General features: G+C 42.1%; 2 protein-coding genes across 7 annotated transcripts; one reads left to right on the top strand and one right to left on the bottom strand.

Moving 5' to 3' along the window:
- Positions 1 to 36,274: 36,274 nt before the first annotated feature.
- LOC111841399 (inter-alpha-trypsin inhibitor heavy chain H3-like) lies at positions 36,275 to 49,594 on the top strand. Of its 2 annotated transcripts, XM_072715305.1 has the most exons (22): positions 36,275 to 36,435; positions 37,030 to 37,059; positions 37,329 to 37,352; positions 37,711 to 37,877; positions 37,974 to 38,078; positions 38,295 to 38,457; positions 38,576 to 38,686; positions 38,873 to 39,001; positions 39,243 to 39,359; positions 41,838 to 42,006; positions 42,221 to 42,346; positions 45,202 to 45,383; positions 45,667 to 45,852; positions 45,949 to 46,085; positions 46,310 to 46,470; positions 46,816 to 46,842; positions 47,136 to 47,183; positions 47,278 to 47,391; positions 47,586 to 47,787; positions 48,340 to 48,512; positions 49,004 to 49,115; positions 49,298 to 49,594. In XM_072715305.1, the coding sequence occupies exons 1-22, from the start codon at positions 36,346 to 36,348 to the stop codon at positions 49,434 to 49,436; spliced, it is 2,712 nt and encodes a 903-aa protein (XP_072571406.1). In that variant the 5' UTR covers positions 36,275 to 36,345; the 3' UTR covers positions 49,437 to 49,594. The 2 variants fall into 2 exon arrangements, with proteins under 2 accessions (XP_072571406.1, XP_072571407.1); XM_072715306.1 differs by lacking the exon at positions 37,030 to 37,059.
- Positions 49,595 to 56,768: 7,174 nt separating this feature from the next.
- Positions 56,769 to 71,597, bottom strand: LOC111839880 (scm-like with four MBT domains protein 1). Of its 5 annotated transcripts, none has more exons than XM_023804180.2 (21): positions 71,494 to 71,597; positions 67,746 to 67,821; positions 67,516 to 67,610; positions 66,906 to 67,146; positions 66,719 to 66,807; positions 66,116 to 66,368; positions 65,777 to 65,877; positions 64,730 to 64,831; positions 64,377 to 64,536; positions 63,440 to 63,522; positions 63,055 to 63,181; positions 62,326 to 62,439; positions 62,017 to 62,059; positions 61,861 to 61,928; positions 61,638 to 61,780; positions 61,427 to 61,536; positions 60,884 to 61,059; positions 60,614 to 60,789; positions 60,316 to 60,525; positions 58,947 to 59,051; positions 56,769 to 58,780 (listed from the first exon to the last, which is right to left on the bottom strand). In XM_023804180.2, the coding sequence occupies exons 2-21, from the start codon at positions 67,768 to 67,770 to the stop codon at positions 58,640 to 58,642; spliced, it is 2,562 nt and encodes an 853-aa protein (XP_023659948.2). In that variant the 5' UTR covers positions 67,771 to 67,821; positions 71,494 to 71,597; the 3' UTR covers positions 56,769 to 58,639. The 5 variants fall into 5 exon arrangements, with proteins under 5 accessions (XP_023659948.2, XP_023659951.2, XP_023659952.2 ...); XM_023804183.2 differs by having other exon boundaries at positions 58,947 to 59,048; XM_023804184.2 differs by having other exon boundaries at positions 61,861 to 61,925.
- Positions 71,598 to 72,089: the final 492 nt, after the last annotated feature.

Here is a 72,089-nt window from a genome sequence, read left to right as displayed (position 1 = left end):
CCAGACATCAACATGTGTTTTTATGACAGTACTGCTCCCCACACGGATGAGAAAACAAAATTCAGCATGCTTTAGTAGCATATTGAGTACTTTCCAACTACCTGTTGATTCACCCTAAGGCCCCAAATTAGGGTTAGCAAACTCAGGCTAGGGTTATGGTAAGAAAAACTATGGCATATCCAGACATCAACATGTGTTTTTATGACAGTTCTGCTCCCCACACGGATGAGAAACCACAATTCAGCTTGCTTTAGTAGCATATCGCCTACTTTCCAACTACCTGTTGATTCACCATAAGGCCCCAAATTAGGGTTAGCAAACTCAGGCTAGGGTTAGGGTTAGAAAAACTATGGCATATCCAGACATCAACATGTGTTTTTATGACAGTACTGCTCACCACACGGATGAGAAAACAAAATTCAGCTTGCTTTAGTAGCATATTGCCTACTTTCCAACTACCTGTTGATTCACCATAAGGCCCAAATTAGGGTTAGCAAACTCAGGCTAGGGTTAGAAAAACTATAGCATATCCAGACATCAACATGTGTTTTTATGACAGTTCTGCTCCCCACACGGATGAGAAACCACAATTCAGCTTGCTTTAGTAGCATATTGCCTACTTTCCAACTACCTGTTGATTCACCATAAGGCCCCAAATTTGGGTTAGCAAACTCAGGCTAGGGTTAGGGTTAGAAAAACTATGGCATATCCAGACATCAACATGTGTTTTTATGACAGTACTGCTCCCCACACGGATGAGAAAACAAAATTCAGCATGCTTTAGTAGCATATTGAGTACTTTCCAACTACCTGTTGATTCACCCTAAGGCCCCAAATTATGGTTAGCAAACTCAGGCTAGGGTTAGGGTTAGAAAAACTATGGCATATCCAGACATCAACATGTGTTTTTATGACAGTTCTCCTCCCCACACGGATGAGAAACCACAATTCAGCTTGCTTTAGTAGCATATTGCCTACTTTCCAACTACCTGTTGATTCACCATAAGGCCCAAATTAGGGTTAGCAAACTCAGGCTAGGGTTAGGGTTAGAAAAACTATGGCATATCCAGACATCAACATGTGTTTTTATGACTGTTCTGCTCCTCACACGGATGAGAAACCACAATTCAGCTTGCTTTAGTAGCATATTGCCTACTTTCCAACTACCTGTTGATTCACCAAAAGGCCCAAATTATGGTTAGCAAACTCAGGCTAGGGTTAGGGTTAGAAAAACTATGGCATATCCAGACATCAACATGTGTTTTTATGACAGTTCTCCTCCCCACACGGATGAGAAACCACAATTCAGCTTGCTTTAGTAGCATATTGCCTACTTTCCAACTACCTGTTGATTCACCATAAGGCCCAAATTAGGGTTAGCAAACTCAGGCTAGGGTTAGGGTTAGAAAAACTATGGCATATCCAGACATCAACATGTGTTTTTATGACAGTTCTCCTCCCCACACGGATGAGAAACCACAATTCAGCTTGCTTTAGTAGCATATTGCCTACTTTCCAACTACCTGTTGATTCACCATAAGGCCCAAATTAGGGTTAGAAAAACTATGGCATATCCAGACATCAACATGTGTTTTTATGACTGTTCTGCTCCTCACACGGATGAGAAACCACAATTCAGCTTGCTTTAGTAGCATATTGCCTACTTTCCAACTACCTGTTGATTCACCATAAGGCCCAAATTATGGTTAGCAAACTCAGGCTAGGGTTAGGGTTAGAAAAACTATGGCATATCCAGACATCAACATGTGTTTTTATGACAGTTCTCCTCCCCACACGGATGAGAATCCACAATTCAGCTTGCTTTAGTAGCATATTGCCTACTTTCCAACTACCTGTTGATTCACCATAAGGCCCAAATTAGGGTTAGCAAACTCAGGCTAGGGTTAGGGTTAGAAAAACTATGGCATATCCAGACATCAACATGTGTTTTTATGACAGTTCTCCTCCCCACACGGATGAGAAACCACAATTCAGCTTGCTTTAGTAGCATATTGCCTACTTTCCAACTACCTGTTGATTCACCATAAGGCCCAAATTAGGGTTAGCAAACTCAGGCTAGGGTTAGGGTTAGAAAAACTATGGCATATCCAGACATCAACATGTGTTTTTATGACAGTTCTGCTCCCCACACGGATGAGAAACCACAATTCAGCTTGCTTTAGTAGCATATTGCCTACTTTCCAACTACCTGTTGATTCACCATAAGGCCCAAATTAGGGTTAGCAAACTCAGGCTATGGTTAGGGTAAGAAAAACTATGGCATATCCAGACATCAACATGTGTTTTTATGACAGTTCTGCTCCCCACACGGATGAGAAACCACAATTCAGCTTGCTTTAGTAGCATATTGCCTACTTTCCAACTACCTGTTGATTCACCATAAGGCCCAAATTATGGTTAGCAAACTCAGGCTAGGGTTAGGGTTAGAAAAACTATGGCATATCCAGACATCAACATGTGTTTTTATGACAGTTCTCCTCCCCACACGGATGAGAAACCACAATTCAGCTTGCTTTAGTAGCATATTGCCTACTTTCCAACTACCTGTTGATTCACCATAAGGCCCAAATTAGGGTTAGCAAACTCAGGCTAGGGTTAGGGTTAGAAAAACTATGGCATATCCAGACATCAACATGTGTTTTTATGACAGTTCTGCTCCCCACACGGATGAGAAACCACAATTCAGCTTGCTTTAGTAGCATATTGCCTACTTTCCAACTACCTGTTGATTCACCATAAGGCCCAAATTATGGTTAGCAAACTCAGGCTAGGGTTAGGGTTTGAAAATCTATGGCATATCCAGACATCAACATGTGTTTTTATGACAGTTCTCCTCCCCACACGGATGAGAAACCACAATTCAGCTTGCTTTAGTAGCATATTGCCTACTTTCCAACTACCTGTTGATTCACCATAAGGCCCAAATTAGGGTTAGCAAACTCAGGCTAGGGTTAGGGTTAGAAAAACTATGGCATATCCAGACATCAACATGTGTTTTTATGACTGTTCTGCTCCTCACACGGATGAGAAACCACAATTCAGCTTGCTTTAGTAGCATATTGCCTACTTTCCAACTACCTGTTGATTCACCATAAGGCCCAAATTATGGTTAGCAAACTCAGGCTAGGGTTAGGGTTAGAAAAACTATGGCATATCCAGACATCAACATGTGTTTTTATGACAGTTCTCCTCCCCACACGGATGAGAAACCACAATTCAGCTTGCTTTAGTAGCATATTGCCTACTTTCCAACTACCTGTTGATTCACCATAAGGCCCAAATTAGGGTTAGCAAACTCAGGCTAGGGTTAGGGTTAGAAAAACTATGGCATATCCAGACATCAACATGTGTTTTTATGACAGTTCTCCTCCCCACACGGATGAGAAACCACAATTCAGCTTGCTTTAGTAGCATATTGCCTACTTTCCAACTACCTGTTGATTCACCATAAGGCCCAAATTAGGGTTAGCAAACTCAGGCTAGGGTTAGGGTTAGAAAAACTATGGCATATCCAGACATCAACATGTGTTTTTATGACTGTTCTGCTCCTCACACGGATGAGAAACCACAATTCAGCTTGCTTTAGTAGCATATTGCCTACTTTCCAACTACCTGTTGATTCACCATAAGGCCCAAATTATGGTTAGCAAACTCAGGCTAGGGTTAGGGTTAGAAAAACTATGGCATATCCAGACATCAACATGTGTTTTTATGACAGTTCTCCTCCCCACACGGATGAGAATCCACAATTCAGCTTGCTTTAGTAGCATATTGCCTACTTTCCAACTACCTGTTGATTCACCATAAGGCCCAAATTAGGGTTAGCAAACTCAGGCTAGGGTTAGGGTTAGAAAAACTATGGCATATCCAGACATCAACATGTGTTTTTATGACAGTTCTCCTCCCCACACGGATGAGAAACCACAATTCAGCTTGCTTTAGTAGCATATTGCCTACTTTCCAACTACCTGTTGATTCACCATAAGGCCCAAATTAGGGTTAGCAAACTCAGGCTAGGGTTAGGGTTAGAAAAACTATGGCATATCCAGACATCAACATGTGTTTTTATGACAGTTCTGCTCCCCACACGGATGAGAAACCACAATTCAGCTTGCTTTAGTAGCATATTGCCTACTTTCCAACTACCTGTTGATTCACCATAAGGCCCAAATTAGGGTTAGCAAACTCAGGCTATGGTTAGGGTAAGAAAAACTATGGCATATCCAGACATCAACATGTGTTTTTATGACAGTTCTGCTCCCCACACGGATGAGAAACCACAATTCAGCTTGCTTTAGTAGCATATTGCCTACTTTCCAACTACCTGTTGATTCACCATAAGGCCCAAATTATGGTTAGCAAACTCAGGCTAGGGTTAGGGTTAGAAAAACTATGGCATATCCAGACATCAACATGTGTTTTTATGACAGTTCTCCTCCCCACACGGATGAGAAACCACAATTCAGCTTGCTTTAGTAGCATATTGCCTACTTTCCAACTACCTGTTGATTCACCATAAGGCCCAAATTAGGGTTAGCAAACTCAGGCTAGGGTTAGGGTTAGAAAAACTATGGCATATCCAGACATCAACATGTGTTTTTATGACAGTTCTGCTCCCCACACGGATGAGAAACCACAATTCAGCTTGCTTTAGTAGCATATTGCCTACTTTCCAACTACCTGTTGATTCACCATAAGGCCCAAATTATGGTTAGCAAACTCAGGCTAGGGTTAGGGTTTGAAAATCTATGGCATATCCAGACATCAACATGTGTTTTTATGACAGTTCTCCTCCCCACACGGATGAGAAACCACAATTCAGCTTGCTTTAGTAGCATATTGCCTACTTTCCAACTACCTGTTGATTCACCATAAGGCCCAAATTAGGGTTAGCAAACTCAGGCTAGGGTTAGGGTTAGAAAAACTATGGCATATCCAGACATCAACATGTGTTTTTATGACAGTACTGCTCCCCACACGGATGAGAAAACAAAATTCAGCATGCTTTAGTAGCATATTGAGTACTTTCCAACTACCTGTTGATTCACCCTAAGGCCCCAAATTAGGGTTAGCAAACTCAGGCTATGGTTATGGTAAGAAAAACTATGGCATATCCAGACATCAACATGTGTTTTTATGACAGTTCTGCTCCCCACACGGATGAGAAACCACAATTCAGCTTGCTTTAGTAGCATATCGCCTACTTTCCAACTACATGTTGATTCACCATAAGGCCCCAAATTAGGGTTAGCAAACTCAGGCTAGGGTTAGGGTTAGAAAAACTATGGCATATCCAGACATCAACATGTGTTTTTATGACAGTTCTGCTCCCCACACGGATGAGAAACCACAATTCAGCTTGCTTTAGTAGCATATTGCCTACTTTCCAACTACCTGTTGATTCACCATAAGGCCCAAATTAGGGTTAGCAAACTCAGGCTAGGGTTAGGGTTAGAAAAACTATGGCATATCCAGACATCAACATGTGTTTTTATGACAGTTCTGCTCCCCACACGGATGAGAAACCACAATTCAGCTTGCTTTAGTAGCATATTGCCTACTTTCCAACTACCTGTTGATTCACCATAAGGCCCAAATTAGGGTTAGCAAACTCAGGCTATGGTTAGGGTAAGAAAAACTATGGCATATCCAGACATCAACATGTGTTTTTATGACAGTTCTGCTCCCCACACGGATGAGAAACCACAATTCAGCTTGCTTTAGTAGCATATTGCCTACTTTCCAACTACCTGTTGATTCACCATAAGGCCCAAATTATGGTTAGCAAACTCAGGCTAGGGTTAGGGTTAGAAAAACTATGGCATATCCAGACATCAACATGTGTTTTTATGACAGTTCTCCTCCCCACACGGATGAGAAACCACAATTCAGCTTGCTTTAGTAGCATATTGCCTACTTTCCAACTACCTGTTGATTCACCATAAGGCCCAAATTAGGGTTAGCAAACTCCTAGGCTAGGGCTAGGGTTAGAAAAACTATGGCATATCCAGACATCAACATGTGTTTTTATGACAGTTCTGCTCCCCACACGGATGAGAAACCACAATTCAGCTTGCTTTAGTAGCATATTGCCTACTTTCCAACTACCTGTTGATTCACCATAAGGCCCAAATTATGGTTAGCAAACTCAGGCTAGGGTTAGGGTTTGAAAATCTATGGCATATCCAGACATCAACATGTGTTTTTATGACAGTTCTCCTCCCCACACGGATGAGAAACCACAATTCAGCTTGCTTTAGTAGCATATTGCCTACTTTCCAACTACCTGTTGATTCACCATAAGGCCCAAATTAGGGTTAGCAAACTCAGGCTAGGGTTAGGGTTAGAAAAACTATGGCATATCCAGACATCAACATGTGTTTTTATGACAGTTCTGCTCCCCACACGGATGAGAAACCACAATTCAGCTTGCTTTAGTAGCATATTGCCTACTTTCCAACTACCTGTTGATTCACCATAAGGCCCCAAATTTGGGTTAGCAAACTCAGGCTAGGGTTAGGGTTAGAAAAACTATGGCATATCCAGACATCAACATGTGTTTTTATGACAGTACTGCTCCCCACACGGATGAGAAAACAAAATTCAGCATGCTTTAGTAGCATATTGAGTACTTTCCAACTACCTGTTGATTCACCCTAAGGCCCCAAATTAGGGTTAGCAAACTCAGGCTAGGGTTATGGTAAGAAAAACTATGGCATATCCAGACATCAACATGTGTTTTTATGACAGTTCTGCTCCCCACACGGATGAGAAACCACAATTCAGCTTGCTTTAGTAGCATATCGCCTACTTTCCAACTACCTGTTGATTCACCATAAGGCCCCAAATTAGGGTTAGCAAACTCAGGCTAGGGTTAGGGTTAGAAAAACTATGGCATATCCAGACATCAACATGTGTTTTTATGACAGTACTGCTCCCCACACGGATGAGAAAACAAAATTCAGCATGCTTTAGTAGCATATTGAGTACTTTCCAACTACCTGTTGATTCACCCTAAGGCCCCAAATTAGGGTTAGCAAACTCAGGCTAGGGTTATGGTAAGAAAAACTATGGCATATCCAGACATCAACATGTGTTTTTATGACAGTTCTGCTCCCCACACGGATGAGAAACCACAATTCAGCTTGCTTTAGTAGCATATCGCCTACTTTCCAACTACCTGTTGATTCACCATAAGGCCCCAAATTAGGGTTAGCAAACTCAGGCTAGGGTTAGGGTTAGAAAAACTATGGCATATCCAGACATCAACATGTGTTTTTATGACAGTACTGCTCCCCACACGGATGAGAAAACAAAATTCAGCATGCTTTAGTAGCATATTGAGTACTTTCCAACTACCTGTTGATTCACCCTAAGGCCCCAAATTAGGGTTAGCAAACTCAGGCTAGGGTTATGGTAAGAAAAACTATGGCATATCCAGACATCAACATGTGTTTTTATGACAGTTCTGCTCCCCACACGGATGAGAAACCACAATTCAGCTTGCTTTAGTAGCATATCGCCTACTTTCCAACTACCTGTTGATTCACCATAAGGCCCCAAATTAGGGTTAGCAAACTCAGGCTAGGGTTAGGGTTAGAAAAACTATGGCATATCCAGACATCAACATGTGTTTTTATGACAGTACTGCTCACCACACGGATGAGAAAACAAAATTCAGCTTGCTTTAGTAGCATATTGCCTACTTTCCAACTACCTGTTGATTCACCATAAGGCCCAAATTAGGGTTAGCAAACTCAGGCTAGGGTTAGGGTTAGAAAAACTATAGCATATCCAGACATCAACATGTGTTTTTATGACAGTTCTGCTCCCCACACGGATGAGAAACCACAATTCAGCTTGCTTTAGTAGCATATTGCCTACTTTCCAACTACCTGTTGATTCACCATAAGGCCCCAAATTTGGGTTAGCAAACTCAGGCTAGGGTTAGGGTTAGAAAAACTATGGCATATCCAGACATCAACATGTGTTTTTATGACAGTACTGCTCCCCACACAGATGAGAAAACAAAATTCAGCATGCTTTAGTAGCATATTGAGTACTTTCCAACTACCTGTTGATTCACCCTAAGGCCCCAAATTATGGTTAGCAAACTCAGGCTAGGGTTAGGGTTAGAAAAACTATGGCATATCCAGACATCAACATGTGTTTTTATGACAGTTCTCCTCCCCACACGGATGAGAAACCACAATTCAGCTTGCTTTAGTAGCATATTGCCTACTTTCCAACTACCTGTTGATTCACCATAAGGCCCAAATTAGGGTTAGCAAACTCAGGCTAGGGTTAGGGTTAGAAAAACTATGGCATATCCAGACATCAACATGTGTTTTTATGACTGTTCTGCTCCTCACACGGATGAGAAACCACAATTCAGCTTGCTTTAGTAGCATATTGCCTACTTTCCAACTACCTGTTGATTCACCAAAAGGCCCAAATTATGGTTAGCAAACTCAGGCTAGGGTTAGGGTTAGAAAAACTATGGCATATCCAGACATCAACATGTGTTTTTATGACAGTTCTCCTCCCCACACGGATGAGAAACCACAATTCAGCTTGCTTTAGTAGCATATTGCCTACTTTCCAACTACCTGTTGATTCACCATAAGGCCCAAATTAGGGTTAGCAAACTCAGGCTAGGGTTAGGGTTAGAAAAACTATGGCATATCCAGACATCAACATGTGTTTTTATGACAGTTCTCCTCCCCACACGGATGAGAAACCACAATTCAGCTTGCTTTAGTAGCATATTGCCTACTTTCCAACTACCTGTTGATTCACCATAAGGCCCAAATTATGGTTAGCAAACTCAGGCTAGGGTTAGGGTTAGAAAAACTATGGCATATCCAGACATCAACATGTGTTTTTATGACAGTTCTGCTCCCCACACGGATGAGAAACCACAATTCAGCTTGCTTTAGTAGCATATTGCCTACTTTCCAACTACCTGTTGATTCACCATAAGGCCCCAAATTAGGGTTAGCAAACTCAGGCTAGGGTTAGGGTTAGAAAAACTATGGCATATCCAGACATCAACATGTGTTTTTATGACAGTACTGCTCCCCACACGGATGAGAAAACAAAATTCAGCATGCTTTAGTAGCATATTGAGTACTTTCCAACTACCTGTTGATTCACCCTAAGGCCCCAAATTAGGGTTAGCAAACTCAGGCTAGGGTTATGGTAAGAAAAACTATGGCATATCCAGACATCAACATGTGTTTTTATGACAGTTCTGCTCCCCACACGGATGAGAAACCACAATTCAGCTTGCTTTAGTAGCATATCGCCTACTTTCCAACTACCTGTTGATTCACCATAAGGCCCCAAATTAGGGTTAGCAAACTCAGGCTAGGGTTAGGGTTAGAAAAACTATGGCATATCCAGACATCAACATGTGTTTTTATGACAGTACTGCTCACCACACGGATGAGAAAACAAAATTCAGCTTGCTTTAGTAGCATATTGCCTACTTTCCAACTACCTGTTGATTCACCATAAGGCCCAAATTAGGGTTAGCAAACTCAGGCTAGGGTTAGAAAAACTATAGCATATCCAGACATCAACATGTGTTTTTATGACAGTTCTGCTCCCCACACGGATGAGAAACCACAATTCAGCTTGCTTTAGTAGCATATTGCCTACTTTCCAACTACCTGTTGATTCACCATAAGGCCCCAAATTTGGGTTAGCAAACTCAGGCTAGGGTTAGGGTTAGAAAAACTATGGCATATCCAGACATCAACATGTGTTTTTATGACAGTACTGCTCCCCACACGGATGAGAAAACAAAATTCAGCATGCTTTAGTAGCATATTGAGTACTTTCCAACTACCTGTTGATTCACCCTAAGGCCCCAAATTATGGTTAGCAAACTCAGGCTAGGGTTAGGGTTAGAAAAACTATGGCATATCCAGACATCAACATGTGTTTTTATGACAGTTCTCCTCCCCACACGGATGAGAAACCACAATTCAGCTTGCTTTAGTAGCATATTGCCTACTTTCCAACTACCTGTTGATTCACCATAAGGCCCAAATTAGGGTTAGCAAACTCAGGCTAGGGTTAGGGTTAGAAAAACTATGGCATATCCAGACATCAACATGTGTTTTTATGACTGTTCTGCTCCTCACACGGATGAGAAACCACAATTCAGCTTGCTTTAGTAGCATATTGCCTACTTTCCAACTACCTGTTGATTCACCAAAAGGCCCAAATTATGGTTAGCAAACTCAGGCTAGGGTTAGGGTTAGAAAAACTATGGCATATCCAGACATCAACATGTGTTTTTATGACAGTTCTCCTCCCCACACGGATGAGAAACCACAATTCAGCTTGCTTTAGTAGCATATTGCCTACTTTCCAACTACCTGTTGATTCACCATAAGGCCCAAATTAGGGTTAGCAAACTCAGGCTAGGGTTAGGGTTAGAAAAACTATGGCATATCCAGACATCAACATGTGTTTTTATGACAGTTCTCCTCCCCACACGGATGAGAAACCACAATTCAGCTTGCTTTAGTAGCATATTGCCTACTTTCCAACTACCTGTTGATTCACCATAAGGCCCAAATTAGGGTTAGCAAACTCAGGCTAGGGTTAGGGTTAGAAAAACTATGGCATATCCAGACATCAACATGTGTTTTTATGACTGTTCTGCTCCTCACACGGATGAGAAACCACAATTCAGCTTGCTTTAGTAGCATATTGCCTACTTTCCAACTACCTGTTGATTCACCATAAGGCCCAAATTATGGTTAGCAAACTCAGGCTAGGGTTAGGGTTAGAAAAACTATGGCATATCCAGACATCAACATGTGTTTTTATGACAGTTCTCCTCCCCACACGGATGAGAATCCACAATTCAGCTTGCTTTAGTAGCATATTGCCTACTTTCCAACTACCTGTTGATTCACCATAAGGCCCAAATTAGGGTTAGCAAACTCAGGCTAGGGTTAGGGTTAGAAAAACTATGGCATATCCAGACATCAACATGTGTTTTTATGACAGTTCTCCTCCCCACACGGATGAGAAACCACAATTCAGCTTGCTTTAGTAGCATATTGCCTACTTTCCAACTACCTGTTGATTCACCATAAGGCCCAAATTAGGGTTAGCAAACTCAGGCTAGGGTTAGGGTTAGAAAAACTATGGCATATCCAGACATCAACATGTGTTTTTATGACAGTTCTGCTCCCCACACGGATGAGAAACCACAATTCAGCTTGCTTTAGTAGCATATTGCCTACTTTCCAACTACCTGTTGATTCACCATAAGGCCCCAAATTTGGGTTAGCAAACTCAGGCTAGGGTTAGGGTTAGAAAAACTATGGCATATCCAGACATCAACATGTGTTTTTATGACAGTACTGCTCCCCACACGGATGAGAAAACAAAATTCAGCATGCTTTAGTAGCATACTGAGTACTTTCCAACTACCTGTTGATTCACCCTAAGGCCCCAAATTAGGGTTAGCAAACTCAGGCTAGGGTTATGGTAAGAAAAACTATGGCATATCCAGACATCAACATGTGTTTTTATGACAGTTCTGCTCCCCACACGGATGAGAAACCACAATTCAGCTTGCTTTAGTAGCATATTGCCTACTTTCCAACTACCTGTTGATTCACCATAAGGCCCAAATTATGGTTAGCAAACTCAGGCTAGGGTTAGGGTTAGAAAAACTATGGCATATCCAGACATCAACATGTGTTTTTATGACAGTTCTCCTCCCCACACGGATGAGAAACCACAATTCAGCTTGCTTTAGTAGCATATTGCCTACTTTCCAACTACCTGTTGATTCACCATAAGGCCCAAATTAGGGTTAGCAAACTCAGGCTAGGGTTAGGGTTAGAAAAACTATGGCATATCCAGACATCAACATGTGTTTTTATGACAGTTCTGCTCCCCACATGGATGAGAAACCACAATTCAGCTTGCTTTAGTAGCATATTGCCTACTTTCCAACTACCTGTTGATTCACCATAAGGCCCAAATTATGGTTAGCAAACTCAGGCTAGGGTTAGGGTTTGAAAATCTATGGCATATCCAGACATCAACATGTGTTTTTATGACAGTTCTCCTCCCCACACGGATGAGAAACCACAATTCAGCTTGCTTTAGTAGCATATTGCCTACTTTCCAACTACCTGTTGATTCACCATAAGGCCCAAATTAGGGTTAGCAAACTCAGGCTAGGGTTAGGGTTAGAAAAACTATGGCATATCCAGACATCAACATGTGTTTTTTTGACAGTTCTGCTCCCCACACGGATGAGAAACCACAATTCAGCTTGCTTTAGTAGCATATTGCCTACTTTCCAACTACCTGTTGATTCACCATAAGGCCCCAAATTTGGGTTAGCAAACTCAGGCTAGGGTTAGGGTTAGAAAAACTATGGCATATCCAGACATCAACATGTGTTTTTATGACAGTACTGCTCCCCACACGGATGAGAAAACAAAATTCAGCATGCTTTAGTAGCATATTGAGTACTTTCCAACTACCTGTTGATTCACCCTAAGGCCCCAAATTAGGGTTAGCAAACTCAGGCTAGGGTTATGGTAAGAAAAACTATGGCATATCCAGACATCAACATGTGTTTTTATGACAGTTCTGCTCCCCACACGGATGAGAAACCACAATTCAGCTTGCTTTAGTAGCATATCGCCTACTTTCCAACTACCTGTTGATTCACCATAAGGCCCCAAATTAGGGTTAGCAAACTCAGGCTAGGGTTAGGGTTAGAAAAACTATGGCATATCCAGACATCAACATGTGTTTTTATGACAGTACTGCTCCCCACACGGATGAGAAAACAAAATTCAGCTTGCTTTAGTAGCATATTGCCTACTTTCCAACTACCTGTTGATTCACCATAAGGCCCAAATTATGGTTAGCAAACTCAGGCTAGGGTTAGGGTTAGAAAAACTATGGCATATCCAGACATCAACATGTGTTTTTATGACAGTTCTGCTCCCCACACGGATGAGAAACCACAATTCAGCTTGCTTTAGTAGCATATTGCCTACTTTCCAACTACCTGTTGATTCACCATAAGGCCCCAAATTAGGGTTAGCAAACTCAGGCTAGGGTTAGGGTTAGAAAAACTATGGCATATCCAGACATCAACATGTGTTTTTATGACAGTACTGCTCCCCACACGGATGAGAAAACAAAATTCAGCATGCTTTAGTAGCATATTGAGTACTTTCCAACTACCTGTTGATTCACCCTAAGGCCCCAAATTAGGGTTAGCAAACTCAGGCTAGGGTTATGGTAAGAAAAACTATGGCATATCCAGACATCAACATGTGTTTTTATGACAGTTCTGCTCCCCACACGGATGAGAAACCACAATTCAGCTTGCTTTAGTAGCATATCGCCTACTTTCCAACTACCTGTTGATTCACCATAAGGCCCCAAATTAGGGTTAGCAAACTCAGGCTAGGGTTAGGGTTAGAAAAACTATGGCATATCCAGACATCAACATGTGTTTTTATGACAGTACTGCTCACCACACGGATGAGAAAACAAAATTCAGCTTGCTTTAGTAGCATATTGCCTACTTTCCAACTACCTGTTGATTCACCATAAGGCCCAAATTAGGGTTAGCAAACTCAGGCTAGGGTTAGGGTTAGAAAAACTATGGCATATCCAGACATCAACATGTGTTTTTATGACAGTTCTGCTCCCCACACGGATGAGAAACCACAATTCAGCTTGCTTTAGTAGCATATTGCCTACTTTCCAACTACCTGTTGATTCACCATAAGGCCCCAAATTAGGGTTAGCTAACTCAGGCTAGGGTTAGGGTTAGAAAAACTATGGCATATCCAGACATCAACATGTGTTTTTATGACAGTACTGCTCCCCACACGGATGAGAAAACAAAATTCAGCATGCTTTAGTAACATATTGAGTACTTTCCAACTACCTGTTGATTCACCCTAAGGCCCCAAATTAGGGTTAGCAAACTCAGGCTAGGGTTATGGTAAGAAAAACTATGGCATATCCAGACATCAACATGTGTTTTTATGACAGTTCTGCTCCCCACACGGATGAGAAACCACAATTCAGCTTGCTTTAGTAGCATATTGCCTACTTTCCAACTACCTGTTGATTCACCATAAGGCCCCAAATTAGGGTTAGCAAACTCAGGCTAGGGTTAGGGTTAGAAAAACTATGGCATATCCAGACATCAACATGTGTTTTTATGACAGTACTGCTCGCCACACGGATGAGAAAACAAAATTCAGCTTGCTTTAGTAGCATATTGCCTACTTTCCAACTACCTGTTGATTCAGCATAAGGCCCAAATTAGGGTTAGCAAACTCAGGCTAGGGTTAGGGTTAGAAAAACTATGGCATATCCAGACATCAACATGTGTTTTTATGACAGTTCTGCTCCCCACACGGATGAGAAACCACAATTCAGCTTGCTTTAGTAGCATATTGCCTACTTTCCAACTACCTGTTGATTCACCATAAGGCCCCAAATTAGGGTTAGCAAACTCAGGCTAGGGTTAGGGTTAGAAAAACTATGGCATATCCAGACATCAACATGTGTTTTTATGACAGTACTGCTCGCCACACGGATGAGAAAACAAAATTCAGCTTGCTTTAGTAGCATATTGCCTACTTTCCAACTACCTGTTGATTCACCATAAGGCCCAAATTAGGGTTAGCAAACTCAGGCTAGGGTTAGGGTTAGAAAAACTATGGCATATCCAGACATCAACATGTGTTTTTATGACAGTTCTGCTCCCCACACGGATGAGAAACCACAATTCAGCTTGCTTTAGTAGCATATTGCCTACTTTCCAACTACCTGTTGATTCACCATAAGGCCCCAAATTAGGGTTAGCTAACTCAGGCTAGGGTTAGGGTTAGAAAAACTATGGCATATCCAGACATCAACATGTGTTTTTATGACAGTACTGCTCCCCACACGGATGAGAAAACAAAATTCAGCATGCTTTAGTAACATATTGAGTACTTTCCAACTACCTGTTGATTCACCCTAAGGCCCCAAATTAGGGTTAGCAAACTCAGGCTAGGGTTATGGTAAGAAAAATTATGGCATATCCAGACATCAACATGTGTTTTTATGACAGTTCTGCTCCCCACACGGATGAGAAACCACAATTCAGCTTGCTTTAGTAGCATATTGCCTACTTTCCAACTACCTGTTGATTCACCATAAGGCCCAAATTAGGGTTAGCAAACTCAGGCTAGGGTTACGGTTAGAAAAACTATGGCATATCCAGACATCAACATGTGTTTTTATGACAGTACTGCTCCCCACACGGATGAGAAAACAAAATTCAGCTTGCTTTAGTAGCATATTGCCTACTTTCCAACTACCTGTTGATTCACCATAAGGCCCCAAATTAGGGTTAGCAAACTCAGGCTAGGGTTATGGTTAGAATAACTATGGCATATCCAGACATCAACATGTGTTTTTATGACAGTACTGCTCCCCACACGGATGAGAAACCACAATTCAGCTTGCTTTAGTAGCATATTGCCTACTTTCCAACTACCTGTTGATTCACCATAAGGCCCAAATTAGGGTTAGCAAACTCAGGCTAGGGTTAGGGTTAGAAAAACTATGGCATATCCAGACATCAACATGTGTTTTTATGACAGTTCTGCTCCCCACACGGATGAGAAACCACAATTCAGCTTGCTTTAGTAGCATATTGCCTACTTTCCAACTACCTGTTGATTCACCATAAGGCCCCAAATTAGGGTTAGCAAACTCAGGCTAGGGTTAGGGTTAGAAAAACTATGGCATATCCAGACATCAACATGTGTTTTTATGACAGTACTGCTCGCCACACGGATGAGAAAACAAAATTCAGCTTGCTTTAGTAGCATATTGCCTACTTTCCAACTACCTGTTGATTCACCATAAGGCCCAAATTAGGGTTAGCAAACTCAGGCTAGGGTTAGGGTTAGAAAAACTATGGCATATCCAGACATCAACATGTGTTTTTATGACAGTTCTGCTCCCCACACGGATGAGAAACCACAATTCAGCTTGCTTTAGTAGCATATTGCCTACTTTCCAACTACCTGTTGATTCACCATAAGGCCCCAAATTAGGGTTAGCTAACTCAGGCTAGGGTTAGGGTTAGAAAAACTATGGCATATCCAGACATCAACATGTGTTTTTATGACAGTACTGCTCCCCACACGGATGAGAAAACAAAATTCAGCATGCTTTAGTAACATATTGAGTACTTTCCAACTACCTGTTGATTCACCCTAAGGCCCCAAATTAGGGTTAGCAAACTCAGGCTAGGGTTATGGTAAGAAAAATTATGGCATATCCAGACATCAACATGTGTTTTTATGACAGTTCTGCTCCCCACACGGATGAGAAACCACAATTCAGCTTGCTTTAGTAGCATATTGCCTACTTTCCAACTACCTGTTGATTCACCATAAGGCCCAAATTAGGGTTAGCAAACTCAGGCTAGGGTTACGGTTAGAAAAACTATGGCATATCCAGACATCAACATGTGTTTTTATGACAGTACTGCTCCCCACACGGATGAGAAAACAAAATTCAGCTTGCTTTAGTAGCATATTGCCTACTTTCCAACTACCTGTTGATTCACCATAAGGCCCCAAATTAGGGTTAGCAAACTCAGGCTAGGGTTATGGTTAGAATAACTATGGCATATCCAGACATCAACATGTGTTTTTATGACAGTACTGCTCCCCACACGGATGAGAAAACAAAATTCAGCATGCTTTAGTAGCATATTGAGTACTTTCCAACTACCTGTTGATTCACCCTAAGGCCCCAAATTAGGGTTAGCAAACTCAGGCTAGGGTTAGGGTAAGAAAAACTATGGCATATCCAGACATCAACATGTGTTTTTATGACAGTTCTGCTCCCCACACGGATGAGAAACCACAATTCAGCTTGCTTTAGTAGCATATTGCCTACTTTCCAACTACCTGTTGATTCACCATAAGGCCCAAATTAGGGTTAGCAAACTCAGGCTAGGGTTAGGGTTAGAAAAACTATGGCATATCCAGACATCAACATGTGTTTTTATGACAGTTCTGCTCCCCACACGGATGAGAAACCACAATTCAGCTTGCTTTAGTAGCATATTGCCTACTTTCCAACTACCTGTTGATTCACCATAAGGCCCAAATTAGGGTTAGCAAACTCAGGCTAGGGTTAGGGTTAGAAAAACTATGGCATATCCAGACATCAACATGTGTTTTTATGACAGTTCTGCTCCCCACACGGATGAGAAACCACAATTCAGCTTGCTTTAGTAGCATATCGCCTACTTTCCAACTACCTGTTGATTCACCATAAGGCCCCAAATTAGGGTTAGCAAACTCAGGCTAGGGTTAGGGTTAGAAAAACTATGGCATATCCCGACATCAACATGTGTTTTTATGACAGTTCTGCTCCCCACACGGATGAGAAACCACAATTCAGCTTGCTTTAGTAGCATATTGCCTACTTTCCAACTACCTGTTGATTCACCCTAAGGCCCCAAATTAGGGTTAGCAAACTCAGGCTAGGGTTAGGATTAGAAAAACTATGGCATATCGAGACATCAACATGTGTTTTTATGACAGTACTGCTCCCCACAAGGATGAGAAAACAAAATTCACCTTGCTTTAGTAGCATATTGCCTACTTTCCAACTACCTGTTGATTCACCCTAAGGCCCCAAATTAGGGTTAGCAAACTCAGGCTAGGGTTATGGTTAGAAAAACTATGGCATATCGAGACATCAACATGTGTTTTTATGACAGTTCTGCTCCCCACACGGAAGAGAAACTACAATTCAGCTTGCTTTAGTAGCATATCGCCTACTTTCCAACTACCTGTTGATTCACCATAAGGCCCCAAATTAGGGTTAGCAAACTCGGGTTAGGGTTAGAAAAACTATGGCATATCCAGACATCAACATGTGTTTTTATGACAGTACTGCTCCCCACACGGATGAGAAAACAAAATTCAGCTTGCTTTAGTAGCATATTGCCTACTTTCCAACTACCTGTTGATTCACCATATGGCCCAAATTAGGGTTAGCAAACTCAGGATAGGGTTAAGGTTAGAAAAACTATGGCATATCCAGACATCAACATGTGTTTTTATGACAGTTCTGCTCCCCACACGGATGAGAAACCACAATTCAGCTTGCTTTAGTAGCATATTGCCTACTTTCCAACTACCTGTTGATTCACCATAAGGCCCCAAATTAGGGTTAGCAAACTCAGGCTAGGGTTAGGGTTAGAATAACTATGGCATATCCAGACATCAACATGTGTCTTTATGACAGTACTGCTCCCCACACGGATGAGAAAACAAAATTCAGCATGCTTTAGTAGCATATTGCCTACTTTCCAACTACCTGTTGATTCACCATAAGGCCCCAAATTAGGGTTAGCAAACTCAGGCTAGGGTTAGGGTTAGAAAAACTATGGCATATCGAGACATCAACATGTGTTTTTATGACAGTTCTGCTCCCCACACGGAAGAGAAACTACAATTCAGCTTGCTTTAGTAGCATATCGCCTACTTTCCAACTACCTGTTGATTCACCATAAGGCCCCAAATTAGGGTTAGCAAACTCAGGCTAGGGTTACGGTTAGAAAAACTATGGCATATCCAGACATCAACATGTGTTTTTATGACAGTACTGCTCCCCACACGGATGAGAAAACAAAATTGAGCATGCTTTAGTAGCATATTGAGTACTTTCCAACTACCTGTTGATTCACCATAAGGCCCCAAATTAGGGTTAGCAAACTCAGGCTAGGGTTAGGGTTAGAAAAACTATGGCATATCGAGACATCAACATGTGTTTTTATGACAGTTCTGCTCCCCACACGGAAGAGAAACTACAATTCAGCTTGCTTTAGTAGCATATCGCCTACTTTCCAACTACCTGTTGATTCACCATAAGGCCCCAAATTAGGGTTAGCAAACTCAGGCTAGGGTTAGGGTTAGAAAAACTATGGCATATCCAGACATCAACATGTGTTTTTATGACAGTACTGCTCCCCACACGGATGAGAAAACAAAATTCAGCTTGCTTTAGTAGCATATTGCCTACTTTCCAACTACCTGTTGATTCACCATAAGGCCCAAATTAGGGTTAGCAAACTCAGGCTAGGGTTAGGGTTAGAAAAACTATGGCATATCCAGACATCAACATGTGTTTTTATGACAGTACTGCTCCCCACACGGATGAGAAAACAAAATTCATAATGCTTTAGTAGCTTATTGAGTACTTTCCAAATACCTGTTGATTCACCTTAAGGCCCAAAATTTGGGTTAGCAAACTCAGGCTAGGGTTAGGGTAAGAAAAACTATGGCATATCCAGACATCAACATGTGTTTTTATGATAGTTCTGCTCCCCACACGGATGAGAAACCACAATTCAGCTTGCTTTAGTAGCATATTGCCTACTTTCCAACTACCTGTTGATTCACCATAAGGCCCAAATTAGGGTTAGCAAACTCAGGCTAGGGTTAGGGTTAGAAAAACTATGGCATATCCAGACATCAACATGTGTTTTTATGACAGTTCTGCTCCCCACACGGATGAGAAACCACAATTCAGCTTGCTTTAGTAGCATATTGCCTACTTTCCAACTACCTGTTGATTCACCATAAGGCCCCAAATTAGGGTTAGCAAACTCAGGCTAGGGTTAGGGTTAGAAAAACTATGGCATATCCAGACATCAACATGTGTTTTTATGACAGTACTGCTCGCCACACGGATGAGAAAACAAAATTCAGCTTGCTTTAGTAGCATATTGCCTACTTTCCAACTACCTGTTGATTCACCATAAGGCCCAAATTAGGGTTAGCAAACTCAGGCTAGGGTTAGGGTTAGAAAAACTATGGCATATCCAGACATCAACATGTGTTTTTATGACAGTTCTGCTCCCCACACGGATGAGAAACCACAATTCAGCTTGCTTTAGTAGCATATTGCCTACTTTCCAACTACCTGTTGATTCACCATAAGGCCCCAAATTAGGGTTAGCTAACTCAGGCTAGGGTTAGGGTTAGAAAAACTATGGCATATCCAGACATCAACATGTGTTTTTATGACAGTACTGCTCCCCACACGGATGAGAAAACAAAATTCAGCATGCTTTAGTAACATATTGAGTACTTTCCAACTACCTGTTGATTCACCCTAAGGCCCCAAATTAGGGTTAGCAAACTCAGGCTAGGGTTATGGTAAGAAAAATTATGGCATATCCAGACATCAACATGTGTTTTTATGACAGTTCTGCTCCCCACACGGATGAGAAACCACAATTCAGCTTGCTTTAGTAGCATATTGCCTACTTTCCAACTACCTGTTGATTCACCATAAGGCCCAAATTAGGGTTAGCAAACTCAGGCTAGGGTTACGGTTAGAAAAACTATGGCATATCCAGACATCAACATGTGTTTTTATGACAGTACTGCTCCCCACACGGATGAGAAAACAAAATTCAGCTTGCTTTAGTAGCATATTGCCTACTTTCCAACTACCTGTTGATTCACCATAAGGCCCCAAATTAGGGTTAGCAAACTCAGGCTAGGGTTATGGTTAGAATAACTATGGCATATCCAGACATCAACATGTGTTTTTATGACAGTACTGCTCCCCACACGGATGAGAAAACAAAATTCAGCATGCTTTAGTAGCATATTGAGTACTTTCCAACTACCTGTTGATTCACCCTAAGGCCCCAAATTAGGGTTAGCAAACTCAGGCTAGGGTTAGGGTAAGAAAAACTATGGCATATCCAGACATCAACATGTGTTTTTATGACAGTTCTGCTCCCCACACGGATGAGAAACCACAATTCAGCTTGCTTTAGTAGCATATTGCCTACTTTCCAACTACCTGTTGATTCACCATAAGGCCCAAATTAGGGTTAGCAAACTCAGGCTAGGGTTAGGGTTAGAAAAACTATGGCATATCCAGACATCAACATGTGTTTTTATGACAGTTCTGCTCCCCACACGGATGAGAAACCACAATTCAGCTTGCTTTAGTAGCATATTGCCTACTTTCCAACTACCTGTTGATTCACCATAAGGCCCAAATTAGGGTTAGCAAACTCAGGCTAGGGTTAGGGTTAGAAAAACTATGGCATATCCAGACATCAACATGTGTTTTTATGACAGTTCTGCTCCCCACACGGATGAGAAACCACAATTCAGCTTGCTTTAGTAGCATATCGCCTACTTTCCAACTACCTGTTGATTCACCATAAGGCCCCAAATTAGGGTTAGCAAACTCAGGCTAGGGTTAGGGTTAGAAAAACTATGGCATATCCCGACATCAACATGTGTTTTTATGACAGTTCTGCTCCCCACACGGATGAGAAACCACAATTCAGCTTGCTTTAGTAGCATATTGCCTACTTTCCAACTACCTGTTGATTCACCCTAAGGCCCCAAATTAGGGTTAGCAAACTCAGGCTAGGGTTAGGATTAGAAAAACTATGGCATATCGAGACATCAACATGTGTTTTTATGACAGTACTGCTCCCCACAAGGATGAGAAAACAAAATTCAGCATGCTTTAGTAGCATATTGACTACTTTCCAACTACCTGTTGATTCACCATAAGGCCCCATATTAGGGTTAGCAAACTCAGGCTAGGGTTAGGGTTAGAAAAACTACGGCATATCCAGACATCAACATGTGTTTTTATGACAGTTCTGTTCCCCACACGGATGAGAAACCACAATTCACCTTGCTTTAGTAGCATATTGCCTACTTTCCAACTACCTGTTGATTCACCATAAGGCCCAAATTAGGGTTAGCAAACTCAGGCTATGGTTAGGGTTAGAAAAACTATGGCATATCCAGACATCAACATGTGTTTTTATGACAGTACTGCTCCCCACACGGATGAGAAAACAAAATTCAGCATGCTTTAGTAGCATATTGAGTACTTTCCAACTACCTGTTGATTCACCCTAAGGCCCCAAATTAGGGTTAGCAAACTCAGGCTAGGGTTATGGTTAGAAAAACTATGGCATATCGAGACATCAACATGTGTTTTTATGACAGTTCTGCTCCCCACACGGAAGAGAAACTACAATTCAGCTTGCTTTAGTAGCATATCGCCTACTTTCCAACTACCTGTTGATTCACCATAAGGCCCCAAATTAGGGTTAGCAAACTCGGGTTAGGGTTAGAAAAACTATGGCATATCCAGACATCAACATGTGTTTTTATGACAGTACTGCTCCCCACACGGATGAGAAAACAAAATTCAGCTTGCTTTAGTAGCATATTGCCTACTTTCCAACTACCTGTTGATTCACCATATGGCCCAAATTAGGGTTAGCAAACTCAGGATAGGGTTAAGTTTAGAAAAACTATGGCATATCCAGACATCAACATGTGTTTTTATGACAGTTCTGCTCCCCACACGGATGAGAAACCACAATTCAGCTTGCTTTAGTAGCATATTGCCTACTTTCCAACTACCTGTTGATTCACCATAAGGCCCCAAATTAGGGTTAGCAAACTCAGGCTAGGGTTAGGGTTAGAATAACTATGGCATATCCAGACATCAACATGTGTCTTTATGACAGTACTGCTCCCCACACGGATGAGAAAACAAAATTCAGCATGCTTTAGTAGCATATTGCCTACTTTCCAACTACCTGTTGATTCACCATAAGGCCCCAAATTAGGGTTAGCAAACTCAGGCTAGGGTTAGGGTTAGAAAAACTATGGCATATCGAGACATCAACATGTGTTTTTATGACAGTTCTGCTCCCCACACGGAAGAGAAACTACAATTCAGCTTGCTTTAGTAGCATATCGCCTACTTTCCAACTACCTGTTGATTCACCATAAGGCCCCAAATTAGGGTTAGCAAACTCAGGCTAGGGTTACGGTTAGAAAAACTATGGCATATCCAGACATCAACATGTGTTTTTATGACAGTACTGCTCCCCACACGGATGAGAAAACAAAATTGAGCATGCTTTAGTAGCATATTGAGTACTTTCCAACTACCTGTTGATTCACCATAAGGCCCCAAATTAGGGTTAGCAAACTCAGGCTAGGGTTAGGGTTAGAAAAACTATGGCATATCGAGACATCAACATGTGTTTTTATGACAGTTCTACTCCCCACACGGAAGAGAAACTACAATTCAGCTTGCTTTAGTAGCATATCGCCTACTTTCCAACTACCTGTTGATTCACCATAAGGCCCCAAATTAGGGTTAGCAAACTCAGGCTAGGGTTAGGGTTAGAAAAACTATGGCATATCCAGACATCAACATGTGTTTTTATGACAGTACTGCTCCCCACACGGATGAGAAAACAAAATTCAGCTTGCTTTAGTAGCATATTGCCTACTTTCCAACTACCTGTTGATTCACCATAAGGCCCAAATTAGGGTTAGCAAACTCAGGCTAGGGTTAGGGTTAGAAAAACTATGGCATATCCAGACATCAACATGTGTTTTTATGACAGTACTGCTCCCCACACGGATGAGAAAACAAAATTCATAATGCTTTAGTAGCTTATTGAGTACTTTCCAAATACCTGTTGATTCACCTTAAGGCCCCAAATTTGGGTTAGCAAACTCAGGCTAGGGTTAGGGTAAGAAAAACTATGGCATATCCAGACATCAACATGTGTTTTTATGATAGTTCTGCTCCCCACACGGATGAGAAACCACAATTCAGCTTGCTTTAGTAGCATATTGCCTACTTTCCAACTACCTGTTGATTCACCATAAGGCCCAAATTAGGGTTAGCAAACTCAGGCTAGGGTTAGGGTTAGAAAAACTATGGCATATCCAGACATCAACATGTGTTTTTATGACAGTTCTGCTCCCCACACGGATGAGAAACCACAATTCAGCTTGCTTTAGTAGCATATTGCCTACTTTCCAACTACCTGTTGATTCACCATAAGGCCCCAAATTAGGGTTAGCAAACTCAGGCTAGGGTTAGGGTTAGAAAAACTATGGCATATCCAGACATCAACATGTGTTTTTATGACAGTACTGCTCGCCACACGGATGAGAAAACAAAATTCAGCTTGCTTTAGTAGCATATTGCCTACTTTCCAACTACCTGTTGATTCACCATAAGGCCCAAATTAGGGTTAGCAAACTCAGGCTAGGGTTAGGGTTAGAAAAACTATGGCATATCCAGACATCAACATGTGTTTTTATGACAGTTCTGCTCCCCACACGGATGAGAAACCACAATTCAGCTTGCTTTAGTAGCATATTGCCTACTTTCCAACTACCTGTTGATTCACCATAAGGCCCCAAATTAGGGTTAGCTAACTCAGGCTAGGGTTAGGGTTAGAAAAACTATGGCATATCCAGACATCAACATGTGTTTTTATGACAGTACTGCTCCCCACACGGATGAGAAAACAAAATTCAGCATGCTTTAGTAACATATTGAGTACTTTCCAACTACCTGTTGATTCACCCTAAGGCCCCAAATTAGGGTTAGCAAACTCAGGCTAGGGTTATGGTAAGAAAAATTATGGCATATCCAGACATCAACATGTGTTTTTATGACAGTTCTGCTCCCCACACGGATGAGAAACCACAATTCAGCTTGCTTTAGTAGCATATTGCCTACTTTCCAACTACCTGTTGATTCACCATAAGGCCCAAATTAGGGTTAGCAAACTCAGGCTAGGGTTACGGTTAGAAAAACTATGGCATATCCAGACATCAACATGTGTTTTTATGACAGTACTGCTCCCCACACGGATGAGAAAACAAAATTCAGCATGCTTTAGTAGCATATTGACTACTTTCCAACTACCTGTTGATTCACCATAAGGCCCAAATTAGGGTTAGCAAACTCAGGCTAGGGTTAGGGTTAGAAAAACTATGGCATATCCAGACATCAACATGTGTTTTTATGACAGTACTGCTCCCCACACGGATGAGAAAACAAAATTCATAATGCTTTAGTAGCTTATTGAGTACTTTCCAAATACCTGTTGATTCACCTTAAGGCCCCAAATTTGGGTTAGCAAACTCAGGCTAGGGTTAGGGTAAGAAAAACTATGGCATATCCAGACATCAACATGTGTTTTTATGATAGTTCTGCTCCCCACACGGATGAGAAACCACAATTCAGCTTGCTTTAGTAGCATTTTGCCTACTTTCCAACTACCTGTTGATTCACCATAAGGCCCAAATTAGGGTTAGCAAACTCAGGCTAGGGTTAGGGTTAGAAAAACTATGGCATATCCAGACATCAACATGTGTTTTTATGACAGTTCTGCTCCCCACACGGATGAGAAACCACAATTCAGCTTGCTTTAGTAGCATATTGCCTACTTTCCAACTACCTGTTGATTCACCATAAGGCCCCAAATTAGGGTTAGCAAACTCAGGCTAGGGTTAGGGTTAGAAAAACTATGGCATATCCAGACATCAACATGTGTTTTTATGACAGTACTGCTCGCCACACGGATGAGAAAACAAAATTCAGCTTGCTTTAGTAGCATATTGCCTACTTTCCAACTACCTGTTGATTCACCATAAGGCCCAAATTAGGGTTAGCAAACTCAGGCTAGGGTTAGGGTTAGAAAAACTATGGCATATCCAGACATCAACATGTGTTTTTATGACAGTTCTGCTCCCCACACGGATGAGAAACCACAATTCAGCTTGCTTTAGTAGCATATTGCCTACTTTCCAACTACCTGTTGATTCACCATAAGGCCCCAAATTAGGGTTAGCTAACTCAGGCTAGGGTTAGGGTTAGAAAAACTATGGCATATCCAGACATCAACATGTGTTTTTATGACAGTACTGCTCCCCACACGGATGAGAAAACAAAATTCAGCATGCTGTAGTAACATATTGAGTACTTTCCAACTACCTGTTGATTCACCCTAAGGCCCCAAATTAGGGTTAGCAAACTCAGGCTAGGGTTATGGTAAGAAAAATTATGGCATATCCAGACATCAACATGTGTTTTTATGACAGTTCTGCTCCCCACACGGATGAGAAACCACAATTCAGCTTGCTTTAGTAGCATATTGCCTACTTTCCAACTACCTGTTGATTCACCATAAGGCCCAAATTAGGGTTAGCAAACTCAGGCTAGGGTTACGGTTAGAAAAACTATGGCATATCCAGACATCAACATGTGTTTTTATGACAGTACTGCTCCCCACACGGATGAGAAAACAAAATTCAGCTTGCTTTAGTAGCATATTGCCTACTTTCCAACTACCTGTTGATTCACCATAAGGCCCCAAATTAGGGTTAGCAAACTCAGGCTAGGGTTAGGGTTAGAAAAACTATGGCATATCCCGACATCAACATGTGTTTTTATGACAGTTCTGCTCCCCACACGGATGAGAAACCACAATTCAGCTTGCTTTAGTAGCATATTGCCTACTTTCCAACTACCTGTTGATTCACCCTAAGGCCCCAAATTAGGGTTAGCAAACTCAGGCTAGGGTTAGGATTAGAAAAACTATGGCATATCGAGACATCAACATGTGTTTTTATGACAGTACTGCTCCCCACAAGGATGAGAAAACAAAATTCAGCATGCTTTAGTAGCATATTGACTACTTTCCAACTACCTGTTGATTCACCATAAGGCCCCATATTAGGGTTAGCAAACTCAGGCTAGGGTTAGGGTTAGAAAAACTACGGCATATCCAGACATCAACATGTGTTTTTATGACAGTTCTGTTCCCCACACGGATGAGAAACCACAATTCACCTTGCTTTAGTAGCATATTGCCTACTTTCCAACTACCTGTTGATTCACCATAAGGCCCAAATTAGGGTTAGCAAACTCAGGCTATGGTTAGGGTTAGAAAAACTATGGCATATCCAGACATCAACATGTGTTTTTATGACAGTACTGCTCCCCACACGGATGAGAAAACAAAATTCAGCATGCTTTAGTAGCATATTGAGTACTTTCCAACTACCTGTTGATTCACCCTAAGGCCCCAAATTAGGGTTAGCAAACTCAGGCTAGGGTTATGGTTAGAAAAACTATGGCATATCGAGACATCAACATGTGTTTTTATGACAGTTCTGCTCCCCACACGGAAGAGAAACTACAATTCAGCTTGCTTTAGTAGCATATCGCCTACTTTCCAACTACCTGTTGATTCACCATAAGGCCCCAAATTAGGGTTAGCAAACTCGGGTTAGGGTTAGAAAAACTATGGCATATCCAGACATCAACATGTGTTTTTATGACAGTACTGCTCCCCACACGGATGAGAAAACAAAATTCAGCTTGCTTTAGTAGCATATTGCCTACTTTCCAACTACCTGTTGATTCACCATATGGCCCAAATTAGGGTTAGCAAACTCAGGATAGGGTTAAGGTTAGAAAAACTATGGCATATCCAGACATCAACATGTGTTTTTATGACAGTTCTGCTCCCCACACGGATGAGAAACCACAATTCAGCTTGCTTTAGTAGCATATTGCCTACTTTCCAACTACCTGTTGATTCACCATAAGGCCCCAAATTAGGGTTAGCAAACTCAGGCTAGGGTTAGGGTTAGAATAACTATGGCATATCCAGACATCAACATGTGTCTTTATGACAGTACTTCTCCCCACACGGATGAGAAAACAAAATTCAGCATGCTTTAGTAGCATATTGCCTACTTTCCAACTACCTGTTGATTCACCATAAGGCCCCATATTAGGGTTAGCAAACTCAGGCTAGGGTTAGGGTTAGAAAAACTACGGCATATCCAGACATCAACATGTGTTTTTATGACAGTTCTGTTCCCCACACGGATGAGAAACCACAATTCACCTTGCTTTAGTAGCATATTGCCTACTTTCCAACTACCTGTTGATTCACCATAAGGCCCAAATTAGGGTTAGCAAACTCAGGCTATGGTTAGGGTTAGAAAAACTATGGCATATCCAGACATCAACATGTGTTTTTATGACAGTACTGCTCCCCACACGGATGAGAAAACAAAATTCAGCATGCTTTAGTAGCATATTGAGTACTTTCCAACTACCTGTTGATTCACCCTAAGGCCCCAAATTAGGGTTAGCAAACTCAGGCTAGGGTTATGGTTAGAAAAACTATGGCATATCGAGACATCAACATGTGTTTTTATGACAGTTCTGCTCCCCACACGGAAGAGAAACTACAATTCAGCTTGCTTTAGTAGCATATCGCCTACTTTCCAACTACCTGTTGATTCACCATAAGGCCCCAAATTAGGGTTAGCAAACTCGGGTTAGGGTTAGAAAAACTATGGCATATCCAGACATCAACATGTGTTTTTATGACAGTACTGCTCCCCACACGGATGAGAAAACAAAATTCAGCTTGCTTTAGTAGCATATTGCCTACTTTCCAACTACCTGTTGATTCACCATATGGCCCAAATTAGGGTTAGCAAACTCAGGATAGGGTTAAGGTTAGAAAAACTATGGCATATCCAGACATCAACATGTGTTTTTATGACAGTTCTGCTCCCCACACGGATGAGAAACCACAATTCAGCTTGCTTTAGTAGCATATTGCCTACTTTCCAACTACCTGTTGATTCACCATAAGGCCCCAAATTAGGGTTAGCAAACTCAGGCTAGGGTTAGGGTTAGAATAACTATGGCATATCCAGACATCAACATGTGTCTTTATGACAGTACTGCTCCCCACACGGATGAGAAAACAAAATTCAGCATGCTTTAGTAGCATATTGCCTACTTTCCAACTACCTGTTGATTCACCATAAGGCCCCAAATTAGGGTTAGCAAACTCAGGCTAGGGTTAGGGTTAGAAAAACTATGGCATATCGAGACATCAACATGTGTTTTTATGACAGTTCTGCTCCCCACACGGAAGAGAAACTACAATTCAGCTTGCTTTAGTAGCATATCGCCTACTTTCCAACTACCTGTTGATTCACCATAAGGCCCCAAATTAGGGTTAGCAAACTCAGGCTAGGGTTACGGTTAGAAAAACTATGGCATATCCAGACATCAACATGTGTTTTTATGACAGTACTGCTCCCCACACGGATGAGAAAACAAAATTGAGCATGCTTTAGTAGCATATTGAGTACTTTCCAACTACCTGTTGATTCACCATAAGGCCCCAAATTAGGGTTAGCAAACTCAGGCTAGGGTTAGGGTTAGAAAAACTATGGCATATCGAGACATCAACATGTGTTTTTATGACAGTTCTGCTCCCCACACGGAAGAGAAACTACAATTCAGCTTGCTTTAGTAGCATATCGCCTACTTTCCAACTACCTGTTGATTCACCATAAGGCCCCAAATTAGGGTTAGCAAACTCAGGCTAGGGTTAGGGTTAGAAAAACTATGGCATATCCAGACATCAACATGTGTTTTTATGACAGTACTGCTCCCCACACGGATGAGAAAACAAAATTCAGCTTGCTTTAGTAGCATATTGCCTACTTTCCAACTACCTGTTGATTCACCATAAGGCCCAAATTAGGGTTAGCAAACTCAGGCTAGGGTTAGGGTTAGAAAAACTATGGCATATCCAGACATCAACATGTGTTTTTATGACAGTACTGCTCCCCACACGGATGAGAAAACAAAATTCATAATGCTTTAGTAGCTTATTGAGTACTTTCCAAATACCTGTTGATTCACCTTAAGGCCCCAAATTTGGGTTAGCAAACTCAGGCTAGGGTTAGGGTAAGAAAAACTATGGCATATCCAGACATCAACATGTGTTTTTATGACAGTACTGCTCCCCACACGGATGAGAAAACAAAATTCAGCTTGCTTTAGTAGCATATTGCCTACTTTCCAACTACCTGTTGATTCACCATAAGGCCCAAATTAGGGTTAGCAAACTCAGGCTAGGGTTAGGGTTAGAAAAACTATGGCATATCCAGACATCAACATGTGTTTTTATGACAGTTCTGCTCCCCACACGGATGAGAAACCACAATTCAGCTTGCTTTAGTAGCATATTGCCTACTTTCCAACTACCTGTTGATTCACCATAAGGCCCCAAATTAGGGTTAGCAAACTCATGCTAGGGTTAGGGTTAGAAAAACTATGGCATATCCAGACATCAACATGTGTTTTTATGACAGTTCTGCTCCCCACACGGAAGAGAAACTACAATTCAGCTTGCTTTAGTAGCATACCGCCTACTTTCCAACTACCTGTTGATTCACCATAAGGCCCCAAATTAGGGTTGCAAACTCAGGCTAGGGTTAGGGTTAGAAAAACTATGGCATATCCAGACATCAACATGTGTTTTTATGACAGTTCTGCTCCCGACACGGATGAGAAACCACAATTCAGCTTGCTTTAGTAGCATATTGCCTACATTCCAACTATCTGTTGATTCACCCTAAGGCCCCAAGTTAGGGTTAGAAAAACTATGGAATATCCAGACATCAACATGTGTTTTTATGACAGTACTGCTCCCCACACGGATGAGAAACCACAATTCAGCTTGCTTTAGTAGCATATTGCCTACTTTCCAACTACCTGTTGATTCACCCTAAGGCCCCAAATTAGGGTTAGCAAACTGAGGCTAGGGTTAGGGTTAGGAAAACTATGGCATATCCAGACATCAATATGTGATTTTATGACAGTTCTGCTCCCCACACGGATGAGAAAACAAAATTAAGCATGCTTTAGTAGCATATTGCCTACTTTCCAACTACCTGTTGATTCACCCTAAGGCCCCAAATTAGGGTTAGCAAACTCAGGCTAGGGTTAGGGTTAGAAAAACTATGGCATATCCAGACATCAACATGTGTTTTTATGACAGTTCTGCTCCCCAAACGGATAGGAAACCACAATTCAGCATGCTTTAGTAGCATATTGCCTACTTTCCAACTACCTGTTGTTTCACCCTAAGGCCACAAATTATGGTTAGGGTAGGGGTTTTGGGTAGGAAGGGGGGGAGGGGGAAGGGAGCTGTCACGCTTCACGGACCAGGCAAGCAGGCCAGTAGAGCCGTAAAGACGGACAAATGGGGTTTATTGGTAAGAAGACAGAGGCACACGGCAAGGAACATAACACAACAATGACGGATCTGGGGAATACTGACTGAGACATGGACTAAATACACAAGACAGGTTGAAATTAACAAGCCAAAGGTGATTATAATCGGGAACAAACACTAGGTAATGAGGTTGGCGTGGCACACACGAGGATCGTACGAGCCGGGCGTGACTGGAACCATGGTCACAGGCAGTTTGGAACGGGCCTACCTTAAATTACCCAAGAGACATCCTCTCTGTCCTATATTTTATTGAGGCCCCATGGCTGTCTATAATCCATTCCATTCCCTTTCAGCCCTTCTTCAGTCCATATGATTCCAGGTCCCATTTTGCTGTAGTCCCATAACCCTCAATGCCCCCACACCATGCTTCATAAAGTGCTGAATAACCAAAGCGTGGATCTCCTTTTTATTTTTTATTTTATACCTGTGTTGGGTCATTCTGACCATCGTTATTTCCCGTCTCCCTGACATACTGCATATTGCACCTTGTACAGTAGAAATGTAGATACAGTAGATACAGTTAAAAATGTTCTGAGATCGGGGTGGCCAGATGGCAAAGATTGCTCTAGATTCGGGATTATTAATATACCGCTTAGGTAGAAATTCTGCCATTAGTATGGGTTTTAACTTTTCAGTCACCAGAGGGAGCAATCTAAGTCTGGCAGAACCTGAGGAGCTGTGATTTTAGCATGTTCCTGAAGATGTGCCTTGGGTGATAACTGGACCTATGCAGGAGGGCATGTGCATCCGCATCCTTAAAGTACACCCAGGTTTGCAGTTTACAAGTCTTGCTGAAGTCACTCCCCTTATATGTGACCGTATCCAGGAAATTCACCTCTGAACTGTGCAGGGTGTACTTTATCTGAATGGACTTATTAAACCAATTGAGATGATTAGCAAATTCTTTAAACTTAATTTCTGTGCCCAACCAGACTCCCCAGAAGTCATCTAAAAATCTATTATAATGGAGTGGTTTGGCAGGCCAGGCCGCTAGGACCCCCTCTTCCCATTTGGCCATGAAGATATTTGCATAAGATGGGGCAAATCTTTTCCCCATCACAGTTACCTTAACCTGCAGGAAATATTCAGAAATGAATTCAAAATCATTTTTGGTAAGATTAATCTCCAATAAGTCTAAAATGTGCCTCTTTTCTGGAGCTGATTGGGTTCAGAAAGTGTTCTATATATTCTGCTGTGGCATAGGTGTTGCTGCTGCAGTCGGACATGATAGGGCGGCCAGGGGGCATTACAAAAGGGATGCCCTATGATGTTGGGTCTTTGTATTTTTGGCAGAAGGTAAAACAGCCGAGACCGTGGCTCGGCGGGTGGAAACAGATAAGTGAATTGTTTTTTATCCAGAAAACCCTCATCCTTTAACTTTAGGAGAATCCTTTTAACTTCTGGAAGAGTCTTATGGCTAAGAGGTTTCTCCAGTCTCTGGTAATATTGCGGTTGGTTTAACTGGTGGTGTGCTTCATTCACGTATGTAGCCCTATCCATTATCACCATGGCACCTCCCTTATCCGCAGGTTTGATCATGCTTTTATTGCGCCGAAGATGGACCAAAGCCCTTCTTTTCCTTGGGCTCAAATAGGACGCATGCTTGTCACTGCAAGGTAAGTGTTGGACTGCATAATTATGAGCTCTAATGATTTTTCTGATTGTTTCAGGTACCTGGGATAACCTTGGGGTTCAAGTGGTTTTGGGGACAAACGGAAGAGGCTCCCGCTGCCTCCTGCGTTCAAAGAAGGCCATCAGCAATAGTCTCCTATGGTACTGCTGGAGATCTAAGGTAAGTTGTTTTTGTCATATTATTGTCAATTTTGGGGGTAGGTATAAACAATAATTCAGTAATTGTAGCTGATCATCCGTGGGGATAAAGTATTTCCCTAAATTAACCACTTCATTGTCCCTCTGCAATCCCAAGTTCGGGTTTCAAGGGCTTACAAGTTTAGGTGGTTGCACCAGTGCTGAAAGATCGCTTCGCCGCATGTGGGTGTCCAGTGGATAAGATTCCTTGCTACCTTGAGCTGTGCATCTGGTAGCAGAGGTAAGTGCTGACAGTTCTTCCTAATATGGGCATTTAAGTCGATGGACTTTTCACTGGGCTTCAGGGACTTTATTCAGTTTATCAGGGATATGTAAATAGCTGCCCCTGGGAATATTTCCCTAGTTGCCCTCACTGCCCTCTGAAGCTGTTTGACTGCAGTTTCTTTATGCTTTTGGCCTATAAGTTTAATGCCAAAGGATAGGACAACCACCTCCATCACAGTGGCCTTGGATATGAAGGCCTCCGCGTGCCTGAATGTGGCCCCTGGGTAACTGTCCATCTGTAGGTGTTCCAGATTATGTTCTGGTATTTGGACCAGTTCAAGGTATTGTTCTGGAGCAGAGAATGTGGCCTGGGAAGACGGAGCTGTTTCAGTTAGCAAGTGAAAGATCTCTCTGAGCTGCTGCCTTACCATAGATGAAGCCTTCTCGCAACTATAAATTGTGAAAAAAGTCTTTTAAACTGTTTTTTTTTCATTTAGAAATCTTAAATTGTATTATATCTAAAATTACTAACTGTACATATTTACACAGTTTTGATGTTTTTATCATTTTAGGTTTTTATGATTTTTTTTGTAATATTTTGTTTTCTAGAAAAAAAATAGATAAATCTGAAAAATACAACCTGTTTAATAGTTTTATATTTAAAAAATGACCCTTTTATAACCCCCTGAAATTGGAAATCCAACTATATTTTAATACATTTTAGCACCCTAAGGTCCCAAATTAGGGTTAGTGTCAGGGTTAGGCTAGGATAAGGGTTAGAAAAAGTATGGCATTTCCAGGCATCAAAATGTGTTTTTATGATAGTTCTGGGGCGTCGTAGGATGGGAAAACACACTTTAGCTTGCTTTGCTAGCAAATTTCCTGCTTTGCAAAAGCCTGTTATTAGCCTAGGGTTAGACATAAAATATATGTCATTTTATGATAGTTCTGGCCCCCCGTAGGACATGCTATGGGCATGTTAGAAACATAATTTCACCTAACTGCATGTCTTTAATAATGCAGGAGGAAACTCCAATACAGTCGAGCATGGTTATTACGATTCGGCTTATAACGAAAACACGCTTGTAACGCTTCGATTCCAAATCCCCGACCTTCAGTAACGTTAAATTCCTTAAAGAAAACACGCATATAGCGATTCTTTTATAGCGAAAATTCTGCTATAACGATGTCTACTGTCTTCCCCAAAGAAATATTTCAATGAATTTTTATTCGGTTATAACGATTTGCCTCAATCATTCCAGATTTAATAGTTTAAAATAAGTCCGACGTCAGCTTAATCGCGTAGCAGAAATGGTCTGTGCAGTAGCCGTCTGTGCTTCATGCGATAGCGCCCAAATATCGCTTACGAATAGAAGATGTTACGTGCCGTAAGTTCTAGGAGGAGCCCAGCCGACTCTCCGGACCTCCCGCCTCAGTCACCATTCACCGGATACATCTTGGCTCCGCCTCCTCGACTGGACCCCGCCCCATCGTTACGTGTCACTTCCTGGTTCCCGGAGTGAAAAGCCGGACAAGTTACCTCGGTAGCTCTGCTCATTGTTTGCTTGTGGATTGTTTGGATTGTTGGATTATTGGACTATTGTGTATGACTGCTTTCTTTCTGGACTACGATTTTCGCTTTTCCCCTTCTCGGTACTGTCGCTTTGGTTTGTTTGCTTTACTGGTTTTGATCTCTCGCCCGGCTCTCGACTATTCTCCTTTGCTCGCCCCCTCGGATACCGTGATTTCTTGTCCTTGTGTACTGGCTGTTTGTTTGTCTCATTTTGGTGCGTAAGGAGTGATTGCCTTTTGGTTTTGCGGATCGTGGTTATTGTGTGTTTTTGGTTAGGGAGTCAGGCGTAGTATTTGTCGTTTGTTTACTTGTTTTCACTTAGGTATTAGCTTAGTTGGGACGTGTTCGTTTAGCTGTTTTTGTTTATTGTTTTGGCATAGATCACTCCCGAAGTTCGTTGCACCTCGTGTTTGTGAACGTGTTTGTGAAAAAAAAAAAAAAACCATAAAAAAAGAACCTCTTGTGTCCCTTGTTCCCGTTCCCTTATTCCCTGGTTGTCTTGTCTTCCCCTTTCCCTATCCCTTACCTTTCTGGTGGTCCCTGACCCTAGACTGGGGGCCGTAACAAAGATTACAGTAACATCTGTGGGTATTTTTTGAATTTTCTATTAATGGGGGCTCCAATTGTAATGAAATCTGATTGTGTTTGATAAGGAAAATAATAGCGATTTAAATATTTTCAGAAAATCACTGTGGGAAGTTCATTTTCAACTGATAGATGTACCAGTATATGTACCTTTTTTCTGTGCATAGCGTTCTACCACCATGTAATATGTTATCGATTTCGTGGTCCATACTAAATGGTTTTTGAATTACAAAATACACGTTGCTTGATAGTAAAAAAGATGTTTTATTTTGATCATTACATGAAACAAAGCTTCATAGACAGAACTAGAAGGTCGACGTTATTTTATATGTACAGTCATAATACATGTGCCTAGTGATCAGTCATAATACATAGCAATCTTACATGAAAATGGATATAACAAAATTCGGTTATAACGAAAGAAATCTGCCGGCCCCAGAAAATCGTAATAACCGTGCTCGACTGTACCTAGAAAAAACTCACACAAACATGGAGGCAAAAAAATTCCATATTTAGAGCTGGGACTCAAACATGACTCAGGAGGTATGAGACGACAGTGCTAACAACTGTGACTCCCAGTTTTCACAAATTTTCACCTAAAGTGTGATGACTATTGCACAATTCCTTTGACATATAAATGTTTGTGCCCACTTTAGGGAGACTGAATGATAAATCAATGTGGGGGAGGTGAAAGAAAAGGAGAACACCAAAAAGCAGTATGAACATAAGAACATAAGAAATTTACAAACGAGAGGGGGCCATTCGACCCATCAAGCTCGTTTGGGGAGAAATAACTAATAGCTCAGAGTTGTTAAAATCTTAACAAACAGGCTGTGTCCAGAGGCCAGCTAAATACGGGAAGTAGGTGTGACTGACAAACCCAGCATGACTAATCACCAAGGCTATGGGTACGCCTTCAGGATTTCGTCAGCTTGACAGGCCAGTCCTGTGCAGAACACACTGCTGTCTTCATACACCAGAATCAATACCCCACCCCACCACCACCACCACCACCTTTCCCTGCAGCTGGAGAAGGTTACTTCAGCGTGTCCTGGCTGACTGTGTGTCAGACCCTTGAAGCCTCACGATGGGATGGTGGACAGTACTGCTTCTGTGTGTGGGCATACCCACGCTTGTGTCACCTGCATTCCTCGTCTCTCGGGACACTGCTCTTCAGGTGAGTAGCTACAGCGATGCTGCTCCTCTCGTGCTACTCTGTGCCTTCGCTGATCCTGCCCAGCTTCTGTGAGTGAGAGGTCTGCATTCCCCCAATATCAGAGCCCAGGAACGAGAGATTATTAATAATAAATGGAAGAATATGAACTGGAGTCTAAGATCTTTGAATTCAGCCCTCTTCAGTAGACTGTGGTTCACTGCTGACACCATCTACAGTGATGATTTAATGCTATTCTGAATGTGAACTGTGCTATGGACAAAGCTACAGGCAGAAGATATGCTAGAAATCACAATTTCTCTACAAGTGCATATGTCAGTTAAGTGGTGGGTTATTAATACAAGTGTGTACATACTACCAGGTGCTACCACAAATAGTCACTGGAAGTGCTGTGGTAATGAGAGCTTAAAGCTGTAAAGCCTAATTTAACAATCATAATAATCAAACAAGATTTTATTCAGTATTTGCGAGAGATGGCAATGCAATGACCACAGAATGCTGCAAAGACCCACAAATCTGTGCACCCAGCAGAAAACACACTTGGAAACATGAAGTTGTCCTGCGCATCGGTAATCCACCATATTCTCTCACTTCCAGGGCCCTGAGACTGAGGCAAGGGTGATGAAGGTAACGACTGAAAATGGTTTCTTGTCGCTTAACCAGTGCTAACCGTCTGCTTGAATGCCAGATGAAAATCCCTGCTCTGCATGCAGCTAAAACAGCATTTTGACTGACTCAGTGAAAATAAAATCTCCATGTGAGAGGGATGGATGTTTATCAGGTCACTGACCTGGGGATTTCTCAATTGATCTGTGTGCAGTTTCAAAGTGAAATCAATTCTCTTTGTTTGCCGTGCTGTGTGTAAACTTCTCATTTTGTTATCCATTATTCAACAGAAACGAAGCCCTGAAAATGTGTTGGTAAGAGTGAAGAATTATCCATTCACTACAACAACATTAAATTTTTATGATAATTTCAGCTCACTGGTCGGGAAATGTGACCACAAAAATGTTTAGCTATAAAAGATATGCTCATGTCCCTTGACCTTATGATCATGTGATCCTCCTTCCCATTAGCAAATCATCTTGCTATGCTACAAATTTATGGTAGAAAGACACCTGGACCAGCTTTTATACACTGTGATGCTGAAAACAACTACTACTAAGTCCCTACTTACTGCTGTAAATTTCCAGATCCAGTGCGCTGCACTACATATGAGATATAATCCTTTAGGCACAACTCTGACTAAAACCCCCCTCCAAATCTTTTTTCTCTCAGGATCAGAGAGCCATTGAAGTGCAAAGTGTGACGGTGAACTGTAAGGTGGCATCTCGCTTTGCTCATACTGTCATGACCTCTAAGGTAGTCAACACAGCCAACACCTCCCAAGAGGTCCATTTGGATGTCGAACTACCTAAAACGGCCTTCATCACCAATTTCAGCATGTCAGTTCTTCCCTCTTTTAACACCATGTTTGACACTCTGATAACTGTAGGCTGTGATGCTTAAAGTGTGTCTATGCCAATATGTGTCCATGTTAGGGAGATTGAAGGAAAAATCTATGTTGGGGAGGTGAAAGAAAAGGAGAAGGCCAAAGAGCAGTTTCAAAAGGCTGTGTCCAGTGGCCAAACAGCTGGATTAGTCAGGTGCGAGAAGGATATCCATTGGACATTTATGACACCCCATAAAAGGAATGTAAATTACCATTGTATTTTGTTTTCATATAATGTCTTTCATGTGCATGCACATCTTGGTACGTTCTGGCTCTTTCTCTGGAAGTGTGTATTACTGACATAACATCTGGTCTGGTTTGGTTGGAAAGCCATGTCCATCTGACAGATTTTCTGATTTTGTGTGCAAAGAGCATCAGGCAGGAAGATGGAGAAGTTCTCGGTGTCCGTGAACATCGCGGCACACAGTGATGTGACCTTCATGCTGACATATGAGGAGTTGCTTCAGCGTCAATTGGGCCAGTATGAGCTCATGACCCGAGTCAAACCCAAGCAGCTGGTCCAGAATTTTGAGGTCTTGCATGAGCATCAGAAGCTGTGGTTGTAGCTTCACAAGTTCCTGCCATGTTTGAGTATCTTATTTGACATTAACACACAAACGTCAGTGCAGTTCCTTGATCTTTCTTCTACAGATTATAGTAGACATCTATGAACCCCAAGGTATTGCCTTTCTCGATGCTTATGGCACCTTCGTCACCAATGAGCTGCTCCCCCTAGTGGAGAAAACTGTCACTGACACTAAGGTCTGTTGGTCAGCCTGGATATAGTTAAACATTTTAAGAGGATGCTCAAGAGCAGCAAACGATTTAAAAGTACAACTATTTGTGCTTGTGGTTATAATGTTAGTTAAATGTAAAAAAAAAACAGCAGCAGTGAAGTCTGGAATCCCTTTCTCATCAGCCCTTCTGCCATCCCTCTCACCCCCCCAGGCACACGTGGCCTTCAGGCCAACAGTGGAGCAGCAACGCACCTGTCCCACTTGTGATGGCACACTGATTGATGGAGATTTCTTCATTAAGTATGATGTGAAGCGAGAGAAAGACATTGGTAACATACAGGTCTGGTTATTTTTCACTAGAGATCCTTCTGTGCAAAAGAACAATCTGATATAGACATATATATAAAGCTATCATAGACTAATAGTTCTCATAGCTGTCATAGATTTTTAATTCTTTTCATAATATCAATGCCTTTATATTCCATAACATTACATGCCCTGATGATGCTTTGTAACTGAACCATAGGCAAACAAGTATTAGGAAGGAGGGTGTATGTGATAACAATGTCGTTTTTTTCCAGATAGTGAACGGGTATTTTGTGCACTTTTTTGCTCCTGCGGATTTGCCATATGTACCGAAGAATATCGTTTTTGTGATAGATATCAGCATCTCCATGTATGGAAAAAAAATTGCACAGGTAAGGAAATCTGTACGTTACCTCAGGAATACGTTTAACTCAATTTATGGGAAAGTCAGACCTTATATTTCTATATTTAGCAAACACTTTTGCTCAAAGTTGACACACAAATGAGCACCAGAGCGCAGGGTCAGACAGTATCCCAGTAGCAACTTGGGTAAAGTATCACAGAATGACCTTGCAGCAGCATCGATCTTGGCAAGACAAAGCAGCTCATTTTGGGGGATTGATCTGATAAACTGTTAAATTCAACTCTGTGTTCACTGGTACCATAAACATGCACAAATGATGATTGTCTTATTGTTAACTTGTTCCAAAAAATATTCACCAAATCAAAGGAAAAAACAGTATGCTTCAAAGGCTATTTTTTTGCTTGCAAGGTCCCAGAAGTACAAAGTACATCCAAGGGCAGCAGTGCTCCCTGGGGAGGGGTTGGCCGCACACGTCGTGGTGCAACTGCCAACTCTATCTAATGTAATGTGGGAGACCTTCGGTGATAAGACCCTGAAGGTTGCTGAGGGTTGTGTTGTTGTTGCTGGTGTTCCCAGGAAGAGGTGTTTCATCTCTCAGGGCATCCTGGACATTATTGAGAGGAGTGGCAACTCCTGTCTGAGGAGAACGGCTGTGAGGGCCAGATAAGGAGGTGTTTGTAAGATGAATCTGTAAGCAGGTGATCTGTGGTCTAGTGACCCATGTGTAGCTTACAGAGGAATCAAAGCATTACGTACATCTGCTTCTTTGAGCAGTTGTTTAAAGCAGATCCTCCAGCTAGGACGTCAGACATCTCTGGGTCCACAGTTCTTGAAGCAGATCCTCCAATCAGCTGTGAACCACCCAATCTCACTGAGATTGCACAGGTGGTGAATCAGTTGGGGGTAGGGAAGACCACAGGGATATGTAGTATCCAGGGTGAACTTCCCCAGGCTGGTGGTAAGGCTGTCCACAATCTTTGCATCCATTTGGGAATCAGGGATCATCCCAACTGACTGGAAAACGGGACTTGTAGTCCCTATCTAGAAAGAGTAGGGTGATCACCTGGATTGCAGCAACTACAGGGGGATAACACTGCTTTCAGTGCCGGGTAAGGTCCTTGCTAGGGTCATCCTTAACAGGATCTGTGATCACTTGCTCACCTACCAACAACTGGAGCAGTCTGGTTTTACGTCTAAGAAGTCTACCATTGCCCGCATCTTGGCACTGAGGGTTCTCATGGAACGGGAGTGTGAATATCAGAAGAGGTTCTTTGCAGCTTTTGTCGATTTTTATAAGGCATTTTAAGTCAGTTGATAAAGCTGCCCTGTGGGACATCCTGAGACGTCCCGAAGTTGCTGGACGTCATGGCCGGCCTGTACTCTAGTACTGTGAGTGCTGTGCAGAGTGGAAGGAGAACCTCCACATTCTCCTCAGTTGATTCTGGGGTTCCCCAGGGATGTGTTCTTGCTCCTATTCTGTTCAATGCTTGCATGGATTGGTTGTTTCGGTTGTGGGATCCTGCAGCTGTGGGGCATCTCTTGGTGAAGAAAGATTTACTGATCTTGACTTTGCCAAAGATGCTGTGATCTTCGCGGCGTCAATGAAGGCTCTGATCAGGGCTCTCAAGAGACTGAGCAAAGAGTCTCAGTATCTGGAATTGTGAGTGACCTGGGTAAAAACCAAGATCCAGGCCTTTAATGACTTCTTAGGTACAGCCATTAGTAGTTTGTCTGTCTGTGGGGAATATTTTGACCTCATTGAGAGATTCACATACCTCGGCAGTGACATTCATGTTTATGGTTGTGAGACATGGACACTATCCAGTGAGCTGAGACAAAGACTGGACTCCTTCGGTACTGTCTCTCTTCGGGGAATCCTTGGGGTACTGCTGGTTTGACTTTGTGTTGAACGAGCGGTTGCTAGAGGAGTCCCAAATGAGACACATTACCTGCATTGTGAGGGAGCGTCAGTTACAGCACCATGGCCATGTGGCGCGTGTCCCTGAGGGTGATCCAGCTTGAAAGATCCTCATTGCTGAGGACCCGACTGGCTGGACCAGGCCAAGGGGACGCACATGTAACACCTGGCTGTGGCAGATGGATGGCCATTTCTGGAGGGTGGGAATGGACCGCTTGTCTGCCTAGGGGGGCATCGGCCAGGATCGCCAGGTGTTTCGTCATGTGTCGGGTGCGACAACACACTGCATCAGCGCAAGCTCCCCAACCTGGCCTGACTTGACCAGAATAAATAGTCAAATTTAGCTGTGTAGCTCATGTGCATTTTAGGACTGTGTGCCCGTGATCGAAAGGCTGATGGTTCAAATCTCATGCCTGGCAGAATGATGCCATCATTGTTCCAGAGGTGCTACATGCTGGCTGACTCTGTGCTGTTAACCCCAAACCTGTGTGTGTGTGTGTCTCATGGAGAGCAGGGCACAATTTGCCATGGGGATGAATAAGATATCTCTGTTCCAATATCTTCCTCACATATTTTCCATTGCATCAGACACGTGAAGCTCTGCACACTATCCTGGGTGATCTCCATGAGGATGACCACTTCACAATCATATTATTTGATGATAGGATAAAGTATTGGAAAGAGTCCCTGGTCAAGGCTACAGAGGAGAATGTGACTCAAGCAAAAGACTTTGCTTCGAAAATCGTAGCCAGAGGGAGTGAGTATGTCGAAGTATAGATGCAAAGCAGGTGGTTCTCAAATGCTGTCATATTGTTTTTTTGTCCAAAGTTCCAAAGTCTCTCTGTCTCTCACTGCCACATCCCTGCCTGTCTGGCATTATCTAACTCTCAAAATCAAATCACAAAGGATGTAATGTTTTGGTAAGACATGAATATTCCCATTAATCACCCTCTCCCAATAATTCCAATTAGTGACTGATATCAACAAGGCTGTGCTGAAGGCTGTAGACCTTCTCTACAAAGATGCTGCTGAAAACAAGCTGCCAGACAACAGTGTCTCCATGATAATCCTCCTGACGGATGGGAATCCCAGTTCAGGTCTGTCTCAGTTATATTTCACCATCACACAGTTATCAGTTTATATATAGCAGGTTCAGGGCTATTTGTGAATGAATCAGGAAATCAGGAATTGTAATTCGAAAAAAAAGTCAGATGCAGAATTGAAATTGAACTGGAATTTCAGGAAGTTGAATTTAAATAAAATTCTATGCAATTTCATGTTTTATAGGTGTCCTTAGCATACACTGTAAAAAGCTCTTCAAGGGTGTTGTCTATAGGAATTTATTTTAAAAAGTATATTTCTTCCAATAAATTGATTCCCTTTTCTTTTTGAATTCATTTAAGTTTTACATAAGTAAAAAGTGTGATTGTTTTTGTAACTTATTATTACCTATCAAAAAATTGCTTTTTACTGACCTTCACAATAAGTTGCTTCTACAAAACTCTATTTAAGTGTTTATATCCAAAGTAAAACGTCACGACCCGCTCACGTGCTGCAGCAGAACAACGACATCGTTGCTCATTGTCACCTGTACCGGACCAGTTTCGAATTTCTTTGGAGTTTTTGAGGGCTTTATACAACGTGCAACTATTTACATCGCATAAAGTTAGGTTTTAGCTGAATGAGCACGCATTTATTGCACTATAAAATGTAAAAGCGTCGCCAGGTTTCAGACAGTAACGTTAAGTTTGTCAGTTTTGCAGGCGCCATGCAGCCGTACCGAAGGTCTTGAAATTAACATTAATCTTAAAACAACTATCGTTAACGTTAACATAGGATAGGTATATGTGAGATATATTGCCAGATTATGTTTCTGCTTAGTCTGGGTACTTAAAAAAAAAAAACATCGCCATTTTGTTTGTTTAAGGAGTCTAATAACGTTAGCCTCGGTGAATGTGAATTATTTTGTCTCAAATCACTCGTCTTAAATGTTCTGCCTCTTTCCGAAATAGCTAGCAAAACACTAGTAGCTTGGTTTCTCATCCTCGTACATGTGTCAGTTAAAGCAGTGGTCCCCAACCACCGGGCCGCGGACCGGTACCGGTATTTCATTTTGAAAAACCTTGTATTTTGAAAGATGACCAGATTATTCTCTCGGATACGTCTCGCGCGCCATTACGAGAGCAACCGCCCCCCCGGTCCGCGAAATTTTTTTTGACCGTGGTGATAAAACGGTTGGGGAACACAGAGTTAAAGGTTACGCTAACTGATAGATTTGTAGTCACAGTTGTTGCCCTTACATGATTGAAAAGATGAGGTTAGAAATTTCTGTAATTTTTAATGTTAAAATGTTTACAACATTAACATTAAAATTGATTACAGAAACTTAGTGCACCCAATTGTTTGTATATGGCAGCTGTTTTAGAGTAATAAACGTTGGAAACGTATACCTCTCTTTCCTTATTAATTTAAAGTTATGGCAATGCTAACTAATTATTTCAAGTGGATTGAAGAAATTGTCTAAATTAATAGAGTAAATTAATTAATTAAAATCAAAAAGTTAAATGTTTTATTTTAAATGTTACTTATTTTAAGTTTAACTAAGTATGATTTGGTCAATATGCTGCTCTTTGTCACAATGGTTAAACTCAAATGTTTTGCTTTATATTGTAGACTCTACTTAATTTTTTAGCATACAGTAAAATAAATAATACTTTACCAAATCAAAATAACAAGAAGTTCACTAAACTTACAAAAAGTAGTTGGAAAATGTTGCCTTAATTTTTTTGAGTTGAATCTAAGTAACAGTTTTTACAGTGTACCTTTCAGATTACAAATAGTGAAATGTATTTCCATTTGTGAACATAATGTCCAAGGTACATTTCAGGTAGAAGAATAGTGTATGCAATGTTGAGTAAATAAAAATGAGAAATGAAGAGTGATAAATGAGCATTATTACTGAGAACTAAGACACCTCTATGCCTCAATGCAGATTTGAAAATAGTACTTATAACAGTAAAGATTACTTGAACAGAAATATTTTACTAAAAATGTGGAGATAATGTATAGCGCCTTGCTTGCTTTTGTAATACATGATGCGTCAATTTTTATTATTTTTTAAACTTATTGTAACAAATCATCATTACTCAAATTTCAAATTTCACATCACTATGATTTCTGGTCTTTCACACCTAAATATCTTGCCAGTGACACTGAAAAAGCATTTTACAGTAAGGGAATCAGATGTGACTTTGAAATCCATCAACTGAAAAAGCTTTACTATCTTCGGTGAGGGTCTTAATGTTTTTATAAAGCCCTTCATATTACATGTTTAATATTTAGCAAATCAAGCTTACCTCTTAGAAGTGGAATTCCTTGGAATTCAGTTCTGTTTCCTATAATTCCAATTCAGATCCAATTCACTTTCTCTAGAGTGGGCAGTTCCAATTTCAGTTCGTACTCCAAGAATTTGAATTTACCATGCAGTCACAATTCAATTCATAAATGGCCCCAACTCTGACATATAGCAATCTACAGCCTATCTCAGCCGCAGATATACACACCTGTAATGAAATGCACCATCAAACCAGAATGTTGCCATGTTTGTCCATGTAAGAAAGAGAACAATCGTCTAGTTCTCTTACAGCATTTTGAGCACATTTGTAGCTGCTTCCATCTGCATACATTGATATGGCAAGGTCTGATGAAGACCTGCAATGTAAAACATTTAAAAGACATAAACTGAAGCCAGTATAATCTGAGTAAAGTTTCAAAGGATAATCCTTTTTTTTTGGATGAGGAACTGAACTACGATGGGATTTGTTTTCCCTAATTCACCAATTTCTGCATGCAGAACTAAAGCAGATCAAGAGCAAAACACAATGATTTTCCATATAAATACAATCAGAATTAACATAAATATATGTTTATGCCATGTGCATGTGTTTCATAGGGGTGACATCTTCTGAAGAAATTCAGAGTAATGTGCGGAATGCAATCCATGGGAATATTACTCTCTTCTGCTTGGGATTTGGCTTTAATCTGAAATACAATTTCCTGGAAGTGATGGCCCAGGAAAATCATGGCTTAGCCAGGAGGATCTATGAAGATTCTGATGCTGCGCTCCAGCTTACGGTACTGTGTCAGCCAACCATTCCCCTGGCGGGCAAATGGAATAAGGGTGTAACTAAAATAGAATGAATAGCAAAGCAATACAACAATCATTGTCTTTTTCAAACTACTTGGAAGTGTGAATATGCGTTGTTACTACATGTTGGAGTGGATGCCTGTCAACAGATGATCTATTCAGTTTCATTACCCTAAGCATATCTGTATATCACCTATTCTCTGTTGACATTGCTTTGCAAAGATGTCTGTGTTGATCTTGCGTTTCATTTCTTGCTACTCTCTGCCAAAGGGGTTTTATAGTGAAGTGGCCAGCCCTTTGCTCTCCAAAGTGCACCTGAATTACCCCCACGATGCAGTTAATAGGCTAACCCAACACCATTTCAACCAATACTTCAACGGCTCAGAGATTGTGGTCGCTGGGCAGGTATCAGATGATGACCTACAAAACTTCATCTTTGAGGTGTCTGCACAAGGGGTGAGAGATGACTTCCATCATTTTGTGCCCAAGTAGGAAAGTTTTGTCCCAAACACAACAGTACAATTAAGAACTACCACATTATACTTTTTCCAGATGAATGACATAAAGTTCCAGGGTCAAGCAAGTGCTGAGGATTGGAATATCATCTTTCCAGAAAAGGAATACATCTTCGGAGACTTCACTGAGCGTCTGTGGGCGTATCTTACTATTCAGCAGTTGCTTGCCAAAAGGTCGGGCTGAATATCATTGCCATGGCAGTATAATATGCTAATCTGATCAAATTCTAGTGTTGTTTACTAGGGTATGCCTTTTGAATTTGTGCTACTAGCCCTGTCTCTGGTGTCTTTGGTATCCAGTTAAGGAATATTAAACCACCAAATTTCCATGTGATGTATGCATACATGAGGAGGCAGAGTAATCATGGATGCTCTTGTCTGGGAATTGGCCTCCACAGGGAGAGGGGTAAAGTGGAGGAGAAGGCTAATGCGACGGCTGAAGCCCTGGCGCTGTCCCTGCATTACAACTTTGTGACTCCACTTACCTCCATGGTGGTGACCAAACCTCAGAAGGACGAAACACCAGAGGAAGCCATGATTGCAGACAAGCTGACTGAGGGTGCGAATCCTGCTTTTCAGTTTGGGGGTGTTCTGGGGTCTTGGCTAGATGGCCTCACTATATAAAAATCCACAAGCTACAAAATTATGTCCTAATAATTTCCTAATAATCTAATTTAATTTAATTTAATTGACAAAGCCGGGTGAACAATCAAGCAAATTTGTTAAAATATAGTAAACATATGGCAGTAATATATTACAATCACAGAGAAATAGACTGGGGGAAACCAGCCAATATGATATGAGCCTCTGATAAACTTTAAACCAAAGCCATAAATAACATCCCAGCTCTTACCTGAATCATGTACTGTGAAGTTAACCACTGCTCACTTTTGTCATTTTGCAGATGAACGTCATAGGCCAAATTCTGCTCGTAAGTTGTAGTTACTTCTAAGCGTGAATTTGAACATATGTATCCAGAGAATAATCTCTATGTTAGAATGCAGTTTGGTCAATGAGATCAAACTTGTTTGTTCCCAGGGGGATATATAGGAAATTTACTTAATATTTTGAACATAATACAGATGAGATATTAGCAAAGTATAATGCATTTTGCACTTAAGTTAACCATCAATGGATTTAGCATCACTCAGAAAAAAACACATCAAACTTTTTATTTTGTAAGCTTGTAGCTGCTGTCAGAGATAAACCTTTTTCTAAACACAGGTATTCCCAAACCTCAGCCTGCAGCTAGCTATCGTGCAGTCACAAGCGGTATGTCAACACCTTCTATGTGGTTTTCATATTTGACTTGGCAATAAGGAAAAACATGAAAAATAAATACATTTAAAATTGCTTTTTTCCCCAGTGGATGGAGATCCCCATTTTATCATCCAAGTTGCAGACCTGAATGACACTTTGTGTTTTAACATTGATGATGTCCCAGGCACAATTTTTAGCCTGGTGAAAGACCCTTTATCTGGTGAGATTTTAGTCTGGAAATACTGGGAAATGACTATAGTAAAAGCTGCAATAAGCCACAGTAAATCTGTTACAGACGACAAAAGATTGATAATACTTCATAACTTTTAAGAGGATAGTCTATGGCTCAATGCTGTTAAATAAGTAAATATTTGAAAGTATCATTTGACAATCAACTGTGGGTTCACACTGCAGGAATTGTGGTCAATGGCCAGACCATAGGAGATAAGAAAGTGGACCCTGGAAGCAAAGTCCACACCTACTTTGGACGGTTTGGGATAGCTCACCAAAAGCTAAACCTCAAAGTGGAGGTAACCACCCAAAGCATCATTGTCTCCCAGGACAGGCGGAAGACTTTACTCTCTTGGTCTGACAACAGGATTTTCAGGGGCCCTGGGTGAGCTGGAAAAACACTGAAAAAGATACTGAGCATGTTACACAAAGACAGACAGGTTGAAGTTCAGGCTGATGATCATCCTGCATTGTTGCAAATTTTCTAGCCCCCAGCTTGTGATTCCTCTTGTTTTTTAATCATGTTTTGAAAATTTTGCTCTCTTTTGACTCTTTACTGTTTTCAAGAAACAATTTTGATAGAGAGAAACCACAAAATAATACTAAAATACTATGAACATCCCCCTGCCATCCTAAACATCAGAAATTTGCATGCAGGTGTTGCTACTTTGCACAAATACCTGCAGCACATAGAAGCGACCACTCGCAGCCTAGAAGTAGTTTTATCTGTAAGGAGGATTTTAGCCCCAACAATCAATTTTGACATGACAGATCCATACAGTCGACAACCCACCTTAATAATCAATTATTCACAATGTATTGATGCATTTATATACCGCTGTTATTCAGTTTTGAGATTCTGTCAAGTGCATTCATTCAGGAATCCGACCCTGCTTTCTCTGACCATAATGCGCTGTCATCTCTCTTTCTTATGCAGCGTGGAAATTGAGATCACAAAGGAACGCAGTCTTACTGTCACTATGAGGGACTCGGCCAAGTTTGTTATCATCTTGCACAGGGTGTGGAAGAAGCACCCATACCACCGGGACTATCTGGGCTTTTATACTCTAGACAGCCACCTTCTCTCTAGCAAAGTTCATGGCCTCCTTGGTAAGATCTGATTGGCCTTGTCCCCTGAGATTGTAACAACAACATTTGAGAAACCCCTGTGGGTTCAGAATCTTGAATTTGGTGATCAGTGATCATTGTTGACACACCTAAGCACACAGTGCACAACAAAGAAATGTGTCCTCTGCATTTAACTCATATGTGACATCCTGACATAGCAGGGGGCAGCAGTGCTTGGGGGCGGTACCTTGCTGGTCGGTAATTCGAACCAGCAAACTTTCCGTATGAAGACTGCTTCATATTTATAGTGACCTGATACACTAAAGGTATATCCTTATGTTTATTCTCTCATGTCTACCTGTAAAGGTGCCCCTGCTTAGGTCTATACTACAGGACTACAAAGTGTGAACAGCAGACATTGGTCACGTGTAAAACAGTAGCTATGCACAATGGACTTTTCTGCTGACTTCTCTAATAAACTGAACCTCAGTATTATTTTTTCCACACTATTTGGTCTCCATTGCCCTCTACAGGACAATTCTACCACGGCCTGCAGTTTAAGGTTGGTGAGCTGCATGAAGGAAAGGATGCAGACAAACTAGATGCCACCATGACGGTGAAGGGTCAGCAGCTCACCGTCACCTGGTAAATATCTGCACAGATCTCTCTCTTTTCCTGGCCTTCTGGTTTTAGCACCTTTCTCTTTCCGTGTGCATCAGAATCTGTCCTCTGATCACAAGCACACTACACATAATACAACACAGAGAAGCATGGAAACATGATAGCATGAAATGTTGCTGACCTTAGGATGTTTCTCGGGCCTACAGGGGCTGGCAAAGAGACTTCCGCAGGGATGTCAAGTATGGTGAAGGTGTATCCTGCTGGTTCGTGCACAGCAATGGCACAGGCCTCATCGACGGGACTCACCATGACTATGTGGTGTCCGAGATATTCAAGACCAGCTGAGTGACAAAACCATCAGCCAAATTGTTGAAATGCTTCAAAGACAATAACAAAATACCACAAAATGTAAACTTTACATTTACTGTTTAATTTAGTTAATAACCAGGTATATTGATGTGTATGACAAAAACCTGTTAGCTATAAACCTGGCTGTCATTTTATATTCCTTGCCTTATTTCTTTTTACCTGGGAAACATTTACCCATTGAAATAAGTGGTTCCCACGCCTTACAGTCTGCCTCCATATCGCTGTTATTTAACACAGAGAATCATTCTTTCCTCCAGTTTTGGTAGAAACATCGTGTCCCAGTTTGTATGGTGCAATTTTGAATGACATAATGACCTCCCCCAAGCCCAACATTCAAAGAGGACACACTGATTCCTAGACACATGTATGGTGGTCACAAATCACTTCTCAGTCAACAGCATTTATCAAATGCTTGGAAAACAGTTTGCACAGGACTACAGGTCCCACCCAGACCGTGAATAGGCATTTAGCTGGAACTACTTTACATTTTGCACTTTCATTCAGAAATGGCCATTTAGTGCATTTCTCCTAGGGGTCTCCATGTGTCTGAGATCCCAGTGTTTGAGATGACCCACTTTAAAGGTGAACAGATGAAGAATGTCAACTTCATAAAACATTACCACAAATTAAAATCTGCCAAAAAAAGAAATCCCACAGTTCAAGCTTTTACATTTTCAAGTGATTCAGGCAGAAAGTGTTACATCAGCTGCTTTGGTCATTTCCTGCAGCATTAGCTTGTTTATTATTTCTGGCACTTTTCCCCTCTCCCATTTTCAATTTGCTCATGTACAGAGCAAGTGGCAGGATAGGAAAATATTACTTTAAAGCAGCAGACAGGGAATGAGGCAGGTTTTCTGTGGTGGTAATAAAATTAGGCTGCAGTCAGCATGAACATTTCATAAACAAACATTTTCTGCCAATAATACCCTCAGTTTGGGTGGGAGGGTGCTTTTGAAAAATATGACGGAACTTGGTGCGTTTGCATTGCCAGCCTACCCTTACGTATTCCTTTGATAAACTTGCCATCCATCCATCTCCCAGCGGCTTACTCAGGTGTTTGGGTAGGACCATGCAGCCTATTCCAGGCTTCACAGGGAACCAGGGGTACAAACTCGATAGGATTCCTATTCATCCCAGGGCTCAGGAGACCAATGACTTTAAATTGTAAAGCAGCTTTACGTGATTTTGAGAGAGTTCATCACCCAAACCAATCTTATGCAACTGTCTGGATTAGGAATGTGAGGAGCTGCCAGAGTCAAAACATACCTTAGATAATGAGTTCTGTCAAACCTCCTGAAAATACAAATGATCTTCCACTTACCATGGATCGCCTGCCACCTGCTGGACACATGAGTTATTACTCCAGATAAAGAAAGAATATGCCTGTTCGTGATTCTTAAAGTACATTATTCCGTCACTAAAATATTAAGAACATCACAGGTCTAGCAGATTACAGGCTATTAAAGCTTAGAGGGCTCAACATCAATTTAAACCACTCAAAGAATCTGGATCAACAGAGAAAGACTCAGAGCCTAATTTGTTAACTAATTCAGTGGAGACTTTTGTCAAAAGCAACACACAGGCAAACAAGGTTAGCTGCCGTCCCTCGAGCAAATGGGGTAAAGTGCCTTGCTCAAGGGTCCAACAGCAATATGAGTTTCTTGCTGGCCACAGGATTTGAGCTATGGTTGACACCCATCCCTTATAATACGGGATTGTCCTGCATTGGAATATAAACTGCTGCATCCCTTATTAGACGGGAGGATCCCGTATTATAAGGGACAGGTGGCATCCTTACTTTGAACCCATTACCTTCCATATATATCCCTAACCCAATGAGCTACACACCACCCCAAGGTTTGATTCCAAACAGAACATCGGATTATAATTAGGATCCATATCTGCTTTGCTGGTAGGACACACCATTGGGTTTTGTCCGCCTTATGGTGGACAGACCCCTGGAGGCTGGTTCCTATTGGACCGGCATGAAGTTGGCCCCTCATACGTTTCAGATTTTAACTAAACTGGTCCCAATGGTTTGTGAAGCTGAAATTTCCGTGTGTTGTTTTAGTTACTGAGATAAAAATGCTTGTTTACATGGTAAACCTCAGTACACAAATTTAATTTGAACGTAGTACCTTAGTACACAAATTAAATTTGTTCCAGAAGGCTGGTTGCCTTGCAATCTGGTCAAGGTCCAGAGTCGAATGTCCCCATAAGAAATTAATTTAATCCATTCCAGGCGCCCAAATAAATGCCTATTTAAACTTATCTACCTACATAACTACTGATAAAAAGCATTACCAATCATTATAAAATATAAAGATGTAAATTTACAAGAAAAAAACTCGGATATTCTCTGATATTGTAAAGTCATAAATTTGCGAGAAAGAAAACTCTGAAATCCTCTGAGATATAAGTAGTAAATTTATGAGAAGAAAAAGTTGGATATTCTCTGAGTTTAAAGTGGCAAATATACGAGAAAAAAACCACCACAAATTTACGAGGAAAAAAGTCAGATATAAGTTGCAAATTTGCGAGAAATGTCAGATATTCTCTGAGATTTTAAAGTCACAAAAAAGAGCGAAATCACAGAACCACACCCCCTGTGTGAAACTTCGCTATTGGGCGCTTCACACGGAGGCACACGCTCACGGTGAAAAGGTGGAACATGGCTGAGTCAGGAAAGTTTACCTGTGTTGAAATGAGATGTGTAGAGTCGGCAGGCTATGTTTCATGTCATGTGTATTACGGTAGATCACGTTTGTTCGGCGGAAGAGGTCAATTATATAACTCCGTAGTTAACGCTGCCATACGTATGTAGCCCCCAATGACAGGCTGTCTGTCTGCACAGCTGCACCGTCATTTTTATCCGAGGCTCAAGTAAAACATTGTATGCCATAATGTTGACCTGTACAGTGAGCAGTGTCGCTGATTTCTATAATACACACCGCGTGCATCCCCTCTCTATGCAGCGAGGCCCACAAATCCATGACATACGTCATTTTCGCTTCATTGCATTAGTCTCACAGTATCACAGAACTTTGAAGAGACATTGTAAAAATTTTAATGGATGCTGCACATCAGTGGTGGTAAGGAGGTCCCCCCTAATGTCTATGAAAAGACATTATAAATATTACTATAAATATTCTAAATAAATAATACTATTTTTATCATCATTAGAAACAATAGAAGAAAACACATACTGTATATATGATGGTGTACAATTTGCATTCGGATAATAGTTTACCTACATTTAAACTTTTGCAGGTTTTTAAAAACCAAAATATTTTGTATCATGTCGCTAAGTTAGTTACACTTTCCCCTTGAAATTGATCATGGCTGTGATTCCACTTTAAGAACTGCAGTCTGTCTTATACACTCCTGTGTATGAAGTGAGTTTTTCAAAATCGTATTTATGTTAGGACTGACCACTGTGTCAAAAACATTCACTTGCTTTCTATATAATTAATCAGCCAATACTGAACCCAATCACAGCTAAGGCATAACAACTGGAAAAACTGTGGATGAATCTTTTAATGTATGAAACAACATTGGTGACACCTGCACAATGATAATATTAGAGTAACTCATTTACACATGACAAGCACAAAGCACACTTTCCATTAAAACTTTTGTTTCATTTCAAATCCTGTTCCAGCTCTTTCCTGACATGAATTGTATGGTCACCCTGTTTATATACATATCTGTGCATCCAATCTTTAAAAAATGAAATGACTCAGAGTAGTTTTATTTTGACAAAACATTTATTAAATATAGCTGCCATGGCTTGCATATTCATTTTATAAAAGAATGTAATAGAATGCCGCACTTTCCTCTAAGAAATATGTATGAAACATGAAGGTGCAGTCACGCTTCTCAGCAATATACATGTACAATACATGCATATCAACCAGGTACAGAACATACTATTGAACAGCAGAGTTTAACAGTGCACCTTCAACATCAACAGGGCACTTTCAAGCTCAACAGGAAACGAGAGGTCATTTTAACATCAGTTCAAGCACAACTTTAACCATTAAATGGCCTCGCTGCATAGGGAGGGGGTGCATGCGGTGTTTATGAAAGAAATCAGCGATATTGCTCACTGTACTAGTCAACATTATTATAATATTATTATTATGCTATAGTACAGGAAGTGGCGTTTTTCATTACATTTATCAGACTTCCGACTCAGAGGGGCGCAATCGAACATTGGGGGAACACGCCCCCCCCCCAAATATTCAGATGTGCTTACAATGGGCTTTTGTCCACATATAAACGGCGTCTCAGGTCACTGAAAACGGAGCTTTTGCAAAACTCCATCCAGGGTGAAGATTTTAAGAAACTCCGTTTTCAGCGTCGGCATGTAGACAGGAAAACAGAGTTTTTGGCTCGAAATGTCAGATTGTGCGCCGTTGTCCACTTTGTTTAACATCAGAGCGTGCGCTGTTTGCTGTATACATTAGGCGAGTTTGAGCAATGGCGGACTTAGCCGAAATAGTGCTTGTGCTAACCTTGCTGACAGAACTTCTTACATGTGTACAGCTAAATGTTGAGTCACTCTCGCATTATTTTGGTCAACACAGCCGTCGGAAAGTGGAAGTCACTGTTATATGCGACACTCCCACGGTACAGACCCTGCCGCCGGCATCGCCGGTTTTGGATGAGACCTAGTCTAATTGGTGGGACAACTTTGAGAATGAAGTGGTTGTTGCTGACGAATGGCGGGATAATTTTTGTATGTCCAGGACATTGCTGTTGTCTCTGAGTGAGCTGCTTCGCCCACACATCAAGGGGCAGATGACCGTAATGAGGTCGCCCGTCGGTGTAATCAAAAAAGTTGCCTGCACTCTCTACTATTTAGCAGACGAGGGGAGATTACGCAAAACAGCAAATGCATTCGGATTGTCAAAACAGGTGGTTTCAAAAATAGTATGGCAAATATGCGAAGCAATCACAGTCCACTTGGGCTCTCTGTACATAGTTACCTGTCACTGAGGCCAAAGGAGAGGAACTTGTAGCAGGGTTTTACCGAGCCCATGGTATCCTTCAGTGCATTGGTGCTGTGGATGGCATGCTCTTGACAGCGCATTTTAGCGGTTCCATGTGGACGGAAACCTTTTAGAAGACAATGTTCGTGTGGACAGGGTTTTTTGTTAAAATGGAAGAGGGAAAACACCGTTTTAAAAAATATCTGTGTACGTGTGGACAAAACATGAGTCTATGTGTGCACCATGCATTTTAAGCGCAGATGATTTGACCATGTGTCGCCAAGGGGAGGATATCTTGACCGCAGTGATTATAACCGTATATTTAGTAGGATAAGAATTGTTTCACTGACATAATTGTTCATATTTAGCTTCACAGAGGCGTTTTATTTATTACCATAAATAAAATGTGTACGAACACATGTGGATGTTTCACATGTTTTGTTAGATTAGTAATGTATATTCAGCTCCACAGCGTAAGCGTTTACATTAATAAAAGATGTTTACAAATGTTTTGGAAAAAGGTGTGCCTGGATTACATGCAATATAAATAGGTCTGCAATTAAAAGCATAACATTAAAGTAAAATCCTTAATATTATTGATTTATCATTGTAATAATTGTTAAAATCATGCTGGTTAAGCAAACATGCAGCTAAAGAGCTAAATACATGGTAACAGTTGATAAAACATTGATGTCAAACTAAATATACCTTGAAAAGCTAACAAAACAATATTCATGTTTTTGTACAATTAATGCACACCTTTGTCAAACATTCATAAATATATTTTGTTGGTGTGAACGCTTGCAGCAGGGTAACTTGAAACTGCATCATTGGCCAAACAGTTGAGAAACACACAACAGGGGGGTGGAATTTGGACTGGGACGCACGGTGGTGACGTCACAATGTAAACTATTTATAACTCACAAACTAAAGCAGCATAAATGGGCAGAAACGATTAATACTGGTCCATCGAAAATCAGACGCAAATGTGGGGCCAAGGTCACTTTGTGTTGTCACGTGACCATATAAACAAGCATTTGTGTCTGTATGTCTCAGAAACTAAAGCAGGACAAAGAAAAATTTAAATGGCACAAATGACCGAGACCAGTTTGGTTAAAATCAAAACATACGAGGGGGCAACTTCATGCTAGTTGCATGCTTCCAGTACTTTCTTGCAGCAAGACAGGGCTGTAGATTTAAAAAAATATCCGGACATGGCTGTTGGTAGCAGATCAAAACAAACATTTGGGGACTGACCAGACTTTGCTATCCACATAGCAGGTAACAGGACCAATCGCCTCAGTAGGTAAACAGCAGGCTGACACTTTCTAAAGAGACCGCTAATATCAGATTATTTTCAGGGTAAAGGATCATTGGGAACAGATTATGCAAGTTTGTAGAAACTCCTCCAAGTGGAAGCCCTGCCAAGATTCAGACACAAGTGTCTCTTACCAAAGGGAGTAACTCCAATCACATTATCAATAAGGACTTAATAATAAGGTCTTTTAGCCAAGCAATTAAAATCACTACAGTGAAACAGACCTACATTTTTATACCAACAGTACCAGTCAAAGGTCTGGACACACCAACTAAAAAGCATTTGATTTCTCATCAAGATCGTGACCCTAAGCACACCTCAAGGTTATATAAGTATTGTATTACGTTGTGAACAAGGAAAAAGATGGAGTGCTGTGATAGAAGACCCCGACCTAAATGAATTGGGTGGAAGAGTAAGAAGAAGGTAGTCAACTTGTGCCCAGAACTTGTGGAGATTCCTTCAGGAGTGTTGGAGAAGCATTCCAGGTGGCTACATCTGGAAGCTGGTTGAAAGAATGATAAGAGTATACAATGCTGTTATTGACGCAAAAGGGGGCTATTTTGAAGTCTAAAATTTGAGAAAATTTAGATAGTGAACACCTCTCTTAGTCCTGAAAATATTTGTGATGTATTGCTTCATGGCATCAAGACCTTGTAGTAAATGGTGAATAGTATAGCTAAAATAGAGACAAATTTATTAAAAGCAGGTGTGTCCAGACTTCTGACTGGTACTGTTCAAAGATGGGCATCCTGTTCAGGGTGTATCACTGCCCTAGGCCCCTGCCTATGAGGCTGACCAGCTTACGCAGTTGGAAGATGAATGGATGGATTATCTGATACAATTCTGTGAAAATAAGCCACAAAATTTAACATTAACTTAACAACTACAGTCAGCAATCCAACCCTAATGCTGCATGAACCAGACCTTTCTTCCACTCAAAAAACATCTGGGTTTTCGGTTGTTGTGGTCAACAACTGATATGCAGAACAGCAAGGATTTTAATAATGGGTGAATAGACTCATCTTTTATTTATCCATGAAATTAATATTTAATTTACAGAAAATTAAATTTAACCAAAAGCCCCATTCACCCTCTAACAATGTTCTTAACCAAAGCTTAAAATTTGTGGGAATAGAACATCTCTGTTATTAAACATAATTTTAAAATAAATAAATAAAAATAAATCAGGGAAATTTCCAAAGCGGGACCTGTAACAAAAGGGTAGCATGGTGTGGTATTTCATTGATAAACTTGGTCTCCCACATTCCGGCTTTAAATGCAACACACATGCTTTATCCAAACAACAGTGACAAAAATGAGCAAAGAGATTTTACTTGTATGCAGTTAGTTCACACTTCTGCCAGACAGGTACAGTATGACAATGTCTCACATTGTTCCTTCCACACTATATACAGATTGAGCACGTCTTAAAATTAAAAGTAAAAAAAAAAGAACCACATATTAATGTTAATTTGAAAATACTTTAGCCCGCCTTGCAAGTGTTAGCTTTTAAATACCCATTTTCCACAAATGTACATACAAATAAATTTACATGGCACTAAATTCAACAATTCATATAGCTGTTGAGGATTTTTCAGTACTGATATCATATGACAGGCTTGAGGAGTCAGAGAGGCTCTTCAAATCTACATTTTCCATTTTCTGCCTTTTCCATTTCCAGAGCACCTGTTAATATACACAGCTCATCTTTGGAAGAAGGCACAACTGCGGGGATATTTCACATTCCAGAGCCAGGCCCAGTCTGCACCCAGTTCCTGTCCTCAGATTGGATTATCTCAAGAACTTCCAGCTGAAATACTAGGCAGGTCAACTCACTATACAAAAAATGCAATATAGCTCCGGAAGTTTTAAAAAAGAGCTTCAGCGAAAATAGAAGCCAGCCTATTCCGAAGTCGCGACAGGCTAGCGGCCTGATACAGGACCCAGACCTCTCCCCCTGTCATTCCAAACATTTTTGAAGATTAATTATGGGCTTGAAAAGAGCAAATGATTTGAATGTCTCTTCAAGGAAGGGTCTGGGAACCACTGTTTTATGAGATTCAGGTTTAATGCAAAGGCAAATACGTTCCTGGTGTCGGTCATGCATCATTAAAAATCAGAAGTGCGTAATGTAGGTGAACACTACCACATTCATGGCCATTCCAAAACTGGCCCTCTGACATGCAAGATATTAGCAAGAAATCTTACTGGCAAGAAGCCATGTAAATTTCACTATGAAAGCAAATATTTAAGGCTAAAATAGTACTACAATCAAAAATTTCCAATAATGCCAAAGTAACAGGCAAAAACATGACTGATGGAGTGAAGATAATTATTGATTTGCTTAGCAAACATTTTTATTAAAAAGCAACACTTTTGTCGAGATGTTTACTGAAGCAATCTGGGCAAGCACTGTAATTTATGATTAAAGCAATAGAGTCCGTCAGATTATGTTAACCGGCAAGCATGATGTCGGAAGTACTTTTTCAGTCACTATATCTAATGGCTGTGCAAAAATCAAAACCAACAATTTTAGGTGTACTGCTTTTTCCTATGTGAGGAAGTCCTTTAACTCTTCAACACACACACACATATACACACACACCCCAATGTATACTCCACATAGTACAAATAATGATCCAGGAAGCGAGATCCTGTTCCCCAGTCTTCTTGTGCTTGCATTATTGCATCTGTCAGCTAATGGCCGCCAAATCATCCCCGCCGCACCTCAACAAGTGTTTGTGGTGATGCAAAATGGCAAATAAAATATTTACAATATACATCAAACGACAATGACTCCAGTTGGAGTGGATGTGGGGCTTGGCAGGGCAGGCCACATAGCCAGGCTGTGCGGCTCTGAGGGCACCTCAGTCTGCATACTGCTGGTAGAAGGCTAGCTTGACCCGTTCGATGTGGTGGCATAACCTGACTGCCGGCCCCAGCTTCAGGTCCATGCACTCCTGCACAGTAGAGAGCGTCAGCAGCAGCAGGGCCTGCCCGTCAATCTCCTGGAGACATATACAACCTTGGTCACCAGTCGTGCAGAAGGAGATCATGGTAGAGAAAGTCGCATGTAGTCAAACATGGGTAGAGGGTTAGCTTATTTATGAGAATTAATCGGTAAATAAGAATAGCTACATACAGAACCAGTTAACTAAATGCCATTTTCGGTACCTGATCAAAGAAGATGCGTGCAAGTGGAGCACAGTCAGTAGTGCGAATGAAACGCACCACATCTGCCACACTCCATTCCAAGGGGCTGCTGTCCAAACACAGCTTCTGGGGGCAGCCAGACACAAAGAGATTGACAGACATGTGAGGAGCTTTCATGGTTTTCAAGAGAGACTAAGCCAGCAGGACATAATGTGAAGCTCTGATGGGTCTGAAGGACTTGGTACTAATACTCCCTATCCCACAATACCAGGCCTGGAACTACAGAAATATTATTAGGGTACAGCACATTTACAAACAAATGCACCTCAACTACACTACAGGTAAAGTGATGCACTACAGTAACACCTTCACATATACAATGTCAGGAAGGCTAACTTTAATGGTATGAGACTGAAACTAGAAACTGGATGGAGTTAAACAGCTAAACTGTTGAAGAGGCATGGGGATTTTTTAAAAGCACATTGTTGCAAGTGCAAGAGGACTTCATACCTGTTTCCAGCAAAACTAAATCTAGGAAACTGCAACCAATGTGCTTTACTACGGAAATTAAGAATAAATTCAGGAGGAAAAAGGCTTTCTTCCACAAATGGAAATTAACTAATGATTTCAAAATAAAGCACCCTAGATCTTGTAGCTCCACTTAAGAAGATAAAGCATAGCGATAAGAAACCTTCCCCCTGGTACTCTGATCACACACGTGAACTCAAACAGTGATCACGCAAGCTAGAGTGCAAATGACACTCAACCGACGGCACTAAGGGGGGGGCAGGCAGGGCCACCGCCCCTGGGCCCTGGGCCTTCCCCTGGATCATAGAGGGCCCCCCCCCCAGCCATAAGAGGCCCTTCCCATATACTAAATACACACAAAATTAGACTGATATAATTTCACCCAAGCTCTTGACATCTAGAATATATTACTTACACTTTAATTATGACTTTGAAAGGTTAGGGGTGCCCAAGTATTTGCAAATTTTCACATTCCGGGGATCTTTGGAACGTAACCCTCATGAATGTGAAGGGGTTACTGTATAGGGCAGGGGTCACAAACATGCCCCCAAGGACCACATGAGTCACCTGCGAACCTGTTCTAAAAATAGCACAACTCACGAGTGAGCAGCATCAAAATAATTTCATAAAATGTAATTTTATCCTGTTGCTATTCTTCTTTAATCAGATATGCATTTATACAGATATGAAAATAACAATATCATTAAAAAAACATTTAAAACGTGTTTATTATACATGAAGTTTAGATAAGTTTAGGAGGGTGTTTCAAACCGGTAAACCCTTCGTATGGCTCAGTACGTGTGAAGTAGCTCTCAGTTTCACAAAGGTTGGTGAGTCTTGGTATAGCGGAAAGAGTCAATACCTTTGTAACAGGGGGCTGGTTCTCATCGTGGAAGCAAGCCGGTGAGTGGGTCTGCCGACGACGGCGTCGGTGGGGAGGCGTCTCCACTGGCGTTGGCGACACGGGCTGGGATTTCCACTCTGACTGCTCAGAGTCATCCAGCAGCTCTGAACTGGAGTCTTCGCTCAGGGAATCTTCCTCATCCAGGTCATCCTCATCTTCACCACTAGCCTGTGGGGGCAGAGTCCAACATTATGCTTAAGTGTGGAGCGGTAAGCTATATCTGAGACACTGGTTCATGTGTGTGCTTGTAGGACACCTGCGGAGAGCCACCCGGGGACGTGTCAACAGAAGCCGACGACCGTTTCTTCTTGTGAACGAAGCAGTGCTTCCTCTTCTTCCTCCGTCTTCCTGCTCTCTTCACTCCACCCTTCAGATTGGTTTGCCCCCCTGGTGGCCGCCCCACCTGCTTGCTCTTCTTACCGTAGTAATGTGCTGCAGACACACGTACACAGGAAGAGAAAATGCATGCGAGACTGAGATAAGGCATAACAGGAGAGAGAAAGGCAATCTGCCTCGAGTCACTGACTGTATTTGGTCTTGGTGAGAACGGCGCAGTTTTCCGAGCAGCGCTCCAGAACCATGAGCGGTCCAAACAAATTGGGGCAACACTCCAGCTTCATGCAGGTCCTCCGGCAGAACTCGGCCACTTGGTCTGCTGTCCTCACCAGTTCCACTGTGGCCCGGTAGCTCTTGCCCCTGTACCTGGGCGACAGATCCATGAATCTCAGGTGAGATCAGAAACATGAATCTGAACCATTTTCTTTTTTTTTTGGGGGGGGGGGGTGGGCGAAGGCATGGAAAAAGATCCTCAATCGTGAAGTACAGGTCCAAGACAGATTTATTATATTAATTTATTTGTAATTTTTATTTACACCGACTTACAGTATAGAAAAGGGTTATCATTTATCTGTGCTCCCTGGGATTTGAACCCATGACCTTTGCATTACTATCGTGATGCTCTAGTTGTTGAGCCACAGGAGTTGTACAGATATCAGACTTACTTATTCATTTCAATCTCTGAAGTCTATAAGAAGTCAGTCAAACCCAGAGAACCGCAACATTGTCTCACTTGGCCTTGAGTGTCTCTCGGTGCCCCTGCCATCGCATGTCCTCATTCAGCTGCAGCTCCCTCAGCACCCGGCTGGGCTTGTAGGCTGTGTTGATTAAGAGCGTCAGCACCTACGACCATCACGAGAAAGGAAGGAGGGAGTGATGGAGAGGGCAGTCTCAGAGATGCAGCGTAGGCGGACCGGCCCAGATTGGCCCAAACGTGCTCTCACCTCTTTCAGCACCAGGATGCAGCTGCCGGGTCCCACGCACTGTGGCAGCTCGGCGATGCGGCCCTTATTCAGGTAAGGCCCAGAAAAGCACCGATGGTTAAAGTAGATCTTGGGGCAGCTGTACTTCCCATTGTTCTGTCCCACTGGGGCAGAGAAAAACATGGTAAGACCGAACAGCATACAGGCCTCTGCACGGGCAGGCATACGGACGGCTGGCACACACCATACTCCGACTGGCTGCGTGCCTGATGCCTAGGTGCATTTGAAGGTGAGGCTTTGGGTAGATCCCTGCTGCGAAGAGGAGCAAAAACGACAGGTAAGGGGGAGGGGTGGGGGCACCAAAGCTACTACAGCCACCATAACTGGGCCTCATACTTACTGCTTCTCCGGTTGAACCACAGCCACTCTCCTCTGCCTCAAAGCTGCAGAGAGAGAGAAAAATGCTCTGTAATGATCACAGCCTTCAGGACCGCTTGGTCGGGAGTCCTCCGACCACACGAGGCGCACTTTCATTTCACTTATAGCTAGATTGTCGTTTGCTGAAAAGCAGGCCCCCAGGAGCAATTCTGACACAGTGCAGATCATTTTTATCAGCTTGGCAGAAGTAACTGAAAAGAGAAGGTGAAACGTGAGGTGCTGGAGTGGGAGATCTTAGATCAGGAGGGGTTCTTCTGTTTCAGACACCCACCTTTGGGTTTGCGGGTGTGCTGGAGAGGGTACCCGTTGGTCTCACACCAGCTGACCGGGAAGATGTCCATGGAGTCAACATGGATGATCACCTCTGGAAGAGATTCCTTTAGCCCTGGACAAAAATACATTGAAATGTAACATCACGTTAATCTTGGATATTCCGATAAGTTCAGCTCCAGTGGTTCAGGCCACTGTGCCAGTTGTCTGTAAGGAGTATAGATGTATAGATAGACAGGAAGGTTCAGCCACAGTAAAAGCCGAAAAAACATTGCTGAATTCCTCAGCTCCTCAGCAAGATTCTGTTTCCTGTCCTCCACGTGTATGATACAGATACATCACTAAGAATCCCCATTTGGGCTACACAGGCATCATGATAAAGCCATCATGTCATTAACGGCACCTGCCTTATTATCATTTTTTCAACTTCTGTTACCTGGAGTCTCAGTGAGATTTTTTTTAGTAGAATACTTTTGTTAAACTGATTTAAATAGTACACAGTAAAAACTGAATCACATTGAAGTATATATGAACCGAGTTGTAACACTGCTGAAATTGCTTGTCTGAGGGAAGAGGTGTTTCCTCCAGAATTAGAGACCACAGCCCTTTCATTTACTTGTATTCCCTTAATTAACCCCCCCCCCCCCCTTTGCATCGGGAGAGAGAGTGAAAGACATAGTTAGTGAGTGAGTGAGTGAGTGAGTGAGTGAGAGAGAGAGAGAGCTCCTACCTTCCAGGTTCAGCCAGATGTATTGACCTCTGACCTTGACGACGGTTGCCACGTGGATGTGCTCGGGGGATAGAGGGTTCACAGCCTCCAGTTTCATGGATTCCCTGAAGCTATGAACTGATGACTTCTGACAGATGGAAACAGTCAAGACGCCATATCAGCTGGGATGCATGTGCACAACGTGCAAATATCTTCCATCATTCCTCAGGAGATACAGAAACCAATTACATTAATAACAAATAACTGGCATGAGACCTAATGCCACACGCAAGAACAATTCTGTGTTCCACTGGTCATAGATTTATGACTGTGTTATCCCACCATCTGCAACATCACACCAGAGTGGGATAGCGAGTCAGTCTAGCATTCAGCGTCTCCGACTCACCAATGGAAAGCAGTGCTGGGGTGCAGCCTCTGTCCCACATTGTTTCAGGTAGTCAGCCCAGTCAAAGTCCTGCCCTTGGTGCCCTACATGGAGACACACTAGTGGATTCAGCAGGCAGAGGCACGGCTGCAGTGAAAATGACCGAACGTGGATTCAGATTAACGGCTAAACCATAGCTTCCTGCAAGGGGTAAAGCTTCTCCATTTAGCTCATTATGCTGCTGCACAAACTGTAGTTAATTTAAATACCACAACTGACTTCCCTTTAAAGCAGGACTAACCAAGACCTCACAGCTATCTGTGGGGGGGGGGGGGGGGGTGGCATTCTGCCCATCAACCTTGTTTGGGGAGAATTCAGCTATTAGCTATTAGAATTCAACTTATTAAGTATAAGTTATTAAAATCTTATCTAGCTCAGATACTCTAACTGCACACTGTGTAAAGAAGTGCTTTCTAAAATCAAGTTTAAAATGTCCTCCCGCTAATTTCCACCTATGGCCATGAGTTATTGTATCTAAAGTAACATTGAAGTGACTATTTGGTTTCACAGCATCCAGACCTGCTAGAATCTTATATACCTGAATCATTTCCCCCCCTGCTTGAGGCTGAACAGATTCAGCTCAGCTAACCTCTCCTCATAAGACATTCCTCTAAGACCAGGAATCATTCTTGCAGCCCTACGTAGAACCCGTTCTAAGGCAGCAATGTCCTTTTTAAGGCGAGGTTACCAAACCTGCACACAATAGTCTACAAACAATGTTTTTGTGTCTTTATCTCACAGCTATTTTCAGTTACGCTGTCCACTGCTCACTCCATAACGGTGACAGTGCACCTGTATGAAGTGTGTCATGTGCAGCTATTTCTGAACCACCCTCTAAAGCTCTCCAGTGGGTTCTGCTGAGGCAGATGGGATGGGCCCTCTGAGCTGGATCCTTCACCTGGTGGGGAGGTTAGCTGGATGCCGTTCTTGAGACTCCACTGCACGGGCAGAATCCCTACGCTGTCCCGGTGGCACAGGAAGGCGGGGCCTCCACCTCTCCCACTGGAATTCCCCCTCAGATCATCCATCTCCACCAGAAAGTACATGCTGGTAAACACCTGGAGAGAAGAGGCAGGTGATGCTCTGCCCTCGATCATGCTGTCCGTCTCCTGCCATATATCCACTAGTTCAGTTGTTGTGGACCTTTTTTGTTCCTACTATTAAAATGTCAAGATGACTGCGAACATCTAGAAGACCTTCTGGCCAGGCTGCACTTGTGAGTGAAGGAAACAAATGCAGATGTGAGGTTACCTTGGTGACGGTGGCGGGGCAGATGTGGAAAGGAGCAGTTGGATCTATAGCTTCTAGCTTCATCCCCTCAGTGAAGCAATGGACCGAGGTGGCTATCTTATCCTGGACGCAAACAAAGACCAGAAATGTAAGAAATGCGCATTTATCACTAAAACTAGATTCACACTTTACTTCCTTTAGGTCCTAATCAACATTAATGGAGTTTATAAAGGAACACAATAGGAATCTGAGCTGGTAGCACTAAGAAACAGGAAAAAGAAACATACCACATGATCACCAGACACAAGACGGCAACACCCGCAAGGCAAACAAAGAGCAGGTCAAAATAAAGACAGAGAGAAGTTTTTTTATCCTATACTCACCAATGATATTCTTACGGGTGTGAGATTTGACAATATTGTACAACACGGTGTACATTCTATGAGTTGCAGTTCTATGGCTCATACACGCATCTAAAGTTGCTTTGTCAGTCAAATCTTAGATTTCTTCCTCTCTTCCCTTTTGTGCCCTTGTCTCAACACGCAATGGGCAACATGCAACGCATTCCCTATTTGGCAACATAGTGGTATGGATGATATGGAAGATTTGGTCCATAATAAGAATTCAACATAGTATTTTTTCTTTTAGGGTTAGTTAACTTATAGTGCTATATTTTTTTAAAAAATAGGGGAAATCATTTGGTTGTACTCTTCAGTAAATTGAAAAATATTCTTAAAAACCAACATGAAAAAGAATTGTGATTAGATCTTGGATAATAATCCTGCCTGAAAAAAATCGCGATATGATGTTTTTGCCATATCGCCCACCCCTAGCTATAGCCAGCATCTGTTAGATCACTGTTTTTATCATAAAACATTGAATTTTGTTCTTATAGCTCAGCACACCCAAGCCTCTGTTACCCATAAATCTTTGCTTATATGAAAAGACACACTCTGGGAGTTGGTGTAGTTTCACACAGAAATGAGCAGAAATGTGACCAGACAGTTGGATCCGGCTCTTAAAAAGCACTGGTCAGGTCGACATAGCAGGTCTGCCAAGGGCACAAACCTTGAGCTTCAGCCCCTCAACCACCGTCCCATCATGCATCTGGTTGCTGAGTTGCTGCCGAACTTCATCCCACTTTGCATCGCTCTGAACGTCTCGGATAACTGCAATACAGCAGAATAAGCTGAACAGGCAGGGGGTAGAAGAGGGCACACTGGGCATTCACTATACACTGTAAAGACACACCGTCTGCTAAGCACACACATGTTTGGAATAAACAAATACACTCTACAAACAAACAGCATAAACTCACATGTAAACAAAAGGCAGTAAATGCCCAGACATATGGAGTAAATAATTTATTTGCTTATATTCTGACTGCAGTGTAATACCGACACTGACCAGCAGGGGGAATGAGGACGCAGCCATGCTCTTTGGCCCAGCCGGGTGGGTGCAGCAGCGGGTGCAGGTAAAAGAGCCAGATCTTGCCATGTGTGGGGGCCATCTCCTCGGTGCCGGCATAACGGAGGCACAGCCTCCCCCCCACATTGTCCTCGATGGTAGCCCCCCAGGCAGCAGCGGTATCAGCCGGGTCCTGCAGCTCCACACTGGCCCCCGGTGCCAGCAGATCCAGTGGGTTCTTCCCACGGTGAGGCTGTCAGGAACAGTGAAGGCATGGATGTGCAAGTCTGCTTTATCCTTTCATTCCATAACTTACTAGTGGTTGTCTGCCTTTGTTTAACTTAATGGATCCTTATTTGTTCAAATGCTTTGACCCTAAACTCCAAGTCTGTCACAAGTACTATTCTTTTAATCAGTGCAAATATTCATCTGACATACCAACTCCCAAACAAAGCAGAACATCTCTCAAACCCAGCTGTATAAAAGCCTGTCTTTCACATCAGTTCAGCCTGTCCAATATCTTCGCCAGTGCCATATAATGCTCAACCTGTCTAGTCCGCATCATTACCCAACAGTCCCACGGGGCACCCAACCAGAGCTCACCCCATCCAGCAGGTTGGCAGGCACGCTGCAGGTTTCTGACAGCACATTTTCCAGAAGAGTCTCCCAGTGCTCATGTTTCTCTCGGATGCCTGAGGGTAACAGGATAAAAGAAAAAGCAACCAGAGCACTATAAGCAATGAGGAAATGATACAGCAAATCACAAAAAGCCTCCCTTTCTGTCTCTCACCCTCTGGTGGCTTCATAGGCCGGCCCTGCTGCCGGCTCCAGCCAATGGGATGCAGGTCTGCGGTCATGATGTCACACCAGAAGTCGGCTCTGCGGTCATCATGGAAGCCCTCGTAGCGCAGCAGCAGCAGCTGGCCACAGGTGGTGATGATGGTGGCCACCCAGTAGGTGTCAGGTGAGTCACGCAGGGGCACCTCCAGCTTCATGCCAGGGCTGAGTCCGCTCTGCAAGCCCAGGTCCACCTGTGGGTGGGTGGGCCACATTACTCCTATAGAAAAGTCAGGTGATGCCAGTACTGCTGCGTCAATAACCCCCCACCCCAACATCCTTCTATTTATCTGGAACTATGGTCTGCAGGGAACAAAAAATCCATTCTACTATGTAAACACTGGGGCACCGTGAAGGGGCGGGGGGGGGGGGGGGGGGTAACTTGGGATGGTTCCTAGAGCTCCTGAGCGACAGGGGCCCTAAAAAATACAGAACATAATTAGAGTCATCTAGGTTGGGGCCCAAAAGCTGCATTATCACAACCCCTGTGACCAAGGGACAAATAAAAAAAATAATAATACATTCATCAGCAAGTAAAGTGTGTCACAGTTTGTCAGACTCACATGTTTGAAGGCAGAGTGGGGCACAGCAGAAGCCCCCTGCTCCTCAAGGTACTCCTCCCAGTTGAAGTCGGAGTCCTCCTGCCCCGAAGCCCCCTCTGAAACATACTCGCATGTTACCCATGTAACAGTCCTCCGTATCACGCCTTATGCATCAACTTTTCACACTGCAACCTCTTACAGAATATCTCATTTGCTTCATTTGAAACATAAAAACAGAAAAGTCATCTCACCAGCCTCCAGAAGACCGCAATGCATGATGGATAACAAGCAGGAACCCTGAAATCTTTCTTCTGCTCCACAGTCCACCTGCAGTAAAGTGGGGAGAAAACATGAAGTTGACGGCATCCTACTACAGACTTGAAGCATCCTACTACAGACTTGCCTCTCCCACCTTTTTTAAGGGTGAAACTGTCCTCTATTCTTCATCACCCTGCCTCTCTCTCCCAGTGGCTGTATTTTGTTGTTCTTTGTTCGAGGACAAATTATGGACACCCCAGATCTGGGCATCAATGAATTCTCTCTCACTGGAGTGGTTACATACGTCTCATTGTTCACTAGCAGCTTTGTATTTGGCCGGGTGAGAAATGAACACTGCTTTTAAAGGGGAGGCTCATCTTAAAGGTACAGGAATACCGGCAACCTTCAGGCATCTGAATCACTCCAGTAAAAATATCCAGCAGTATTAAAGGATGGGTAGAACTGTCAGCTCAGCAAGAGCTGAAACGACTCACAAGTGCCCTCCACCCAAAACCTGGCTGAAGGCCGAGCCCCAGCCCACTTCCAAGGAAATACATACATATCTGTGTGACAAAAATGACAGACCTTAGGGAAAGTTTGACAGCGGAGAGTGGAAACCCAACAGCAGACACCTCTGAGAAACACCCCATGAGCTGAGAGCCATCTCACTGTGTTAGCCTGCTCTGAAACACCTTCTCTACCTTCATTTTTCGTGCAAAACCAAGAAAACTTCCAAACTCTCTCAAAGCATTTTCCCATAAAGATTTGCCTTGCACACAGACTTACCAAACACTGACAAACACACCTACCGTTATAGGGGCAAGTAAATCCTGCTCTGTCTACATCCAGAACCTAAGAGCTGTTTGAAATCTCTCCAAGTAAAAAAATTAAAGTTTGGAAGGAAGGATGAAAAAGAAGATGACTGAATACACTTAAAAAAAGAGGAGAGATTATGATCAAAGAGTCATAAGTGTCTTTGTGGTGGAAGCTGGCTATTGAGTTTGAATGTGCAAGACCTAGATCCAATAAAATTAGGCAAAAGACCCAACCCACGCCCCAGGATAAAACATATTTATAAAAACTGAAACTCACTCATTAAGCAGGTTAAATACCCCACATGGACACACCTATACCCAAAGGGGAGAACATGAAATTCAGCAGCTGACAGTTTACACTGGAAGCCAGTCTGATCCTAAAGAATGGATCCTGGGGAACTGGCCAAACAGCACCATGAAAACCACATCAAATCCAGGACAAAATCACTACAATAGCACCAGTTATGTATGACTTCATGAGAACATTCCACTGACTTTCACAATCCAAGTCATTATTTAAAAACACTGAAAACATGGAGTCCTCAAGGTGTGAACAACCATATGAAGATATCAAACCCTGCTACTGATCCAATGAAAGGGAAAGGAGGACAGACTAGGCCAAATGTTTCTGAATCCTCAAAATGACCAAAAGGGGAAAGACATTCATTCATAAGTGTAATGTGAGATGGTCATGCGATGCAGGAGAACAGCAGAGCAGAAGATGAAGGATACGCAGTATACAAGTCCTACACACAACACAGGTGACACATGCATTTGGAGTGACCGAAGTTACCGAAGACAGACTTGGGCCGAACAGCAGAACGCTGATAACTGCTGCCGCCCCAAATTCAAACTGCAATACGAGAACCACAGTGGGATGCACCGGCTCACCAGCAGCCCGGAGTCCGTCAATAAATACACAGGAAGCTCTGCTTGCGAGAGCAGACAACCGGTGGGAGGGACTTGACTTTTCCCTTACAAACAATCCATTGGTCAACCACACAGAGGAGAAGTTCCTGTAAGCCCCAGCACATTCCACGGCAGAAAAGACATCCCAGCCGTAAACTACTTCTATGACAAAAATTCAGCAACAGGAAGTGTAATGACTTCCCCCAACTGACAGAGACTACACTTAGTCGTACACAGCACATACACACACCAGGTCGGGGAGTACAGGAAGACGTAAAAAAGACTGACAACCAACCAATTCCTCAAACGTCACTGAAGTTTAGAATAAGCCATATAAACAAAAAAATCAAAACAGACTGGAAATGTTAACTTTTCATTTTAGCACATGAACAGGCCAGTGACTGAGCTGAATGACTGTTGGTTAAATAAGAATATTCAATTAGCTTTGAGAGTGCATTTACCATAAATACCTGACCTCTAAATCACATAAATTTGAGCTGCTGAAGACAGTAATAAAATCATTCACAGATAACAGACATGCGGTGTAGTTTTAAAACCTACATAATGCTTTCTTGTATTACTTAGCCAATTATAATCCATAAAAGTATCGCAGCAATATCAGTGTGTTTCCACTCATCCAATACAGACTCAAAGTGAGCTAGCAGCTTAGCCCAGAATGCAGAGGGCACGAGTCAGTGGGCATCCTGTATAGGATGCCAGTCTACTGCGGGTAACGGATACCATAGGAGATTGAGAGGGCCCAGCACTTGACAGGGACCTTTGGAATATGTAAATTTGGGGGGGGGGGGGGGGCTGACATTTTGTCTGGGGGCACAGAATTTCTGCATAGCATACGCACATGCACAGACAATCATATAAATCACACACAACTGCCAATTTAGAGACACCGATTCAACTAACCACTTGTTTTTGGACTAAAGGAAAAACCTGTGCAACTGCAGGACAAGGCACACACACCACACACACAGAGCCAAGGTGGGATTCAAACCCCCAACCATGGAGGCATGCAGTCCCAGAGTCATTTAAATATTCAAAAAAGGAGCCAATAAAGTGATTAAAAGAGGGGGGTGGGCATGACCCACAACCTTAGTTTCCATAATTAAGTCCAAACGCCCAGCTGCCTGGACATGGATCACACTCACATACTAACCTCACTGAGCTCAACTGCACAAGGACCCCATCTTACTATTGTTTTTATTGTAATCTGGGAGGGGTCGAGAAGAAAATGCCAAAACAAAAAGATTTTAAAAAACGGTGACCTTGGCTGTAAATTGCCGGCGGAAGTACCATATCTTTCGGGTTAAACTCCACAGTACGACGCGGCACATCGCTATTATCTGTTTATCCGTGCCTGGACAACTTCCGTGTCCACGCGAATCACTCATTGAAATGTTAGTGGAAAAAATGTTTTGCGCTATATTGAAAAACTCAGCACTTGTCAACTTAGTTCATGACAACTTCAAATGTTTGGTCGTCAACACACAATGACATCTCATTACAATAATCCAGAAACCTAAACACATTCGCAAGCCATTCAGAGCGAACCGCAGTTTGGGTGCGCAGTAAAATTTCCTATTCGGAGAAACATGGGCTTCAGGTTGGAACAGTTTCCTATGACTAACGTTAACACTGCATTTATTTACGGCCACTTTATTCCAATCGGCACTATGGCGTAGACAATCTCAACTTTAATGCAATAACGATTTCCAAAAGCAAGATAGAGAGAAAACAGTGGTTTTAATTTCAACTGCCTATTCTCTAGTCAAACTGCTAAGATGAGTGTATGATGAGCAATGTGTCGGGCAGCCTTGATGCGATGCGCTTTGCCCCTCCAAGTTACCGAAACGCAGGAGCGCTTAGACCCGACTGAGCCATAACCAGCAGCTTTGGCAGAGGGAAAAAAGACGCATATGCTGCACACAGTAATTAAATTATATTAATTCGTTAGGGCAGCTTTAGCTCTACCTAAGATATTAATCACAAGTGTGAATCTCACCTGATTAGAGTTTTATAAAGTTGATTTTAGATGCTGCACCTCCGTCCGACTGGTCGGTCATAACCTCATTCCAATATGGCACAGGATCCTACTGCGCATGCGCAGCCGCCTGAACGCACGACCACTTTTTTACCGGGTTTTCAAGAAACGTGAAATTATTTGGCTTTTCATAAAATAACTGGACTTTCCGCTTTTATTCGTGTATAGATATAGTGAATAAGGCAGTATTTTGCTTAAGATACATAATTTAAGGGAGTAAAAAAAATCGCACTTCTTTGTGTGGTGCCTTGCGAGGCGAAGGCGGACCTTGAGATACGTTATGTACTTTATTCCGCTTTATTTAGAGACTCATTCCGATACCCTGACTACCGAGAAAATAATGTCTTTAAATGATATAAAACAACCACGGCGCCCTACTTCATTGTTATAGTTATGATTAAGGCTCAGAAATTACAGGCAGTGATAGTCTATAGACTATGTTCCATATTATTATCAATTTACAGTCTTGTCCATAACGGCGAACAAGAAGTTAGACAACAAACTTAACCGTTGTGCACGCTTTCTCGATTATGAACCTGAAAACTGTCAGATACTGA

This window comes from Paramormyrops kingsleyae, chromosome 8 (assembly GCF_048594095.1).
Source record: "Paramormyrops kingsleyae isolate MSU_618 chromosome 8, PKINGS_0.4, whole genome shotgun sequence".
Classification (NCBI taxonomy): Eukaryota; Metazoa; Chordata; class Actinopteri; order Osteoglossiformes; family Mormyridae; genus Paramormyrops; species Paramormyrops kingsleyae.
Note: the sequence above shows the minus strand (reverse complement) of the source record. Positions and strands in the feature narration are given on the sequence as shown.

Excerpts from the sequence above, each read along its gene's own strand:
- LOC111841399 (XM_072715305.1), top strand. The coding sequence starts at position 36,346 with ATGGGATGGTGGACAGTACTGCTTCTGTGTGTGGGCATACCCACGCTT. Across the intron at positions 36,436-37,029 it reads CTCGGGACACTGCTCTTCAG|GGCCCTGAGACTGAGGCAAG; the intron begins GTGAGTAGCTAC and ends TCTCACTTCCAG. Across the intron at positions 39,002-39,242 it reads AAGACATTGGTAACATACAG|ATAGTGAACGGGTATTTTGT; the intron begins GTCTGGTTATTT and ends GTTTTTTTCCAG.
- LOC111839880 (XM_023804180.2), bottom strand. The coding sequence starts at position 67,770 with ATGCATTGCGGTCTTCTGGAGGCTG. Across the intron at positions 61,781-61,860 it reads ACGCAGCCAGTCGGAGTATG|TGGGACAGAACAATGGGAAG; the intron begins GTGTGTGCCAGC and ends TCTCTGCCCCAG. Across the intron at positions 60,526-60,613 it reads CCCCGGGTGGCTCTCCGCAG|GCTAGTGGTGAAGATGAGGA; the intron begins GTGTCCTACAAG and ends CTGCCCCCACAG.